Consider the following 72,089-nt stretch of genomic DNA (forward strand, 5'->3'; position numbering starts at 1 on the left):
TTCACTAGTTTAAAATTGATTCAGGAGCAGTGATCATCATCTCAGAGGGGACTTACAATCATCTTCATCCCCTGCCAGAGCTGAAGTCACCTGACACAGCCTTGAGTAGCCCTGGAGGTATTCTGAAGTGAATGGGCCAGTTCACCACAAAAACAACTTACAAAGACAAAAGCCTTGCATACAGAGTGCATGTGATCAAAGACCAACAATCATCTCAGCTGTAGTTATAATGGGTCTAGTGAGGAAGGTGGAAGAACTAGCAGAAATTAGTGATATTGGACTTTTGAAGCGAGATTCAGAACAAATAACTTCAAGAAACAATATTGAACTATATAGTGTAAAAACATCACTACCACACAGACCTTGGAAGAGACTAGATGCAGATTTATGCAAATTCAGAGGACATTATTACCTGGTCATAGTGGACTATTTTTCTAGGCACATAGAAATAATGTACTAGAAAGAAATAACGTGTCTAGTGCTATTGAGAAACTGAAGTGCACTTTTGCTCATTTCAGTATTCCTGATCAATTAGTGGCAGACAGCGGACCACAAGTAAATAATTTTGAACAAAATATAATTTTGATCATATTACTAGCAGCCCACATTATCCACCAGCAAATGGACAGGCTGACAGAACCGTACAGAAAGATCCATTCCTAGCTCTTCTGAGCTGTAGATCAACACCATTAGCAGCTACTGGATATAGTCCAGCACATCTCCTGATGGGAAGACAACTCAGAACCACTGTTCCATTTGGAAAAGAACCTTTCTCCAAAGTGGCCAGACTTGGAGAGTAGCCAGATTGGATTAATAAAAAGAGATAAAGAGTCCTGTGGCACCTTATAGACTAACAGAAGTATTGGAGCATAAGCTTTAGTCAGTAAATACTTCTGTTAGTAAATAAGGTGCCACAGGACTCTTTGTTGCTTTTTACAGATCCAGACTAACACGGCTACCCCTCTGAGATTAGATTAAGAGGCAAAAAGAATTTACAAATACTCCCACAATTGTTCGAGATCTTCTATGCCTAGAACCTGGTGACCGTATTTGTGTCAAACTGGCTGGAGAAAAAGGATGGACAGCTCCAGCTGTTTTAAAGAAAATATTAATATTAATCAAATGTGATTGAGACTGACAGTGGAGCGTTCAACATAAACTGTAGACATTTTCAGTTTGTTTCTCAGAATGAACAATCAACAGAAGAAATTCTACAGATGGCAGATGCAGAACAAGAAGATTAAACGATTCCAAACCGACCAGGGACAGTTGTTGCAACTAATGGACAATGAAGACCAAATTGGTATGCCTTGAGGTGTAATTAGAAAACCAGTATGATTCAGAGACACTTAACAGACGGATCCGTATTGAACATTAAAGGTAATATGATAGTGTAAATTTTGTAAATGGTAGGAATGTAAAACTTCAAGGGGGAGAAGTAATGGAATGCTAAATTATATTATACTTGTTCAGCCACTATGTGGTGCAATGTGTAGCGTACTTCACTTAAGCTCACAACAGCCGTTCTCGCAGTGTATTAAAGGAATGTATAGAGATACAACAGTGTTCAATCTGGGTAGGAAGTAGTAGTCTTGCAACCTCCTGTGTACAAGGGGTATGACAAGTAGCACAATCCGCAAGAGAGGAAGCAAAAAATTGCTTTCTCCCTTAAGGTCTGATTAGAGTCAATTCTTGTGGCAGAGTTGATCTCTGGGAACTGGGCACTGATGTGGGTCTGAGTTTCCAAAAAGAAGGGATTGCCTGCATGTTGTTTGACCTTCTCTGTTTCAGGACTGGTGTATATGTCTAAATAAAACAAGTTATACTTTGAATGTACTCAGAGTCTGCATCACTGACTGGGAAACCAATCTGTAAGGGCTTGGACACCTACCATCACTCAAGAGAAGGGCAACACTGGTGTCAGAATGGGACAAGGATGTTGGAAGAAGGGGCAACAAATACACACATGCGCGCACTTACACATAGGGATGGATTTCCAGTTAGGTACTTAATCACTTAGTATGTGATTTTTCTAGCTCAATTGGACAGTTGTGAGTTGTGGTATTTGGGACTACTTTTCTGCCCTGCTGCTGCTGGCCACACTGCTCGGGAGTTCTCAGGAGGGAGGGAGCCTCCTGATCTGCCCTGCCCCCTGTCAAAATGCCCCTCATGCCCCTTGTCTCTGGTCGTGCCCCCTCCCTTTAGGTGACATTTGCAGCATGACCAGAATTCTTATCCGAGGGAGGCAGATTTTTTTTTCTGCAGAAAATGTGCTGCAGTTCTGCCTTTCACCCACCAGAGGCTGCTGTAGTGCCAGAATAGCCTGAGCTGACTGGTCTGGTGGGCAGTGGCAAACAGCTAGCAAGCACATTTTTTCCTCAAGTGAAAAGTCACAGCAGCCTTCTTGGAGCCAGGAGGCAGAGCGGACCACACACGGCTGCTGGGGAGTCACAGGGTCACATGGGGATGTGGGAGAGGGGGAGGGCTCCAGGAGGGCCACATGTGGATGCGGGAGGTGCAGGGGGGGCACTGAAGATTCTGTGTGTAGGGTTGCATAAGGTGTAAATCTAGCCCAGCTTACATGTACATATATCCCTTTTACCAATGAATCCAGGGGTCAGCAACCTTTGGCATGCGACTACCCAGGGTAAGCACCCTGACGGGACGGGACGGTTTGTTTACCTGCCGTGTCAGCAGGTTTGGCCAATCGGGGCTCCCACTGGCCATGGTTCACCATCCCAGGCCAATGGGGGCGGCGGGAAGCAGCATCCAGCACATCCCTCAGCCTGCACCGCTTCCCACCACCCCCATTGGCCTGGAGCGGCAAACTGCGGCCAGTGGGAGCTGCAATTGGCTGAACCTGCGGATGCGGCAGGTAAACAAACCAGCTCGGCCCATCAGGGTGCTTACCCTGGTGAGCCGTGTGCCAAAGGTTGCCGACCCCTGAATTAATCCTTTCTCTTTATGCATACTGTGTGCTTCCTCATTGCCTCTTTCCATTCACATTGTCCTTTCCTGTTCTCCTAGCACAAGGTCCATGTCTCCCAGTCCAATCACCACAAACATCAGATTTTTTCTTTTTAAAATTTGTCTCCTTTGTTGATAATTTTTCTTTTGCTATTTTTTCTCTCATTTCTTTCCAGATTGCTGTTTTCTGATATTTACTCCTTTTTCTGTCTCTTTTATTCTCATTTGTTTCTTTCATTTTCCCTCCCTGATGCCCTTCCTGTCCTTGGCTGCTTCCCCTCCACTTCTGTTCCCAACTGTTTTTTCTTTCAATACTGTAATCAGTTTGTTTCTTCTTTTCATCTACTGTTGTTTTTCTCCTCCTTCTCCTGCTGATCATTCTGCCACTATCTTGCTCCTGCTGAGCCTTCTCCCTCCCCAGCAGCTGCTCAATCCTAAATTGCTCCACTTTTCAGAGTGGAGCACAGTGAGAGGGATGGTGTATCATGGTCAAAATTATCAGCTAAATTCTGTCTGCAGAATCTTTATAACTGATGATGATGCAAGAAAAAAGAACACAGTTTAATCTTCAGACCCTATGCTCAATTTTCTGGGCTAGCACTTAGGAAAGCTCTCCTTTGCCATGTAAACTACAGCTACTTTTCAAAGTACAAGTACACTGCAAATATTAATAATTTTACTGTAAATAAGACTGCCATTTGTAACATCTCTTCGGTTTTGATTTATCCAATGAAGGAGTTTGTGTAGGATTGAAAGTGACCTGTTATTAATCTTTAACATTATCTTTTTATTATGGTTTCAGTTACTTTTATTTTTGTGTATGTACTTTGTCACTGACAAAGGTACAATGCCTGATATTTGTAGGGAGTAGAAAAATGATTTTTCAATACCTGATAAAGCTTTCAATCTGCTCAAAGAAAGTTCTAAGCATCTATGCAGTAAAAATGGATACAACTGATCACCATCCCAGGAAGATTGTGGAGTTTACCAATCAGTCACAGAGAAACAAGCAAACATAGAAAACCACTCACCACAAAAAGTATAAATTAGCCAGATTAATTGGGGATGTATGTGGAGGTGAGGTAGAGATTATGTTTCCAAAGAACTCTATGTGAAATATCACATACAAAAACTACATTAAAAGAATGTTAAGTTTTCAAAGTCAAGTATTCAAAAGAGGATATGTCAGAATTAAGATTATTTTAACCATTAAATGTTGCCCTTGTGCATATGCATTATGACATACTCTTTAATCACATGGTATTTTTTCCTTAGAACGCCTGCCTCATTCCGTGCACAGAATGGGCAGTATGCAATTAATGAGCAGGTATTCAATATATTACTTGCTCCTTATTGTTGAATGTGTGGCCTGGTCTTATTCACTGCCCACTATTGAAACACAATCCTGATTCATCCCCAGAGCACAGTCTATCCTAGGCAGGGGTCCTATGGAAGAAAACAGTATGTGATCATGTAAAGACTGAAAAGGGGCCCAAATTAAATTTGCACGAGCAACCTTAATTCTGGCATTTCTTAACTTTTGAGTGCTTGCCTTTGCCACTTTAATAATGTACTTTAAATGTTTTTGTTTAAATCTAGGAAATTACACACAAAAAAGCTGAACAGAAAAATCAGAAATTCCATCATCTGGCATCATATTGATATCTGCATGGGTTAGCTGTATTGTTTGAATCTTTAAATCACCCCACAGACCTCTTCACTTGTGCTAATGGTGTCACTGTGGGGCAATAATAGGTTTCCATCCTCTATGGGGACCAGCACTAGATAGGGATGTGACATTTTGCCAGTGGGTTTCACAGACATTTGCTGACAGCAGAAGGACAAGATTCAGGAATCCTGGGTTCCATTTCAGGCTCTGGAGGGGAGTGTGCTCTTGTGGACACAGACTTTTCTGCCCTTTTCCCCCACCCCTCTTTTCTCCTGGGTCATCCAATCCCAGTTTTTTCTCTTCCCCACTCCTGACTCCTCGTGCCAGTCCCATTCTCTTCACCTTACATATTCAATCCCAGTCTCCATTCAGACTTCTCATTCCAGTCCCATTCTCCTTACCTAGCCAACCCCAGTCTCCCACACCCTGATCTTAATTTAACATTATAATGATACTAGGGGCTACATTTACAAAAGGACTTGGTGCCTAACTGCTACTTTAGGCATTTAAGCCCTGCCACTGCCAAGTTGTGCAGTAATCTATCTGACACCTAAGCCCCAGTGGGATTCTCAAACTAGATATTCTCCTGCCTATCGCACCTGCAGGGCCCAATACATTAGATGTGTTCATTAATTCATTAATGATCTGGAGGATGGTGTGGACGGCACTCTCAGCAAGTTTGCAGATGACACTAAACTGGGAGGAGTGGTAGATACGCTGGAGGGTAGAGATAGGATACAGAGGGACCTAGACAAATTAGAGGATTGGGCCAAAAGAAATCTGATGAGGTTCAACAAGGACAAGTTCAGAGTCCTGCATTTAGGAAGGAAGAATCCTATGCACTGCTATAGACTAGGGACCCAGTGGCTAGGCAGCAGTTCTGCAGAAAAGGACCTGGGGATGAGAAGCTGGATATGAGTCAACAGTGGACCCTTGTTGCCAAGAAGGCTAACAGCATTTTGGGCTGTATAAGTAGGGGCATTGCCAGCAGATCGAGGGACGTGATCATTCCCCTCTATTCAACATTGGTGAGGCCTCATCTGGAGTATTGTGTCCAGGTTTGTGCCCCACACTACAAGAAGGATGTGGAGAAATTGGAGAGAGTCCAGCGGAGGGGGATTGGAGCACATGACTTACGAGGCGAGGCTGAGGGAACTGGGATTGTTTAGTCTGCAGAAGAGAAGAATGAGGGGGGATTTGATAGCTGCTTTCAGCTACCTGAAAGGGGGTTCCAAAGAGGATGGATCTAGACTGTTCTCAGTGGTAGCAGGTGACAGAACAAGGAGTAACGGTCTCAAGTAGCAGTGGGGGAGTTTTAGGTTGGATATTAGGAAAAACTTTTTCACTAGGAGAATGGTGAAGCACTGGAATGGGTTACCTAGGGAGGTGGTGGAATCTCCTTCCTTAGAGGTTTTTAAGGTCAGGCTTGACGAAGCCCTGGCTGGGATGATTTAGTTGGGGATTGATCCTGCTTTGAGCAGGGGGTTGGACAAGTCCAATGCTCCTCAAAGTCGGGCCGCCGCTTGTTCAGGGAAAGCCCCTGGCAGTCCGGGCCGGTTTGTTTACCTGACACGTGCAGGTTCAGCCGATCGCGGCTCCCACTGGCTGTGGTTTGTCGTCCCAGGCCAATGGGGGCTACAGGAAGCAGCGCGGGCTGAGGGACGTGCTGGCCGCCCTTCCCGCAGCCCCCATTGGCCTAGGATGGCGAACCATGACCAGTGGGAGCCACGATCGGCAGAACCTGCAGATGCGGCAGGTAAACAAACTGGCCTGGACTGCCAGGGGCTTTCCCTGAACAAGTGGCAGCCCGACTTTGAGAAGCACTGGACTAGATGACCTTGGGAGGTCCCTTCCAACCCTAATATTCTATGATTCTATGTGCTCAGAGTTGGATCAGGCCTTGCACAGAAGACAGCCGTGGAGGACCAGACTGGGAATTTTTGGTATGGGCTATGTGTGGTCCAGGTACCAATAGTTCAATTTCTTCTCTTGGATTTGTTCCACTTTTATAAATAATTCAATATTAATTGTTGCAAAGCAAGAGATTGGCTCAAAAGCCCGGTGGTTAGGACACGCCCCTGTGAGTCTCCCACATCCTAGGTGAGTGTCCAGACCACCAGGATACTGGAGAGAAGAGGTGGGAGAGCAGGTTGACCTGGATTAATTGTGTAACTCCCGGAGACTGCTCATGGCTGTAAATCCCTCCGGTTCTGCATTTCCCACAGCTGCCCAAACAGGCACATCTGAGCTGCTGGAAGAGGCGAGTGAGCACGGTGCAGTTTCTCTTGACTTCCCCACAGAAACCATTTTCTGCAAGGAAGCAAAGAGAATCTGCAGGGAGAGGGGGTGCATTTTTCGGATGCATTGCAGTGGTGTAAATTTCCCCCAGGAGTAATTTTCAAAGTGTGGTACAGACATATAGAACTTGATTCTGTTCTTATTGAAATCAATGGAAATGGTACCACTGACTATGAGAACAAGACTGAGACCTAACTAATTAATTAACTTCAATTTAGCAGTCATTTCTCTTGTAAGGAGATTGCATGAACATCACTGGTGATTGACATCTATACCTGGAATTAAAAATGTAACACACAAACTGCCCTTAAACACTCATGGTTGTAGTTTCCCATTGATTAGTTTTCAGTTGAGTGCACATTTATTCATTTTGCTGCTGCATGTTTTGTGAACTCAGCTGGGAGGAGGAAATTTTCAAAGGCACAAAGGGCCGCCCAGAGGGGGGGGCAAGAGGGGCAATTTGCCCCAGGCCCCGCGTCCTGCAGGGGCCCCCACGAGTGTTTTCTGGGGCTCCTGCGGTTCCGGTTGAGCTCCCGCAGGCATGACTGCGGCAGGTCAAGCGGAGCCGCGGGACCACGGCACCCGCCGCAGTCACTCGTCCCGGGCTCCGGTCGACCTGCCGCAGGCATGCCTGCGGGAGCTCAACCGGAGCCAAATGCCGCCCCCCAGGTCTTCGGCGCGCTGGGGTCTAGAGCCGCCCCTGAGCGGGGCCCCCCGCCGCCGAAGACCCCGGGCCCCCGGAATTCTCTGGGCGGCCCTGCTGAGCACAAATGAATACTAACAAAATATCTTTGATATCCTGCTGCCTCTCCCTTCCCACTTCATCATAAAGCTTTTAAGAAAACCAGCCAAAGCCCAAACATTTTTTATTTTGGCACTGTCAGTTTTTCAATGAAAACCAAGAACTTTTGAAGAAAATTTTTGACAAAAATGAAAACATTTTAGTATTCATCAAAACTTTTCACACTAACAAAGATAATTTCCCAGCCTGTTCTAGAAGTATTTCTTTAACCCTGGTTAACCCCAGGAAATCCATTTGTGCTTCCAGCCAAGTGAGCTAATGAAAACACTTCGGAGGGCATACACAAGGATGAAAGGTAAAGAGGAACTGGTAGAAGATAGTGGTTTTCTCCTGAAGAAACCAGATATTATGGTGACCTTCTTAAAGTTTTGTAACCATCTAGTGCCCTATTGGTTGATTGTGGATGGCTAAATAGATTGATGATTCTTTTGGGCCCCAGAGAAAAAGTCCTGAGTTGACTGGGAATTCAGACAGGGGAATACACATTCATAATGTGCTTGTACAGATTCTTGTACAACTACTACATTCTGCACTTATCCAGCTCCATTATAGAAGCAAAATAATGGGAGTATGTTAGTTATGTGGGGCAGCCTCATAACTGTGGGGTTTCTGATCACTTTGCTGTCTCTTGCCATCTGGCATAATGATACTGCTATAAGCAGCAGAGCCACTTAGTAATTGTGTGTCCACATTACACCAGATGTGCATGGTGTGGGAATTGGGGGCACAGGGAGGAGATATGTGTCAAGGAAGCACACAGAGGTGGGTAGGATTGTATTAGAAAGAAGCAGAGTAATGGGGATGGCAGTCTGCAAAATATTACATTTGAGAGCAAGACAGATGAAAAAGGGAAGGGGAAAAGTGATATTGCAATGACACACCGCCCCCTTCCCAGTTGCAGATAGAGGAGGTGGTAAGAACTTGCCAAATATGCTTCTTTTCTAGACGGGTGGTAGTACATGGGCAAAGGTGGTAGAGGATAGGTGCAAGTTGCTACAGAAAGCACCTCTCCAGCAGGAGAGGAAGATAGAGCAGAAGGGTAATCCTCACATTGGAATGGAGAGGTCTCAGGCAATGGCATAGTTTACAAAGGATGAGGAAGGGAAAAGGGTTGTGGTCGAGGGGAAGGTTCCTAAAGCCTTATGTCCTTTGTTAAAGGAGCAGGGTACTAAAGGGGAAGGAGTGGTGCTCTCTCAATGTCTGCTAGCAAAGAAGGTATGGAGTATGTTTACATGAGCTGGGATTCACACCCCTAGCTCCAAGTGTAGAGATAGCCTTTGTGAAAGGAAGTGCTGCACTGAGTCTAGACACATCACTTCCCTTTGTTACAGTAGACATTCATCCAGCTAGCTGCTTCATTTTGGTACATGTGCTTTATCAGAGAAGAGAAAAATAATGGCTGGAAGGAGAGACAATAAGAAGGAAAACAGAGTACAGCAGAGAGAAATTTGGGGCCTGATTTTTCAGGTGCACATTTCTGAGGCATAAGCCTAAGCATTGGGTGTCTTCACCCACCTGAATTGCCAGTGCCCACACTACGTGAAGTGAGCATTTATAAAATATATATTCATTTTAAATAAAAAACCTAAACACTTCACACTGCACAGAACTTTGGCACAAGAGTTATAATCTACACATTTAGGGTGATCCACAGAATGCCTAAAGGGTCCTTCATACCAGAAGTTTGCACTTCTTTGTCCCCTAGATGTTGATAAATTGGAGAGGATTCAAAGAAGAGCCATTAGAATGATTAAAGGATTAGAAAATATGCCTTATAGATTGAGTTCTCTGAGGCTACTTAGCTTAACAAAGAGATAGTTCAGTGGTGACTTGATTAAAGTCTATAAGTATCTCCAGGAGGAACAAATGTTTAATTACTGGCTCTTCGAGCTAGCAGAGAAAGGTATAACACAATCCAATGACAAGAAGTTGAAGATAGACAAATTCAGACAGGAAATAAGGTGTAAATTTTTAACCATGAGAGTAATTAACCTTTGGAACAATTTACCAAGGGTCGTGGTGGCTTCTCCATCACTGACAATTTTTTAAATCAAGACTGGATATTTGTCTAAGAGGTCTGCTCTAGGAATTATTGTGGGGAAGTTCTATCGCCTGAGCTATACAGGACATCAGACTAGATGAGCACAAAGATTCCAAGGCCAGAAGGAACCAGTAAATCTGGATATAGCCTACCTCTACTCATGCCATGCCTGTTGGAATGCACAGTCATATCAAAGTATACTTCCACCCCTTATACACACCTTGCCAGTGGCATTGCCTGTTGGCTTCATTCACTTTAGAGTTTTTCTAGATACAATGGTGACTCCATTTCTGCCTACAACTGCTTGGCAACATAGCCTAGGGAATGCATTAGAGGCAAAAACCACATCAGTATTGCCCAGGTTGGAGCCTGCCAGAATGTCCTCTTAGACATGGTGCTAACTGATTACATCCCACTGACCATCCTTCTCTCTCATTACTGAGATATATATGTAATTTGTGTTTTGAAGTTGCACCATATTAATTAATACTATTTTTACAGTGATATTAGTTTAAGTTGCTGGCGTGTTGTAGCCATGTTGGTCCCAGGATATTAGAGAGACAAAGTGGCTGAGGTAATATCTTTTATTGAACACACTTCTGCTGGTGAGAGAGACAAGCTTTTGAGCCACGCAGAGGTCTTCTTCACGTCTGGGAAACTAATTCAAAGTATTAAATTAGTGCAAACTCCTGTGTGAGCACCCTTAATTAAATTTAAACCAAAGATTTAGCCTTGCTGATTTGTGCTAAATCTATATAAGCCAAGGTCAACTTGATTCAAGAGTGTCCACACAGGAGTTTGTGTAACCCACACACCTTCTGGGTGCGTTGTTCTGTCTGATCTAGTGTAGACACGATAAAATTGATCCCCGATCACTCTGCCATCGACTCCGGAACTCCACTATGGCGAGAGGAGGCAGAGAGTCGACAGGGGAGAGGCAGTGGCCGACTCGCTGCTGTCCTCACGGACAGGTAAATCGACCTAAGATACGCCAACTTCAGCTACACTATTTGCGTAGCTGAAGTTGTGTATCTTAAGTCGACCCCCCCCCCACAGTGTAGACCTAGCCTTAGAGAGAGAGATAAATGACTGTGCTCTACAGCCTTAGCTAGCAGACAGTTGTCTTTTAGCTCATGCGGTAGAGGTTCATGCACTAAGCTCCAGAGGTCCCAGTTTCAATATTGACGACCTGGGTCTGTTGGTATTACATTTGCACCAGTTTAACTAAATCAATTTAAGTTAAGTCAGTGCAACCAGTGAAGATAAGCACTTTGTCTTCTTTTGTACATACACCTGATGCACAATCATACCAGAAGGTCTTTATATAAGGAAGGGAAGTTTATTTGCTTATTTGCAAGCGTTTTTTTTGTTTGTTTGTTTTTTGTCTGACCTGGTGCCATGTTAGTGATGGTGACTAACCATGTAGGTGACTAACCATGTAGGTGACTAACACTTCATAGAAAAATATTGTGTCTTTATTCCCTTCAAAGTATTATCATTATCAGCATCATTACATTTAACATTTATATTACAATGGCTTCCAAAGGGCTAAAGACAAGAACATCATGCTAGGTGCTGTACAGAATCCCAGCTCTGATGAGTTTACAATTTAATTAAAGATAAGAAACAACAAGTGGCTTTAAAAAAAAATCAGAGCAAACGGGAGGGTGGATAAGAGTGTTAGCGAGAGGCCTGGTCTACACTACGCGTTTAAACTGAATTTAGCAGTGTTAAACTGATTTAACCCTGCACCTGGCCACACAATGAGGCCCTTTATATCGATATAAAGGGCTCTTTAAACCAATTTCTGTACTCCTCCCCGATGAGAGGAGTAGCGCTGAAATCGGTATTGCTATGTCGAATTAGGGTTAGTGTGGCCGCAAATCGACGGTATTGGCCTCTGGGCGGTATCCCACAGTGCACCATTGTGATCGCTCTGGAAAGCAATCTGAACTCGGATGCACTGGCCAGGTAGTCAGGAAAGGCCCTGCAAACTTTTGAATTTCATTTACTGTTTGCCTAGCATGGAGCTCTGATCAGCACGGGTGGCGATGCAGTCCCAAATCCAAAAAAGAGCTCCAGCATGGACCGTACGGGAGATACTGGATCTGATCACTTGTATGGGGAGACAAATCTGTTCTATCAGAGCTCCGTTACAGAAGACGAAATGACAAAGCATTTGAAAAAATCTCCAGGCTATGATAGACAGAGGCCACAGCAGGGACTCAGCACAGTGCTGTGTGAGAAGCGTAACGGAAAGCCAAAGAATCAAATGGAGGCTCATGGAGGGAGGGGGTACTGAGGACTCCAGCTATCCCACAGTCCCCGCAGTCTCCGAAAAGCATTTGCATTCTTGGCTGAGCTCCAAATGCCTGAAGGGTCAAAAACATTTTCCCGGGTGTTTCAGGGTGTATGTTGTCAATTTACACCCTTGCCCCCCCCCCGAAATAAAAGGGGAAAAATTGTTTCTCGCCTTTTTTCAATGTCACCCTATGTCTACTGCATGCTGCTGGTAGACGGGGTCTTGCAGTGCTGAACACCAGCATCCCCTTCCCGGTGGTAGACGGTACAATATGACTGCTATCCATCGTCATCATCAGCCCGTGAGTACTCCTGGCTGGCCTCGGTGAGGTCGGCCGGGGGCGCCTGGGTAAAAATAGGAATGACTCCCAGTCATTCCCGGCAGATGGTACAAAAGGATTGGTAACCGTCCTCATCATAGCAACTGGGGGCTGAGCTCCTCTTCCCCCCACACCCTTTAATGTCCTGCCTGGACTATCATAGCAGCTGGAGGCTGCTTCCCTGTCATTTTGTCTCACTAAAAGTCAGTGTTTCTTATTCCTGCATTCTTTATTACTTCATCACACAAATGGGGGGACACTACCACGGTAGCCCAGGAGGGTTGGGGGAGGAGGGAAGCAATGGGTGGGGTTGTTGCAGGGGCACTCCCTAGAATGGCATGCAGCTCATCATTTCTGCGGGATCTCTGAGGCTCTGATACGGAGCGGCTGTGCTCTCTGGTTCTCTAGTACACTTGCCCCATATTCTAGGCAGGACTGACTCTATTTTTAGACAAAACATAAAGAAGGGAATGAACCAGGGAGTCATTCCCATTTTTGTCCATGCGCCCCCAGCCGACCTCAGCGAGGCCAGCCAGAAGCACCCATGACAGCAGCAGACGGTACAAAAGGATTGATAATCGTCATTGCCAATTGCCAAATGCAAATGGTGCAAAATGACTGATAACCATCATCTCATCACCAATTTACAATGGCAGACGGTGCAATAGGGATGGTAATCATCTCTGCTACCTTGCAAAGGCAAATGAATGCTGCTGTGTAGCACTGCAGTACCGCCTCTGTCAGCAGCATCCAGTACACATACGGTGACAGTGACAAAAGGCAAAACAGGCTCCATGGTTGCCATGCTATGGCGTCTGCCAAGGCAATCCAGGTGAAAAAGGGCGCGAAATGATTGTCTGCCATTGCTTTCACGGAGGAAGGATTGAGTGGCGACATTTACCCAGAATCACCCGCGACACTGTTTTTGCCCCATCATGCATTGGGATCTCAACCCAGAATTCCAATGGGCGGGGGAGACTGCGGGAACTATGGGATAGCTATGGGATAGCTACCCACAGTGCAACGCTCCGGAAATCGACGCTAGCCTCGGTACATGGACGCACACTGCCGAATTAATGTGCTTAGTGTGGCCGCGTGCACTCGACTTTATACAATCTGTTTTAAAAAAATGGTTTCTGTAAAATCGGAATAATCCCATAGTGTAGACATACCCTGAAGAACAAAAGGTTACATAGACTGGGTCTATGAACAATAAGACTCGAAATTGGGTACTCATAGTGCTAAAGTTAAGCAGTTATATTTGTCTTTACAGGATCAGGACCTTAAATAGTTCTGAGTCATTTATTTATTCATTTATTTGTTAGTGATAAGTTGTAAACATATACATAAAATAGATAGCAGCAAAACACCAGAATGACCTGTTCTTAAAATCAAAGGTGATCTGCTTTATTTAAAAGCAGTTTGTGTAATGACACCTTGTTATTTATTTTAAAATTAAAGCTCGAGAGATGTTAGGAGCCATAGGCAGTTCATGGCCAGGCAATGCTTTGGAAATTGGCACTTTCACTGATGAGTTGGCTGCTGGTGAGAATCCAGTGAGAGACAAATAAAAGTACTTACTCACTGGCAAAGACATAAGGAGCTAATGCTTAATAGGACTATTTATCCCTATTAATGTTTGGTCTTATTTCTCAACCAGTTAGATTGAAGTTATAGTGCTCTCTCCCATGGTAGCTATATCAGTCTTTTATTGCTTCCTGTGGCCATGCTCATGGGTGCTAACTGCTCTTCTATCCTTGTTCTAAGGACAAGAACATTGGATCAGTAAGGAGGGGCAGGGGGCGGGTGGGAACACAATACAAAACAATATCTCCTTGTTTCAAATGCTGACTTTAAAAGAACTCGCACTTATGATACCTCATAATCTAATCTCTGATTCAGAAACTGGTTTTATATGCAGAAAGACAACATATGCAGTTACATTGTACATTTTTTTTATCCTATAGACACTGCCAGAAACTGGGATTGGATGACAGGGGATCAGTTGAAATTTCCTTGTTCTGTTCATTCTTTCTGTGCACTGTCAGATAACAGAATACTGAGCTATATGGACCATTGGTCTGACCCAGTATGGCTGTTCTTATAAGGGATATAAACCTGCATTCTTCTGGGCATGCATTAACTGCTACCTTGTTTTATGAAGAATCTTCCCTTATGGTGAGGTTATTTCACAATGACCTATTATGGTTTTTTTTTGCAACTTCCTCTGAAGCATCCATTAGAGGCTACTGTCAGACACAGAACACCAAACTAGACAAATCACTGGTCTGATCCTGTAGGGCAATCCCTGTGTTCCTAATACATGGCCTATATTTACACTGAAGGAGAAATGTACAGGCCTCTGACAGCCACCACCTGAAACTTCCTTTCATTCCATGCACTTGCTCTCTATCTGCTGAGCTGGGAACCTGCCAGTTCACACCCAGATTTTAGGAGCCTCTGTGTATGCCTCCAAACTGACTTTAAATCCCTACTTTTTATATACACAAGCCTAGTACCCACATCTCCTCTGAACTTCGCAAACTGTACATCTCAGCCAGATGTTCAAGATCTGCTGATTCAATTACTCTCTTATTTTCTAAGGCTAGATGCTGACCTCGTGACTGAACTACTTGTGATATGGCTCAGTGTCTGGAACCACTGCTACAGACTCTGACAGAAGCTCCTTGTCTCACTATTTCTAAGACTAAGGATATGACTTTTTGCTCTAGCATGAAGTTCAGATTAGCAAATGTGACCAGGGCTGTGGGTTTTTTTTCCTTCTAATTATAATATGGCTTAAGATCTTTGTATGCGAAAATGCTCTATTGACTCTTTGCACTCAATGTAAATTCAGTATATTTTCATTCCCTTTAAAAACGCAGTGCCACTCCTTCAGCTGACCATTCTGGACATCTTAGCCTATGCATGTTTACTCTTTTTGGCTGCAGGAAGACTATTCCCACAGGTTTTCTTCAATGGGGTCTGAATATTTCAGTATCACGTCATTCAATTAACTCCCACTAAAGAACTAACCTCTGGAAGAGTCTGCTGGGAAGGTTTGTGGCTGCCTGCTGCAGTTGGTTATGGATCTGAATTAAAATCTGCCACTTAAGAGCAAGCAGGAGGACGGTTGGAAAGATTAAATTATAGCCAACAGTTACATAAGATGCAGTTACACTAAGAAATTAGGTGCAGATCTGCCTATAAATACATTGAAAACTTTTGAAAAAAATAATTAAATGTTTTGACTTATTATTTTAATATAATAGAAAATTATTTTTCTCTAAAAGTTTTCTCTAGTTTAAGCCTTCCACTTCCCAAATTTATCAGAAAGGCTGATACCTTGAGTGTAAATGAGGTGGCTTCTATATCAATGTAATCAATGGTTCCATGTCTAGTTGGCAGCCAGTATCAAGTGGAGTGCCCCAAGGGTCGGTGCTGGGGCCGGTTTTATTCAATATCTTCATTAACGATCTGGAGGATGGTGTGGACTGCACCCTTAGCAAGTTTGCAGATGACACTAAACTGGGAGGAGTGGTTGATACGCTGGAGGTTAGGGATAGGATACAGAGGGACCTAGAAAAATTAGAGGATTGGGCCAAAAGAAATATGATGAGGTTCAACAAGGACAAGTGCAGAGTCTTGCACTTAGGACGGAAGAATCCCATGCACTGCTACAGACTAGGGACCGAATGACTGGGCAGCAGTTCTGCAGAAAAGGACCTAGGGGTTATGGTGGACAAAAAGCTGAATATGAGTCAACAGTGTGCCCTTGTTGCCAAGAAGGCTAATGGCATTTTGGGTTGTATAAGTAGGGGCATTTCCAGCAGATTGAGGGATGTGATCATTCCCCTCTACTCAGCATTGGTGAGGCCTCATTTGGAGTACTGTGTCCAGTTTTGGGCCCCACACTACAAGAAGGATGTGGATAAATTGGAGAGAGTCCAGCGGAGGGCAACAAAAATGATTAGGGGGCTGGAGCACATGACTTATGAGGAGAGGCTGAGGGAACTGGGATTGTTTAGCCTGCAGAAGAGAAGAATGAGGGGGGATTTGATAGCTGCGTTCAACTACCTGAAAGGGGGTTCCAAAGAGGATGGATCTAGACTGTTCTCAGTGATAGAAGATGACAGAACAAGGAGTAATGGTCACAAGTTGCAGAGGTTTAGGTTGGACATTAGGAAAAACTTTTTCACTAGTAGGGTGGTGAAGAACTGGAATGGGTTACCTAGGGAGGTGGTGGAATCTCCTTCCTTAGAGGTTTTTAAGGTCAGGCTTGACAAAGCCCTGGCTGGGATGATTTAGTTGGGTTTGGTCCTGCTTTGAGCAGGGGGTTGGACTAGATGACCTCCTGAGGTCCCTTCCAACCCTGAGATTCTATGATTCTATGATTCTATATGCATATGAACTTACAGATGAGAAAAAAGACAGAGGCTGAGGAATTTACCCAAGGTACGATGGGGCAAGGCCAGCTGACTATAGGAAAGTAGCGAGAAACAGGCATGTTAACCCCAGGCTAAACAAATCCCTGTTACCATGGTAACCAAATGGCAATTGCTCCAGGTTAATCAAGACACCTGGGGCCAATTAAGATCCTTCCAGAAAGCAGTGGAGACAGCTAGTTTGATTGGGACACCTGAAGCCAATCAGGGGCTGGCTGAAACTAGTTAAAAACCTCCCCGTTAGTCAGGGAGGTGCACATATCAGCAGCAGTGGGAGGAAGTTGTGCTGTTGGAGAGACTAAGCAGTACACACCATATATCAGGCACAGAGAAGGAGGCCCTGAGGTAAGGGTGAAGTGAAGCTTGAGGAAGTGAGGGCTGCTGTGGGGAAGTAGCCCAGGGAATTGTATGTATCCTGTTTCTAGAAGATCAGCTGCCATAGCTGATACTATTAGGGTCCCTGGGCTGAAGCCTGGAGTAGAGGGTGGTGGGCCCAGGCTTCCCCCTTTGCTGCCCCTCCCCCCAATTAATCACTGAGACTGGGAGACAACAGTGACTGTGCAAGGGAGGGTTGCTTCTCCTCACCTCCCTTGCTGGCTTATGATGAATGGCTCAGTAGGCTGTGACCCTTGTCTCTCTCTAGAGATGGGCTATGTGGAGGGTCACAGTGACCCTCTGAGGCTAGTGAAATCTGCCAGGAAATATGGGATCCATGGAGACAAAGACAGAGCTTTGTCACAAAGGTCATACAGAAGGTTAATGGAACAGCCAGAATTAGAACTCAGGAGTCCTGATTTCCAGATCATGGTTTCTAGGGGAAGAAGGTACAGAAATTTGCATAGAATGAAGGACTTTACCCTCTATGGTAAACTGCTCATTTTCTCCCATTTTCTTCCTTCCTCTTGAATCAAGCTTCTGGGGTAAGAATCTGCCTCCTGTATCCACATATCCAGGCTTCTCCTTCTTTCTTTTATCTGGCTCATTGGGTTTCTGAAATAGGAGATGTCTGTCTTTTCCTCCTCACTAGGTGAGTGAGATGTTGGCCAGGCTGGGATCTCCAATCTTTTATTCTCCCCTTCACTGGGAGAGGGGAGATGCTTGGGGGAAGCTTTTCTGCATTATGCTCTAGTAGATCAGATACTACACTAGCAGGTAGGACTCATGGCTTTGCCATTTGTCTTCTTTATGATTGTGGGCTAGTCACTTAACCTCCCTGTCAGGAATGTTTTAGAGAGTGATATATAATTAATCATTTTTTGCAACTCTTCTAAAACCAGATGACTTAGTTTGTTTGCTTGTTTGTTTAATTTATTTCAATTTTAAATAAATAAAAAGATGTGTACTTAAGGCTCTAGGTACCTTAACACACAATTAAGTCTCAGCAGCATTAAAATAATTCAGCGGGAGCTCAGCCGGTGAGCCTGCCACAAAAACACCTTTATGCCCCTTCATTGTTGTGAGCAGCACACCTCGGTCTTCTCCAAAACCCCTCTCAAACAGATGTCTTTTGCTGCAATACCAAGTCCAAATGTTCAGGGCATGCTGAAGGTAATAAATACCTCCATGAATAACCTAAAATAGCCTTTCTATATATAACAATGTCACAAATTTAAAGTCTCATTTCAGGAACTCCCCAGGCTAGGAGGAAGTGCTTTATGTCTCACTGAAAACTTGGGCTATCTCTTTCCACTGGTGTAATATTCCTGCATGGAAATTCCACATGCTAGCCCTGCAGAGACTCAGGATAATGGACTTTAAAGTCAGTAAATTTTTATGTAAAGAAAAAATTATAGCCCTTAACTGAATTTTACTTCTCCTGGACCCCAGGCTGGTGTAATTTTGGAGGAAATTCCATATTTGGGGAGAAAGTTGGAAACATTTTTCTGGCAGGTTGATTTTTTTTTTAAATGGTGTCTGCCTGAACCTGCTCCTAGGTTTGGGATGTTAGAATATAATTTCTTGGGAAGGTGAAAAGGCAGAGAAGGAAGGCTGTTGGAGGTGAATAATAACATTGATCCCATGGCTGTGCAGTTAATTATCAGAAAACCATCTCTACCTATGAAGTACATGTGTTTGTGTGCATGACTCATTTTTTACACACATTAGCTCTGTTTTGTACAGCCCTTAGCATAGTGGTGCCCCTAGGCTATAATGGGGGGGGGGTACTAGCACAACCATAATAATAATAAAAAATTAATAAGGGTTTTCGTCAGAATTATACAACTGCCATGATAGCCTGAAGAATTTTCCCTTTGGAAAGCAGCTTGCATTTTTTTAATTGGGAACATCTGGTTTCTAATATGGTTTCATATGGTTTGAGTTAGCCCGGTAAGAGTGGGGTTAATAGAACCGATAAATATTTGTTTACACTGGGGAAAATCCTGAACTGGACCCAGGATCTGAACTTTGGAAATATAGCTTTAGGCAATTCAGACCTGGATATGAAATTGACTTCATGGTTCAGGCCTTTCAATATAATGGGGCCTGTACAATCTCTCCTCTCCTCCTGCCAAGTTGGAATTCTGATATGATTCTGGATCCAAATGTGATGGTTCTTTCCTCTCTAGTTTATAAAAGTGCCAAGCTGTTTTCAATGTGAAAGTTCATTTATGAATTCTGGCTTGTTGCCCCCATGATTTCATATGAAACTTCTTTTTATTGTGGAAAAAAGACTGACTCCAATAGTGGAAATTAGGACAGCATCTGCCTTATTCACAGAAGGATGTCTCTGGGGCATAGCATAGGGGTAGCAACAGATTTTGCCACTGCACCTACCTTTCTCGTTGAGGTACCGTATGACAAGGGTGACTGGTAACAGCAACAGAACTTGCTGCACCTCTTTGAATGTGTTCTGCTATTGTCACTGTTTGTATAATATAGGAGAAACCTTCTATAACATTATCTAACTTTAAGATACACCCCACCACATGACTTCACTTAACTTTGCCTCCTGCCCCAGGAGGCAATCCTACTCCTATTTGGAAACACTTTGCCAGCCCAAATACTAATTTATAGGAATGCCTTCCTTGCCTTGTCTCGACAACAGGTCTGGAGCACATAAGCACTATTGCAATAATAGTGAACCTTCTGCTTCAAATGGGATCAAAAATATAATAGTTTCATTTAAAAATCTCCATGGCCTTTGGGGAGGGCAAGGGTGGGAGGAAGAGAGGGAGAAAGATGGGAAAGAAAGGTCTCTTCTGTGGCATTTTGATAGACAGGGCTGCAAATCTTCCTGTCCAAATATTTTTGGAAAACAAAAGGACCAGTCTCTGAAATATTTATTATTTTCTGTATTTCCTTATCTGAGGAGATTATCTCTACTCAGAGCTTATAATAGTGTGCTGGTTCCTTCTTCACTTATTCTTCAGGATCTATTTAAAGTCTGGCTTTGTCTGTTTCTTAGCAGCATATGCCAATCTGATGCCATGGCATGCAATATACTTCAATATTTGAAGAAAGAACTCTACTGTGATTGTAAAGTGGAAGTTGGAAACACATTTGCCTCTGAACCACTATTATGAGAACAAAATGTGATTTTTTTTAACTGCATTGTCAAACCAACTTTTTTAATGCATCTGCATCTTTCAGATTATCTACTTTTTTCAAACACCAGAGAATGGGAGAGAATTCCTTCAACCAAGTATGTCCACTGTTATCCTATTCTGTTCAGGTTTTTATATCACACCCAACACTCTGATACCTGTGTCTAACACTGTTACTGTTTTTACTGAATCTTAATATTTGGCGTTTTCTTTTCTTAGAGCCCATGGTCTTTAAAAAGAATAAATGAACCTGTCGTCTTAGGCATGCTGGCCTCAGTGGAGGTCATACTTGGGAGCCAGCTTTTTGAAGCCTGGGCTGTAGATCTTGTTACTACCTGTGGGTTCATAAAATTGGATCTGAATTGTTTTAATGTCTGAGATGAGGAACCAGATTATGGTTTCTCTAGTGTGTATCAGTTAAATTCTGGAGGGTTCAGGGGAGCCCTAATGGGCCAACATTTCAAATTAACGTTAGGCACTTTTGACCCACCATCCTCTTAATGCCAGCTGGCAAGGGGTTAGGGGAATAATCTGATTCTGGTATGTACGTTTTGGCTCACCAAAGAATGTCATGTGAGCTCTCAAATGAAAGCTGGGGTCACATACTTCATCATGAAATGTATGTACAGATACTATGAAAGGAATTAGGTGTGTGTGTACACACACACAATGAGAAACTTTTTAGCAAGAAGGTGGGCAAGGTAATATCTTGTATTGGACCGGCTTCTGTTGGTTAGAGAGACAAGCTGTCAAGCTTTCACAAACCTCTTCAAGTCTGGGAAATGTACTCAGTGTCACAGCTAAACAATTGAGGGACCATTCCAGGTAAAGCTGCCTGTTAACCTCTCCAGTCATAAGGGAAAAAACTGCAAGTGGGGGACACACATGTGTAGTAGGTTGTAGATTCTTGTAAGCTATAAATCCAGTGTCACTGTTCAGTCCATGACTTTTAGTGTCCAGCAAAGTTATGAATTTAAGCTCCCAGGCTTGTCTTTTGAAAGTTTTGTGGGGGTTTCCTTTGAGGATGAGGACTGAGTGGTCAGATATAGAGTGATCACATTGTGAAAAGTGTTCACTCACATTTTTGTGTGAGTTCATTCGAGAGCATAGTGATTGTCTTGTTTCACCCACATACTCTTGAATGAACGTACTGTGATGGAGCAAGGCCGGATGGCTACAGGAAAGTACTGAGGAGCAGTTATGTTAGCTCCAGGCTAAGCAAATCCCTAGTACCATGGGAACCAAAATGGCAGTTGCTCCAGGCTAATCAAGGCACCTGGGGCCAATTAAGAACTTTCTAGAAGGCACCGGAGAGAGCTACATTGATTGGCTGCAGGTGCTCCAATCAGAACAGGCTAATCAAGGCACCTGGTATAAAAAGGGGAGCTCTCTTCAGTCAAGCAGGAGGAGCCAGAGGAGAGAAGTGTGTGTGAGGAGCTGGGAGCAAGAGGCACAAGGAGCTGAGACTGAGAGGGTGTGCTGCTGGAGGATTGAGGAATTATCATACAATCAAGCATTATCAGACACCAGGAGGAAGGACCTGTGGTGAGGATAAAGAAGGTGTTTGGAGGAGGCCATGGGGAAGTAGCCCAGGGAATTGTAGCTGTCATGCAGCTGTTATAAGAGGCACTATAGACAGCTGCATTCCACAGGGCCCTGGGCTGGAACCCCCCAAACCTCCCAACTCCTGATCAGACACAGGAGGAGTTGATCCAGACTGTGGGTTCCACCAGAGGGGAAGATCACTGAGGTGAGCAAATCCGCCAAGAAGCGCAGGACCCACCAAGGTAGAAGAGGGACTTTGTCACAGTATACACAAACATGTAAGACAAAGACACCATATCACCCATGGGTGAACACTTTAACTTTGGTGGTTGATGTGTGCCCATTGCTACCTGTCTAGAAAGAGCTGGGTCTGTCTGGAAATAAGTGCTTGTGTTGCCAGAGGCTAATGGTTTCAAGAAGCTGATCCTAGCAAGCACAGGCAAGACTCCTTCATGCTCAGGGCAGGTAGTGGTGAGGTGCATCACAACCCTGGAAACCCATCAGGAGTGTGTCAGTACTTAAATGCTCATTAGACACTCAAATCCCCATCTAGCTGTTTACACTTAAGTAGAAGTTTGAAGCTGATCCATGTTTCCAGCTGTATGTATTACCCCCATAGGAGACATATTTGGGCAGGATTATGGATTATCGTCCTTCTCTATATACCAGCAGACAGAAGCTCAGTTTTATGAGATCCCTTTGTAACTCTTCAGTCAGCTTTGGACTTGACTATCTTGAGTAACTTTATATTATCAACAAACTTTGTTAACCCCCTTTTCCAGACCATTTTATGAATATGTTGGACAGCACAAGACACCACTATTTACCTCTTGCCATTGTGAAAAATGACCATTTTTGGCTAGCCTTTGTTTCCTATCTATTTAACTGGATACTGATCCATGAAAGGATATTCGCCCCTATCCCACGACTGCTTACTTTGCTTAAAAGCCTTTGGAGAGGAACTTTGTCAAATGCTTTCTGAAAGTCTAAGTACACTATTCCCATGTGCTTGTTGATTCCCTCAGGGAATTCTAATAGATGGGTGAGGCATGAAAACAAATGCTCAATCTGCAGCAGTAGTCAAACAAGCTAACAGAATGGTATGAACAATCAGGAAAGGGCAGATAAAATAGAAAATATGATCATGCTACTATAAAAATCCATGGTACACCCATACCTGAAATACTGTGTGAAGTTCTGAACACTTCCCCCTGCCCCCAAATCCCAAAAATATCTTGGCAAAAGTACAGATAAGGGCAACAAAACAGATTAGGGTTATGGAACAGCTTCTATATGAGGAGAGATTAAAAGACTGAGGCTGTTCATCTTAGAAAAGAGATGACTATGGGGGGATTTGATAGATGTCTATAAAATCATGGTGTGGAGAAAATGATGAAAGAAGTTGTCATAAACAGATAGTTAAGGGTTAATGTCTCTTTAACCTGTAAAGGGTTAAGAAGCTCAGTAAACCTGGCTGACACCTGACCAGAGGACCAATAAGGGGACAAGATACTTTCAAATCTTGGTGGAGGGAAGTCTTGTTTGTGCTCTTTGTTTGGGGGTTGTTCATTCTCGGGACTGAGAGGGACCAGACATCAATCCAGGCTCTCCAAACCTTTCTGAATCAGTCTCTCATGTTTCAAACTTGTAAGTAATAGCCAGGCAAGGCATGTTAGTCTTATTTTTGTTTTCTCGACTTGTAAATGTTCCTTTTTGCTGAGAGGATTTTACCTCTGTTTGCTGTAACTTGGAACCTAAGACTAGAGGGGGTTCCTCTGGGCTATATGAATCTGATTACTCTAAAGTATTTTCCATCCTGATTTTTAGAGATGATTTTTACCTTTCTTTAATTAAGCTTTCTTTTTAAGAACCTGATTGATTTCTTTTTCTTTGTGTCAAGATCCAAGGGGTTGGATCGGTGTTCACCAGGAACTTGGTGAAAAAGCCTCTCAAGGCTGCCCTGGGAGGGGAAGGTTTTGGGGGGACAAAGTGATTCAGACACTAAAATTTCTGGATGGTGGCAGTGTTACCAGATCTAAGCTAGTAATTAAGCTTAGAAGTGTCCATGCAGGTCCCCACATCTGTACCGTTAAGTTCAGAGTGGGGGAGGAACCTTGACAGAAGTGTTTACCCATTCACATAACACAAGGACCAGAGGTCACCCAACGAAATTAATAGGCAGCAGATTTAAAACAAATTGAAGGAAGTACTTATTCATATAGCACACAGTCCATCTGTAGAACTCATTGCCAGGGGATCTTGTGAAAGCTAAAAGTATAATTAGGTTTAAAAAAAGAATTAGGTAAGTTCATGGAGGACAGGTCCATCAATGGCTGTTAGCCTAGATAGTCAGGGATGCATCCCTGATGTCCCTAAACCTCCAACTGCCAGAAGCTGGGACTGAACAACGGATTGCAGATCACTTGATTGCCCTACTTTGTTCATTCTCTCTGAACCATCTGGCACTGGCCATTGTTGGAAGGTAGGATACTGGGCTAGATAAACCGTTGGTCTGACCGAGCATGGCTGTCCACACCATATGAACTGTACCCTCAGCAAGTTCCCAGATGACACTAAACTGGGAGTGGTAGATACCCTGGAGGGTAGGGATAAGATACAGAGGGACCTAGACAAATTAGAGGATTGGGCCAAAAGAAATCTGAGGTTCAACAAGGACAAGTGCAGAGTCCTGCACTTAGAATGGAAGAATCCCATGCACTGCTATAGGCTAAGGACCGAGTGGCTAGGAAGCAGTTCTGCAGAAAAGGACTTAGGGGTTACAGTGGACGAGAAGCTGGATATCAACAGTGTGCCCTTGTTGCCAGGAAGGCTAACAGCATTTTGGGCTGTATAAGTAGGAGCACTGCCAGCAGATCAAGGGATGTGATCATTCACCTCTATTTGGCATTAGTGGGGCCTCATCTGGAGTACTGTGTCCAGTTTTGGGCCCCACACTACAAAAGATGTGGAAAAGTTGGAAAGAGTCCAGCAGAGGGCAACAAAAATGATTAGGGGGCTGGAACACATGACTTCTGAGGAGCGGCTGAGGGAAATGGGATTGTTTAGTCTGCAGAAGAGAAGAATGAGGGGGGATTTGATAGCTGCTTTCAACTACCTGAAAGGGGGTTCCAAAGAGGATGGATCTAGACTGTTCTCAGTGGTAGCAGATGACAGAACAAGGAGCAATGGTCTCAAGTTACAGTGGGGGAGGTTTAGGTTGGATATTAAGAAAAACTTTTTCACTAGGAGAATGGTGAAGCACTGGAATGGGTTACTTAGGGAGGTGTTGGAATCTCCTTCCTTATTGGTTTGTCAAGCCTGACCTTAAAGTCCTTGCAGGGATGATTTAGTTGTGGATTAGGTCCTGCTTTGAGCAGATGGTTGGACTAGATGAGCTCCTGAGGTCCCTTCCAACCCTGATATTCTATGTTTTTAAATCCCTGAAGCTTTCCAGTAACAGACTTTTGTTGTTCTAAGACAGTATAAACAGGCCTGCAGCATTGCTTCCTTATCTTTTTGTCACTGTGATCCCTCTAATATTTATCCATGAGAGATGATTTATGTGAGCTAAACAGGAAATTTACCATTTGTTTCTATGACAATGTTTCACGGTGTCTAATCTGGAGGTAAAAGTCCATAGGCATACATGTGCTATTACTTATAAAAATGACATGGCTGGTCTGTATTTTACAGAATACATCTGTAATGAAAATAAACCCTCTGTACTCATGAGACACTTTTCTTATTAATTCAAAGAGAAATGCAAGATTGTGAAATAGTCAATAGTAGCCAAGAGATGAGATAGAATACCTTAGCTTCTGTTTTAAGATCAAAAGTTTCACTTTATAATGTAAAGAACTATAATTTCTATTTTTCACTCCTCAGAGAGAAATGAAGGCTAGGGGAGATTGTGTAATCAGTCCTTCCCAGGAGAGTGTCTGCACATGCTAGACAGCAATTTGTCTCCAACTAATTTCAGACTTTAATACTAACCATGGACATGGATATTTCATTTGACATGACAAGCTATAGATTTAACTGTTCAGCAGAGCTAAGCAGAAGTGCATCTTCCTCTGAGTTAACTGTGATTTGACTAATTTTATTCTGGATTTCCTGTATTCCCGGATACATTTTGACAAAGCTTTTCAGAAACTGAATCTTGTGTTAGCACAATTGGCAACATACTGCATACAAAACATCAGGGATTTAAGGCTAGATTTACAAGGGGGACTTAAGCACTGCACTGCTGAGAATTGCTATGCTTAGCCCTGAAGAACTCTGCTGCCCAGTGGAATTCACAACCCCTAGTTAGGCACCCAGGCTGTTGCTGCATATGGGGAGAGTTAGGTGACTGAGAAGAGAATTCTCTGACACAGAAGCCAGCAAGTTGAGTAGGGAACTGCCCAAACTAGCCACCAGGAAATGCAGAGGAAAGGGGTTTGAGGTCTTGGGTGCCTAACTGAGAGACTGCAGGGAGATGCCTCCCTGCAATCAGGATTTTCAGCTGTGAACCTTGTCCTGGAGTTAGGGCTGACCTGGCTTAGGCACCTTTCTTATGAGAATAGTCCTCAGCCTATTATAGCCTGAGAGGTGAGAGCCCTGTTTTCAAATCCCTACTCTGCCTGATTTAAAGTAGGCACATGAACCCAGGTCTTCTTTCAGGAGAATGCCCTACCCACCAGGCTATGGGGGTACACTGGGCTAGGTTCTCAATTTCTCCTGTTAGAGCTGTTCCAATTTGTATACATTAAATGTTCATTGGGCCAGACAGAAAGGAAAAATAAGACTGAAGTTATAGCCTGGTGGTTTGGACATTCCCCTAAGATGTGGGAGAGTCAGCTTCAAGTCATGGTGCCAATGACTATTTTATACAAAGTGGAACAGCTTCAACAGGAGAGATTGACATAGATACACAGCAGGTTACCCAATAGCCTGGTGGTGAGGGCCCTCTTCTAGGAGGTGATAGACATGGGTGTTAGTGCCTGCTTCAAGGCAGGAATTCAAACCTGGGTCTCCCACCCACTAAGGAAGTGGACCACTGGACAAACAGAGCTTGCCATTTGCTGCTTATTGTACTGGTTAGGCATGCTCTGAGCACACCTACCAAATCTGGCATGCTAGGATATCTAATTTGAAAATCCCACCAGGGTTAGGGTGCCAAGCAGCTTGGTAGCATCAGGACTTAGGTATTTTTGTGTGTGCCCACTGGCAGAAACATAAATGTGTACAGGGTAAGTGGAAGCTGAGCAGTAGTTTTGTGGATGTCAGTATCTCCTAAACATTGCACTTAAGCATTTAGGTGCTTAACTCCCATGGGGAGTATCTTTGTGAACCTGTATCAGAGGGGTAGCCGTGTTAGTCTGGATCTGTAAAAGCAGCAAAGAATCCTGTGGCACCTTATAGACTAACAGACATTTTAGAGCATGAGCTTTCATGGGTGAATACCCACTTCGTCGGATGTGAACCTGGGCCTTAAATCCCATTGTGAATCTCGCCCTTACTGATCATTTAGCCTGAAGCAAATCTCTTCCAGCATAGGAATATATGAGAGCCTGAGGCAGGTTAAGATTGGTTATTTTGCCTGTGGTCTATTCCAAATGTGACAGTCCCACCAACTTGGATGTAGTGATTCCTAGGAATATGGACCCAGGAAAGTGATTTGTCCAGGAATAACATGACATGATAGCTAACTCAAGGTAAGAACACATCCTTTTTTTCTTAGTGAAGATGTACCCAATATAATGGCCTCCACTTCTCTGAAATTCCTGTCTGAGAGGAACATCTAGAATCAAAACTGAGTGTGTATCCCTCATTCACTATATCTCATGTTGTGTAGCTTTGATTAGCTTGTTAAGAAATGTGACACAAATTCCAGGCTGGTGAATCTACTTTTTGGTACATAATGAATAGCAATGGATGAATTCATTCACAAACACACACCCACTGCTCTTTCTCAGAGCAAGGCATAACAAAACTGTGCAGTCTTCTTGAACCTTTCTCCCATAATTTCTGTGAACAGAACCAGTGGTTATAGTGGACTGAAACAGAAGGGGGAGCTCTTACGACACTAAGCAAGGGGTGAAGGCGCATTGTGGGGGAGCATTACTTATCCAATCCAGGGTGAGGAGGGGACCTTTTCTCTGCTTTTGCCAAACAGGGGAACAGTCATTTTTGCAAGTCAACCTTCAATATTTTAAAAGGTAAAAATATATCTGGCCAAGTTCTCTGTTGGTGCCAATGGGTGCAATTCCATAATTGTGTTCAATGGTGTTTTGCCAATTTGGACCAGTAGAGAATTTGGTCCACAGCATCTGCCTCATGTTTCATTTTAATAATATAACCAGAAGTACCCATAATGCTGAAATTCAAACTTCAGATTGTGAATTCAGAGACTCAGGACTTAATATTTAAGGTATTAGTTTAGGCACTATTGCCAACCCTAAACAACCAAATCATGAATTCAGATGCAAAAGATAATGAGAAGAGACTTAAATAGAAACCAAATTTTACTACTTTTGAAAATTTCATTATTTATGTGCCTTCTGGGTTCTGATTTTAGGCCAAGTTTTCAAGCTTTTCTATGCAACCATGAGGGTTAGAAACTTACTTTTTAAAAATAAAATAAAATGGAAGCTGAGATTTTCATGTCATATGATTCTAGGAGCTGGGTCTTTAAGAAAAAAACACCAAATATCACAAGACTAACAGTAGTATCTCCAGAGTTGGCAATACTACCCCTTTCCACATTCTTAGCATCTCTGGCTCACCTTCACTGTTGCTTTGGGGTCCCCATTCCTACCACTACTCTGAACCACAGACTTGTCTCAAGAGCAACTGAGTTTGATTCCTTACCCTGGCAGCTGGATGACTGCAATGTAACCCAGACATTCTTTTTTTCTTGTCATTCATAGTAGTAGAATTAGGATCAGATCTGAGCTTTGAGGACAGGTTCAGAGAGTTGCCAATTCTATTTGGGGATAAGGAGGAAGTTTGTCTACTGGGTTATAGGATAGAGGCAATGAGGGAGGAAGGCAGGAAAAAAAATTGGCAGGGACAAATTTATTTATACAAATTGTTCTCCAAATTGGTTGGACAATGTTATGGAGGAATAAAATTTAATTTAGGGATGGATAAGAGCTGCTGAGTAAGTGTGGCAGAGGGCTAGGTGTTCTCCAAGGACAATTGCTTTGGATTTTGGGGTGTGTGTGTGTGTGTGTGTGTGTGTGTGTGAAGGGATGTGGAGGCAGAGGAAGGATAGGGGAAATATAGCACTGAAAAACCAACAAAATGAACATTACTTTTTAAAGTCCCACTGATCTCCGGATTCAAATTATTTGATGCATGAATATAAAAATAGGCCAATGACAGGGAATTTTCAGAGCATCAAACAAGGGGAAGAGGTCAGCAACAGATGAACAAGTTGAATCTGTGTGGGAGACTGGGGAAAGTTTTTTATTGCTGTTTTAATTTTTAATAATCTGATAGTGATGAAACAGGGGCGTGTGTACCACCTTGTCAGCATAAAGTCTAGAGGGAAATAGTATGTTTTGTTGGTCACTAAGAATATGATCAGTCAACAGGACAATCACCCTGAAAGACATCCAGAATCCAGTTAATCAAAGATATGAAAGGGAAGAGATTTTTTTCTTTTGCTGAGTCTGTGGATTTTGTAATACTAGACCATGTGAGAAAAAGGGGGTCGGAGAATATTTGTAAACTCTTAACTGTATTGAACAATAATTGTCCAGCCTCAGACTTACATATTGTTCGTTCATTCACTGGTACTACAGAGATAGTCTCTATCTATTTTATTTAGTTTGTCTGTAGTGATAAATCACAATGGGTTTGTCTATATATGTTCCTAAAGTAAGACAAATAACTTTGTCTTACTGCATTTAGCCATGAGGACTCACTGTGGAGGACACATGATTGGAAGATTAAATGAGAAATAACTTATTTCATGACAGAGTTGCCATTTGTGATACTGTAGAAAAGGAAACGTTAATTTAACACTCCAATACTAAACCCAGATTTTGAAGGGATTATAATTTGGTTGTAAAACTTGGCTCCAGCATGCAATGTCATCTGAAAGATCTCAGATAAGACATTCTGTAAACACACACACATGCACTCTTTTGAAAAAGGAGATTTGATGCCAAAATGGATTGGGACACCTTTACTGTAACTACAGAAATCAATGCATCTAGTTTGGTTTTAAACTAGTGCAAGAGGGAACAGAATTTGGGTTCAAATATTTGCTCTGGCTCCAAATAAAAATAAATGCAGTTATTTGGTTCAGGTTCCACAGCAAAGAACTCCATAAAAATGCTGACAAATTTATATAAAATTAATATCAGATTGACTATAAACATTGGTGGCAACTTTCTCACCTCAATAGTTTAGAGCTCAGGTTTGAGCCAGTCTGTGCACCTGTGCCGAGGATTAAGGGGGCACAAGGCACTTCCTTATTCCCATGTCCTATGGCCACTAGAGGCATTCAGTAGGGAGAGCAGTGTTGGGGGCGGGGGGGGGCAGGGCACTGTCTGCCTTCCAGGTTGGGGTGCCAACCCTCCAGGATTAGCCTGGAGTCTCCAGGAATTAAAGATTAATCTTTAATTAAAGATTGTCATGTGATTAAATCTCCAGGAATATGTCCAACCAAAATTGGTAACCCTAGGCAGGGAGTGGTTATGGAATAGAGGGAAGCTTGGCTCTCCCCCTGCAGCATGCCTACCAGAGCTGCAGAGTCAGAGTGGAGTGGGGTAAGCTATGCAAGGAAAAGGGCTCTCCCTACTTGCCACCTCTACGCAGCATGGGGAAGCACAGGGCAATAAGTCACAATTTGGTCCCTGTTCATTCTGGGGAAGCACAACTGTGCTCTGCCCCTTACTCAGCATACATTTCAATCTAACCCACAACAAGAACCTCTGTTTCAGTTTGGACATGGAAATTTTCTGATTTGTCGTTGTGAGCAAAAACAATTGGCTCAGTGGCCTGTAAAAACTGCACCCAGTCCACTTTGTGAGGCATCAACAAGTGGTTAAATCAGTTTGTTTGATCAATAATGCAGGAGATTACATTTATAGTTCTTCATAGCATCTCAAATGTTCTGAGCTCAATCCTGCTCTCACTGATGTCAATTACAAACAGTTGCACTGAATGCAACAATCCCACTTTCAACACGTCCCACTTCCCACAGACTTCTGCACTAATGCTCAGAGCAGCATCTATGGATATCTGTGGCATGAATTTGGAAAAGCACCTAATTACCTGCCAGAATTTCTTCTCACCCTGTATATTTTGAAGTTATTGGCATCTTCATAATAACATCTACTTTGCTTTTATTGCCCTTTATTTAAGACTTTCCACCAATATTGTAAACATACCAACCATATCATCTGTTACCATCATCTTCCACCATCATGAGGAATACTATCTGTGCAATAGCATTATCAAAAAATAGCTGTAGAAAATAGTATATTCCCAATGGCATGACAAATGGGTTTTTGTTTTATCCAGGGCTGTTTCTATTAATAACATCCACTGGATATTAGCAATATTTAACTCCATGCAGTCTGCTATTTATCTCTTCCACAGCTGGAAGATCAAACTGACCTAATTTTCAAGCTTGATGATGTTCCTTAGGATTGAGATAATGTGTAGCTCCAATCTTATTGCCCCTATTGGTTATAACTAGTTGATTGGTTCACTGACTTTCTCTATACATTAAATTCACCTTGTGCATTATTTCCTTGAGAACTGGAGATGGGGTATTTCAGGATGTTTAGGGTGACCATATTTTCCCAAAAGGAAAATGGGACATTGCACAGGGCCAGCCCGAGGCCCCTGCCATCCTCTCCCATGTGGGACTGGCTCAAGCCTTCCCTGCCCCCCTCACACATGGGACTGGCATGAGCCTCCCTTGCCACCCACCCACTGGCACAGCGCTGGCAAAGGCAAATGGGACAAATGCCCACTTTTGCCAAAACAGTCAGTACAGCCAGGACAGGACTTAAAGGGACTTTCCTGGGAAAAACAGGCTGTATGGTCACCCTAAGGATTCATTAATAACTGGGGTTACTTGGCATTTAAATAAAAATGTGTGTATTTAATTAAACCAAATACATGACTGAATTGTGCTAGTACAGTATATACTTTTTTTTTGGATCATAAATTTCCATTATACAGTTGTCAGGATTCAGTTAATCTATTTAATGCCTAATACTGACTGAACTTCTTCATCCACAGTCCAAAAATCAAGTGACCTCACAAATCTTTATATGGTGTTTATACTCCATATCTGATATTCAAATTACTGGTAATTTCCTGACTTGTTTAAGACACAGTTTCAATAAATACTTCATCTAGAGCTGTGCTTGCATTGACATCAGTCTCTGTGACTGCATGAGCTTCACTTGCTGTTACCAGTTGCCATTTCTCTTATTAAAGAAACTTACCCTCCATTTTTATTTTAGCATCTCAATGTAATATTAATGAGTTATTCTAATACAACATTAGTCAATTTATATTACTCTACCCAGACAGTCTTACTGGTAATTTAATTGTGGATAAGCCACCTTTTGCTTCAGATAGACAGGGCTGAATTGGAAAAAAAGTGTCTTAGACCTTCTGAATGTATTCAGCTTCAAGAAAATGAGTTAGTTATGAAAGGCCATATATAGTAAAAAGCATATTCGAAGCTCAGTCTAATACAGCAAATCCTGAATACTGAGCCCTGACAGGAACAATGGACTTGTGGTTAAGGCACTGGACTAGAGGAGATCTAGGTTAAATTCCAGTCTCATATATGGACTTCCTTCCTATGGCCTTGGAGCAAGTCACATAATTGCTCTGTCTCAGTTCTCCATCTAGATCGGGGGGCAAAGCTAACTTTTTGTCTTCTCTGCTGAGTTCAGGGCAGGGACTGTTTTATCAGTATTTGCACAACGTGGCCCCAATCCTGGTTGGGACCCCCAGGTTACACAGTAATACACATAAATAATGTATATTTGGAACACTTTGCAAGCTTTTATTTTATGGATTTATAATCTTTCTCAACTCCTGATCTAAATAGAATTTCTGATGGTGAGGAAAGGCATAACGTATTCGGGCATATTTTTGTTAAACAGAAGACTAGACCATATAGTGAGACCATAGTAATTCAAACACTGAAAACATAATTTTGTGAAGAGACTTGCACTGTGGGATTGAAACCAACCATTTAAAAAGGGAGCAATTCCATGACTAACCTACTTATTCAGTATGCTGCCACTTAAAATTCTGCTGAGTTGAGGACCCAATCAAACCACTTTAATGGAAAAGACCCAGTGTTAAAAGAGCAGTACATCTATTTTTCAACACACATTGGCGGGGGGGGGGGGGCAAGGCTCACAAATACACATAGGGAATCAAGGAGAATGGCTAAGGGTACGTCTACACTACGGGATTATTCTGAATTTACATAAACCGGTTTAACAAAACAGATTGTATAAAATCGAGTGTGCATGGCCACACTAAACACATTAAATCGGTGGTGTGCGTCCACGGTCCGAGGCTAGCATCGATTTCTGGAGCATTGCACTGTGGGTAGCTATTCCGTAGCTATCCCATAGTTCCCGCAGCCTCCCCCGCCCCTTGGAATTTCCGGGTTGAGATCCCAGTGCCTGATGCGGCAAAAATCATTGTCGCGGGTGGTTCTGGGTAAATGTCGTCAGTCACTCCTTCCGCTGGGAAAGCAACGGCAGACAAGCATTTCGTGACTTTTTTCCCTGGATTGCTATGGCAGATGCCATAGCATGGCAATCATGGAGCCTGTTTAGCCTTTTGTGACTGTCACCGTATGTGTACTAGATGCCGCTCACAGAGGCGATTCAGCAGCGCTACACAGCAGCATGCTTTTGCTTTTGCATGATAGCAGAGATGGTTACCAGCCATATTGTACCATCTACCATGCCATAAATTGGTAATAAGATGATCGTGGCTACCAGTCCTTTTGCACTGCACCATCTGTTGCTGTCATAAGTGCCCCTGGCTGCTCTTAGCCAGGGGCGCAAAAGCCAAAATTGGGAATGACTCCCTGAGTCAATCCCTCCTTTTTGGTATCTAAAAATAGAATCAGTCCTGCCTAGAATATGGGCAAGTGTACTAGAGAACCACTGTATCATAGAACCAGAGAGCACAGCTGCTCTGTGTCAGATCCTGCAGAAATTATGAGCTGTATGCTATTCACAGGGGGTGCTCCTGCAACAACCCCACCTGTTGATTCCGTTCTTCCCCCAGCCTTCCTGGGCTACTGTAGCATTGTCCCCCCACTTGTGTGATGAAGTAATAAAGAATGCAGGAATAAGACACACTGACTTGTTAGTGAGAAATGAGTGGAAGGCAGCCTCCAGCTGCTATGATAGTCCAGACAGGACAGTAAGTGTGGAGGAGAGGAGCCCAGCATCCCTCTGCTAGTCCAGGGGCAATTGAATCTTTTCTTTACACATGAAGGGTGGGGGCTGATGGAGCTCAGCCCCCTGTTGCTATGATGACGATGGTTATCAGCCATACTGTACCATCTACCACGAAAAATTAGGACCAGGCGCCCTTGATTGACCTTACCGATGCTAGTCAGCATGGTTACCAGTCCTTTTGCACTGCCCCATGTGCCAATAGGCTGATGATGAGGACAGATACCAGCCATATTGTACCATCAGCCATCCATAGCGTGGGGGGAGCAAGGATGTTGGTGTTGAGTGCTGCACCATCGCGTCTATCTTCAGCATTCAGTAAAGATAGGGTGACATGTAAAAGTCAAGAGAGGATTGTTTTCCCTTTCACTTCTGGGGGTGGGTGGGGGGGTGCGTAAATTGCCTAGCTATGCCCTGACCCACCGCGGACACTGTTTTTGATCCTAGAAGCATTTGGAGCTCAGCCAAGAATGCAAATGCTTTTCAGAGACTGCAGGAACTGTGGGATAGCTTGAGTCCTCCAGTCCATGAGCGTCCATTTGATTCTTTGGCTTTCCGTTACGCTTGTCACGCAGCAGTGCGCTGAGTCCCTGCTATGGCATCTGTCTGGAGATTTTTTAAAAATGATTTTGAATTTCATCTTCTGTAACGGAGCACTGATAGAACAGATTTGCCTGCCCTTACAGCGATCACGTCCGCATCGTCCATGCGGGAGCTCTTTCTTTATTTTGATTTTTAACTGCATCACCACACGTGCTGATCGGAGCTCCACGCTGGGCAAACAGGAAATATTCAAAAGTTCGCGGGGCTTTTCCTGTCTACCTGGCCACTGCATCCGAGTTCAGATTGCTGTCCAGAGCGGTCAGTGGTGCACTGTGGGATACCGCCCGGAGGCCAATACCGTCGATCTGTGGCCACACCAACCCCAATCCGATATGGTAATACCAATATTAGCGCTACTCCTCTCGTTAGGGAGGAGTACAGAAACCGGTTTAAAGAGCCCTTTATACCGATATAAAGGGCCTCTTAGTGTGGACGGGTGTGGCGTTAAATCAGTTTTACGCTCCTAAAACCGGTTTAAACGCCTAGTGTAGACCAGGCCTAAGACTCCTCAGAAACTGAAATTATTTGAAAATTGGAATTACCATACTGGGTCAGACCTGTGGTCCATTCAGCCCAGTATCCTGACTTCAACACTGGCCAGTACCACAGGCTTTAGCGGAAGATGTAACAACACCACAGTAGGCAGATGTGCCAAATCCGATCGCATGAAAATCTCTTCCCTAATCCCTTGTAATTAGATATTGGTTTAAATCCTGTAGCAGACTTTTATATCCCTCCCTAAAATGTTGTTAGCATTATCTATTATAACTTTGAATATTCCAGTATCCTCACACTGACATACATTTTATACCCCCCCACATGATCAGACAGTTTTGAACCCAAAATCTTCACATACACAGCTGTGAAAGTAGAATGAATTATATTGTAAAAATAGAATGGATTAAAGAAATCTGTATGTGCCTTTAAGCAGAAATAAGGAATGTTGAAATACAGGTGTCAGGAAAAGAAACATTAAGGCATAAACAATGAGTCCACTTAAGCTAATGGCAGAACATTAACCAGAGATTGGTAAAAGTTAGTAAGGAAATTAACTGTATTAAATGTATGTCTAGCCTCAGGTAAACTTCTCAGTTCTGCTTTCTTTGTCCTCTTAAGTTCGCACCCTTTTTATCTGTATAAAATAAGGTAGTGTGGGTCTTGCATGGTGCTCACATTATCTGGGTGTATTAGCAGAGCACTGTGCTAATAAACAGAGTGGTCTAACAAATTGTGAGTTCTGAGTCTGACTTTGACACAGCCCAGACTGCTACCATTTCAACTAGTAAAGCTTGGGACACTACTCAATAATCTAAAGCACTGGGGTTTATATGCACAGTATAGTGTAAAAGTACCCAGTAGATCTTGGGATTCCCAGTTTTGCTTGAGCTAAGTAACATATTTACAGTGTTTTTTTCCCTAAACCAAATTCAACCCCAGAGGAACAATGGCTTCAGACATTGGATGTCAGGTGATTAGCTTTTTATCTAGATAGGACCAAACCTTTTCACTTCAACTCGTTTCTTTGTCTCATATGCAGAGTAAATGAAGGGTCAACTGGTCTTTTCACAATCTCCAGGTGACTAATTTCCTGTATCATGACAGAACATGAAGTAACCCAGGCTACTTCTCTGCATAGGGTGTTAGCTCATTCCATGAGAACCCAGGCAACATCGATGGCATTCCTAAGTGACATTCCTTGTCATAAACAGTTAGTTAAGGGTTAAGGTTTTTTTTCTACCTGTAAAGGGTTAACAAGCAGTACCTGTGAACACCTGACCAGAGGACCAATCAGGGACAAGATATTTTCAAATCCCTGTGGAGTGAAGTTTTTTTTTCTGTTCTTTTGTGTTAGAGAGTCTCTCTTGGGAGTTAAGGGAGTCCAGACATCTTAATCAAGTCCTCCCAGGTTTCTGCAATAAATTCAAGCTAGTGAGTATTAGCAAGGAACTAGTATTCTTATACTTTTATTTCTGTATTTGCAATTCTGTGTTTTGCTATAGAATTTCTTTAATTCTGTACTGTTGTTGCTTTTACTGAGAAAGAAAGGAAGGGGGGATTCTCTCCAGAGATTGATAAGTTTAGACCCTGTGTATTGTTCCATCTTGGTATTACAGAGACGGTTACTTTCTTTTTATTCTTTAATAAATCTTTTCTGTTAAGGACTTGGTTGATCTTTCCTTGGGTGAATTCTCAGGGAAAGGGGAGGAGGGAGGAGGACGGCATCCCTCTGTAGTTGAATTCCGGTATCTCTCCTAGGAAAAGGGAGGGGGGAGGAAGCAGGGGGGAATGGTTTATTTCTCCTAGGTGTAAGAACTCCATGGATTTGGGGCTCTTGGGATCCCCAAGGATTTTGGGGAAGGACTGTGTCCCAATACACGTACATTATTGGGCGGTGGCAGCTTTTACCAGTTCTAACTAGGATTTTAGTTTAGGGGAGTCCATGCAGGTCCCCATATTGGAACCCGACAGCTCTAAGTGGGGGTGAGACCTATGACATGGTTGGCAGCGGTGACGAACCTGAGAGCCATACAGAGGCAAGGCTTTTCTACCAAAGGGGGTTTAAAGCAGTTTTTCAGGGTTAGAAGGAATTTTCAGCTACGTTGGCTGGAGGGAATGAGGGTTTTCTGGCAAGGCTTTGTTACAGGAGACCCCATACTGAGTGCTACTTAGCAAGGGCGAGAGACACTGGTTAAAACAGTTTGTCTTGCTCTTGGGTGGAGGGGAATTTTTTTTTTCTTTCTAGGTCAAAAGCACAGTCAGTGGCTGTGAACAGTCACTCCTGCAGAACACAATTTGCAAAACAAAAGATTTGCTTTCTCTTTGTTTAGTCCAGGATAGACAGGGTTAGGAACTGAAGCAAGCAACACAGTAAATTTACTGACTGCAGAGGGGTGTGGCCAGCATCACCAAGGCACCCAGAAAATTCCCTGACTGCAGAGGGGTGTGGCCAACACCAGGAAACAGAAACAATGAGTGCCAAGAACACCTCTAAACTGGAAACAAGACAAAAAACTGCATTTAAAAGAACAGGAATTACAATTAAAACTCCAGGAGATGGAAATAAATGAAAAAGCCAAAGAGGCTGACCACAAGAGGGAGCTGGAGAAACAAGAAGCTGACCACAGAGCCAAAGAGGCTGAGCACAGGAGACAAATGGAGTTAAAAGAAAAAGACCTGGAAATAGCAAGGGCTACTCCACCTGTTCCAGCCCAACCCAACAACCCTTCTCCAGCCACTGTTCCTCATCCCAAGAAATTTCCCACCAACAGAACAGGTGATGATGATGAGGCCTTCTTAGAAAACTTTGAAAGGGCCTGCATTGGGTACAGCATCCCTGAAAACCAGTACATGGTAGAGCTGAGGTCACAGCTCTGCGGAGACTTATCACAGGTGGCAGCTGAAATGCCTAAGGACAAAATGAACGACTATAAACTGTTCCTAACCAAGGCCAGATACAGAATGGGCATAACCCCTGATCATGCCCGTCAGCGTTTCAGAGCCCAGAAATGGAAACCAGAGGTGTCATTTCCAAAACACACCTACTATCTTGAAAAGCAGTATTTTTCCTGGTTGTCAGGAGCCAATGTTAACACCATGGACGAACTAAACCTCCTGATACTGATGGAGCAATTCTTGGATGGTGTTCCTGAGAACATTAGACGCTACATACAAGATGGAAAACCAAAAACTCTCACCGAGGCAGGGGAGATTGGAGCCAAATGGATGGCAGTGGCAGAAACCACGACAGCTACTGTCAAGGGGAGCGAATCCCACAGGGTACACACCGACACTAAACCCTACCATCGAGGGCCAATCAAGCCCACACCCACAACCCAAGGACAGCCGCAAACTACCTATTCTTCTACCTCACCAGTCTCCAGTAATCCACCTCGGACCAGTGACCCGTCAGCTGGGCGATGTTTTAAATGTAGTGAACTGGGACATATAAAGGCCAAATGCCCCAAGAACTCAAATCGAGTACAGTCCATTACCCCAGCATCCCACCAAGGATCCCTAGGCCCAGATATCTCTCAAATACCCCCGAACCGCAGGGAAACCTTGAGAATGGGCAGGAAGAAGATTACTGCGTGGAGAGACACCGCAGCGAGCGTGTCAGTTATCCACCAGTCCTTAGTGGACCCGAAATTCATCAACCCAGAGGTCAAAATCACAATTTCTCCATTCATGTCAAAATGTGTAACCTTACCTACAGCTGAATTGCCTGTCCAGTACAAGGGCTGGTCAGGACAGTGGACTTTTGCTGTCTATGACAATTATTCCATCCCCATGCTACTGGGGGAAGACTTGGCCAACCATGTGCAGCTGGCCAAGAGGGGGGGAGTGGTCACCCGCAGCCAGGCCAAACGAGCAGGCACTCCCATCCCTGTTTCTGAGCCGTCCACCAGGGCCCCGTCTGTGTTACCAGAGACCCAGACAGAGGTGGTGGAACCGGATCCCATGCCAACAACTACAGCAGCCATAGTACATCCAGTCCCAGGACTGGAACTGGAAGAACAACCAGCGGCGGAACCAACACCAGCACTGACGCCAGTGCTTGCAACTCCACCGCCAGAGGGCGCCAATGGGCCTGAACTGGCAGAAGCAGCAGACAACCCTACCCAAGAGGCTCAGCTGGAGCCTGAAATAACATCTAGTGCACCAGCGGAGAGCGGTCCACAGTCAATGGAAACAACCTCATCACCTACATCACTTCCAGAGGGATCAAGCCCAAGTCCACAGTCTATGGAGGAACTGGTGTCTCCTGCCTCAAGGGAACAGTTCCAGACTGAGCAGGAAGCCGATGACAGCCTTAAGAAAGCTTGGGCAGTGGCACGGAGCAACCCACTGCCTCTCAGCTCTTCTAACCGATCCTGGTTTGTTGTAGAACAAGGACTTTTATATAAGGAGCTTCTTTCTGGTGGACACCAGGAAGGCTGGCATCCTCACAAACGGTTGGTGGTTCCAACTAAGTACCGGGAAAAGCTCTTAAGCTTAGCCCATGATCATCCCAGTGGCCATTCTGGGGTGAACCGAAGCAAAGACAGGTTGGGAAGGTCCTTCGACGGGAGGGGATGGGCAAGGCGGTTGCCAATTATGTCCGGTCTTGTGAGGTATGCCAAAAGGTAGGAAAACCCCAAGACCAGGTCAAGGCCCCTCTCCAACCACTTCCCATAATTGAGGTCCCATTTCAGCGAGTAGCTGTGGATATTATGGGTCCTTTCCCAAAGAAGACCCCCAGAGGAAAGCAGTACATACTGACTTTTGTGGACTTTGCTACCAGATGGCCGGAAGCAGTAGCTCTAGGCAACACCAGGGCTAAAACTGTGTGCCAGGCCTTAACTGACATTTTTACCAGGGTAGGTTGGCCCTCCGACATTCTTACAGATTCGGGAACAAATTTCCTGTCAGGGACCATGAAAGACCTGTGGGAAACACATGGGGTGAATCACTTGCTTGCCACCCCGTACCACCATCAAACCAATGGCCTAGTGGAACGGTTTAATGGAACTTTGGGGGCCATGATCCATAAATTCGTAAATGAACATTCCAATAATTGGTATCTAGTGTTGCAGCAGTTGCTGTTTGCCTACAGGGCTGTACCACTTCCCAGTTTAGGATTCTCACCATTTGAGCTTGTGTATGGCCATGAGGTTAAGGGGCCATTACAGTTGGTGAAGCAACAATGGGAGGGGTTTACGCCTTCTCCAGGAACTAACATTCTGGACTTTGTAAGCAACCTACAAAACACCCTCCGACACTCTTTGGCCCTTGCTAAAGAGAACCTAAAGGATGCTCAAGTGGAGCAAAAGGTCTGGTATGATAGACATACCAGAGAGCGTTCCTTCAAGGTAGGAGACCAGGTCATGGTCTTGAAGGTGCAACAGGCCCATAAGATGGAAGTATCCTGGGAAGGACCATTCATGGTCCAGGAGCGCCTGGGAGCTGTTAACTACCTCATAGCATTTCCTACTTCCTCTCTAAAGCCTAAAGTGTACCATGTTAACTCTCTAAAGCCCTTTTACCCCAGAGAATTACAGGTCCATCAGTTTACAGCCCAGGGAGGAGATGACGCTGAGTGGCCTGAAGGGGTCTACTACGAAGGAAAAAGAAATGGCGGTGTGGAAGAGGTCACCCTCTCCACAAACCTAGAACGTCTACAGCGGCAACAGATCAAGGAGCTGTGCACACACTTCGGCCCTTTGTTCTCAGCCAACCCAGGACGGACTGAGCAAACATACCACACCATTGACACAGGTAATGCTCACCCGATTAGAACCCCACCCTACCGGGTGTCACCTCATGCCCAAGTTGCTATTAAACGGGAGATTGAAAACATGCTGGAGATGGGTATCATCCGCCCCTCTACCAGTGCATGGGCATCTCCAGTGGTTCTAGTTCCCAAACCAGATGGGTAAATACGCTTTTGCGTGGACTACCGAAAGCTTAATGCTGTTACTCGCCCTGACAACTACCCAATGCCACGCACCGATGAGCTATTGGAGAAACTGGGACGTGCCCAGTACATCTCTACATTAGATTTAACCAAGGGGTACTAGCAAGTACCACTCGATGAACCCGCCAAAGAAAAATCTGCCTTCATCACCCATGCAGGGGTGTATGAATTTAATGTGCTTCCGTTCGGACTGCGGAATGCACCTGCCACCTTCCAAAGGCTGGTAGATGGTCTACTAGCAGGATTGGGAGAATGTGCAGTTGCATACCTCGATGATGTGGCCATTTTTTCTGATTCATGGCCCGAACACCTAGAACATCTGGAAACGGTCTTTGAGCGCATCAGGCAGGCAGGACTAACTGTTAAGGCCAAAAAGTGTCAAATAGGCCAAAACAGAGTGACCTACCTAGGGCACCAGGTGGGTCGAGGAACCATTAACCCCCTACAGGCCAAGGAGGAGGCTATCCAACAGTGGCCTGTCCCACGGTCAAAGAAACAGGTCCAATCCTTCTTAGGCTTGGCCGGGTATTACAGGCGATTTGTACCACACTACAGCCAAATAGCTGCCCCACTAACTGATCTGACCAGAAAAACACAGCCAAATGCAGTTAAGTGGACTGATGAGTGTCAGGAAGCCTTTACCCAGCTTAAGGCGACACTCATGTCTGACCCTGTGTTAAGGGCCCCAGACTTTGACAAACCCTTCCTAGTAACCACCGATGCATCTGAACGTGGGGTAGGAGCAGTTCTAATGCAGGAAGGACCGGATCACAACTTCCATCCTGTTGTGTTTCTCAGCAAGAAACTGTCTGAGAGGGAAAGCCACTGGTCCATCAGTGAGAAAGAATGTTACGCCATTGTGTATGCCCTGGAAAAGCTACGCCCATACGTTTGGGGACGGCGGTTCCAGCTAAAAACCGACCATGCTGCGCTAAAGTGGCTTCATACTAACAAGGGAAACAACAAAAAACTTCTCCGATGGAGCTTAGCTCTCCAAGACTTTGATTTTGAAATTTAACACATTTCAGGAGCTTCCAACAAAGTTGCTGATGCACTCTCTCGTGAAAGTTTCCCAGAATCAAGTGGTTAAAAAGTGTTCTTGACATGTTTACATGCTTAGTAGTATATGTAATACTGCATGTGTTTTAGTAATCTGTTTATTTTTCAGTTCTAGGAGGAAATCACCACCAGTGGTTCCCACTGTTGGCTATTTGGGGGGCGTGTCATAAACAGTTAGTTAAGGGTTAAGGTTTTTTTCTACCTGTAAAGGGTTAACAAGCAGTACCTGTGAACACCTGACCAGAGGACCAATCAGGGACAAGATATTTTCAAATCCCTGTGGAGGGAAGTTTTTTTTTCTGTTCTTTTGTGTTAGTCTCTCTCTTGGGAGTTAAGGGAGTCTAGACATTTTAATCAAGTCCTCCCAGGTTTCTGCAATAAATTCTTCTATTCAAGCTAGTGAGTATTAGCAAGGAACTGGTATTCTTATACTTTTATTTCTGTATTTGCAATTCTGTGTTTTGCTATAGAATTTCTTTAATTCTTTAGCTTTAATTCTTTAATTGCTTTTACTGAGAAAGAAAGGAAGGGGGATTCTCTCCAGAGACTGATAAGTTTAGACCCTGTGTATTGTTCCATCTTGGTATTACAGAGACAGTTACTTTCTTTTTATTCTTTAATAAATCTTTTCTGTTAAGGACTTGGTTGATCTTTCCTTGGGTGAATTCTCAGTGAAAGGGGAGGAGGGAGGAGGACGGCATCCCTCTGTAGTTGGATCCCGGTATCTCTCCTAGGAAAAGGGAGGGGGGAGGATGAAGGGGGGAATGGTTTATTTCTCCTAGGTGTAAGAACTCCATGGATTTGGGGCTCTTGGGATCCCCAGGGATTTTGGGGAAGGACTGTGTCCCAATACACGTACATTATTGGGTGGTGGCAGCTTTTACCAGATCTAAACTAGGATTTTAGTTTAGGGGAGTCCATGCAGGTCCCCATATTGGAACCCGACAGCTCTAAGTGGGGGTGAGACCTATGACATTCCTACACTGGACATTTGCAGGGCTGCCACTTGGTCCTCTGTGCATACTTTTACAAACCACTAAGTTATTATTGTTGCCTCCAGATTAGGTGCAAACTCTGGGAAGGCAATACTGCAGTCCTTGTTTAAATAGATTTAGAGCACCACCTCCTGTGAGTACTGCTTGTGAGTCACCTCAATAGAAGACACAGCTGCATCTACTCAGAAAAAAAATTACCTCCTTGTAACCATTGTTCTTGAAGATGTGATGCAGATGTATATTCCATGACCTGCCCTCCATCCCCTCTGCATTGGAGTCTGCACTTCTGATTTTTGGTGCAAAGGAATTGTGGAGGACAGGGCAGTGCTGCACTTACATGGCAGGGGAAGAGCTAAGGCCGCAGGGCATGAGTGCCATTCCTGTGCATACTGCTACACAAAGATGTCCAGCCCAAGTGGGCTGGACACTCACATAGCTAAGTAAAATACATATCTGCATCACATCTCAAAGAGCAGCAGTTACAGGTAGGTAACCAGTTTTTACTAGAGGTGAGAATTTGAACTGTCTTGAATTTTCTGTAGTTGAATGATCCCTGAATATGAATTCCCCTTATTCATGTTCAAGGCATGAATTGTAACTCATTAAACCAAGGCTGTTTATAGGATGACGATCACATCAAACAGCTGTAGATTTTTCAGATCTAACCATGGTCTTTTAAATATGTTCATAAACTTGAACTATCACAAGATGTGTAGAAAAATAATGAATACGGTATAGAAGGTGAAACCACTTAGTTTTCAAACACAATTGTTTCACTCCATTTATTTTGAGAGAACATGAGAAGGAAAACAAGAAAACGTTGTATTCCATGAAATGCTCTAGAGTCCACAACAGGTGTAAATCAGCCACATATAGGTGGGTGTACATAGAATCATAGAATTGTAGGACTGAAAGGGACCATGAGAAGTCTTCTAGTCCAGTCCCCTGAACTCATGTCAAGATTAAGTATTATCTAGACTATTCCTGACATGTGATTGTCTAACTTGATCTTAAACCTCCAGTGATGGAGATTCCATAACCTCTCTAACCAATTTATTCCAGTGCTTAACTGCTCTGACAGTTAGCAAGTTTTTCCTAATGTTCGACCTAAACCACCCTTGCTGAAATTTATCCCCATTGCTCCTTGTACTATCCTCAGAGGTTAACAAGAACAATTTTTCTCTCTCCTCCTTGGTAAGTTTTCAAATGTCATTTGAAAAAGTTGTTACATCACCCCTCAGTCTTCTCTTCTCCAGACTAAACAAACCCATTTTTTTCAATCTTTCCTCATAGGTCATGTTTGCTAGAGCTTTAATAATTTTTGTTGCTCTCCTCTGGACTTTCTCCAGCTTGTCCCCATTTTTCCTGAAATGTGGTGCCCAGAACTGGACACAATACTGCAGTTGAGGCCATATCAGCACAGAGTGGAAGAATTATTTCTTGTCTTGCTTACAACTTTCCTGCTAATACATCCCAGAATGATACATGTGGGTGGGTTTTTTTCTTTTTTTCCCCAACAGTGTTACACTGACTCATTTAGCTTATGATCCACTATGACTCGCAGATACCTTTCGGCCAGACTCCTTCCTAGGCAATCATTTCCCATTTTGTCTGTGTGCAACTGATTGTTCCTTCCCAAGTGGAGTACTTTCCACCTGTCCTTATTGAATTCCATCCTATGTACTTCAGACCATTTCTCCAGTTTGTCCAGATCATTTTGAATTTTAATCATATACTTCAAAGCACTTGCAGTCCCTCCCAGCTTGGTACTCTCTCTGCAAACTTTATAAGTGTACTCTCTATGACATTATCTAAATCATTGATGAACATATTGAACAGAACCAGACCCAGGACCAATCCCTGAGACCTCAATTCTAGCTTGTCTGTGAACCACTGACCTACTCTCTGGGAATGGTTTTCCAACCAGTTATGAATCCACCTTACAGTAGCTCCATCTAGGTTGTATTTCCCTAGTTTGTTTCTGAAAAGGTCATGCAGACTGTAGCTCAGTGGTTTGAGCATTGGCCTCCTAAACCCAGGGTTGTGAGTTCAATTCTTAGTGGGCCACTTAAAGATCTGGGGTGAAAATCAGTACTTGGTGCTGCTAGTGAAGGCAGGGGGCTGGACTTGACGACCTTTCAGTTCTAAGAGATACAATAATAGGAGATATACCTATCATAAAGTCAAAATATATCACATCTACTGCTTTCCCCCATATCCACAAGGCTTGTTACCCTGTCACAGAAATCTATTAAGTTGGTTTGACACTATGTTCTTGACAAATCCATGCTGACTGTTACTTATCGCCTTATTATCTTCTAGGTCTTTGCAAACTGATTGCTTAATTATTTGCTCCGTTATCTTTCTGGGTACTGAAATTAAGATGACTGGTCTGTAATTCCCTGGGTTGTCCTTATTCCCTTTTTATAGATTGGCACTACATTTGTCCTTTTCCAGTCCTCTGGAATCTCTCATGTCTTCCATGACTTTTCGAAGACAATCACTAATGGTTCAGATACCTCTTCAGTCAGCTCCTTGAATATTCTAGCATGTATTTCATCAGGCCCTGGTAACCTGAAGCCATCTAACTTGTCTGAGTAATTTTTGACTTGTTCTTTTCCCATTTTAGCCTCAGTTCCTACCTCATTTTTCTCTGGCATTCACTGTTAGATGTCCAATCAATAGTAAACTTTCTGGTGAAAACTGAAACAAAAAAATAATTTAGCCCTTCTGCCATTTCCACTTTTTCTATTCTTGTTTCCCCCACCCCCATTGGGTAATTTGCCTACCCTGTCCTTGGTCTTCCTCTTGCTTCCAATGTATTTGTAGAATGCTTTCTTGTTATCCTTTATCTCTAGCTAGTTTAATCTTGTTTTGTGACTTGGTCTTTCTAATTTTTATCTCTACATATTTGTGTTTTATATTCATCTTTTGTAATTTGATCTAGTTTCCACTTTTTGTAGGATTTTGTTTTGGAGTTTCAGATAATTGAATATCTCCTTCTTAAACCAGGGTGGTCTCTTGCCTTACTTCCTATTTTCCTTACACGGTGGGATACTTTGCTTATGCCCTTATTAAATGTCTCCCTGAAAAATTGCCAACTCTTTGGAACTGTTTTCCCTCTTAGATTTACTTCCCATGGGATCTTACCTATCAACTCCCTGAGTTTGCTAAAGTCTGCCTCTTGAAATCCATTATCTTTATTCTACTGGTTTCCCTCCTACCATTCCTTAGAATCATGAACGCTATCATTTCATGATCACTTTCACCCAAGCTGCTTTTTGCTTTCAAATTCTCAACCAGTTCCTTCCTATTTGTCAATCAAATCTAGAACAATGTCTCCCCTAGTGGCTTTCTCCATCTTCTGAAATAGTGTCTCCAATACATTCCAAAAACTTCTTTGATAATCTGTGCCCTTCTGTGTGTTTTTCCCAATAGATGTCTGCATAACTGAAGTCCCCCATCACCACCAAATTCTGTGCTTTGGATGATTTTGGGGTGTGTGTGTGTATTTTTAAAGACACATCCACCTCTTATTCCTGGTTAGGTGGTCTATAGTAGACTACCATGACATCACCCATGTTTTTTAATCACTTTTATCTTTACCCAGAGACATTTAACAAGTCTGTCTCCTATTTCCATCTCCACCTCAGTCCAAGCGTATACATCTTTGATATATAAAGCAACACCTCCTGTCTTTTACCCTTCCTGTTCTTCCTGAGCAAGCTGTACCCTTCTATACCAATATTCCAGTCATGCATATTATCCCACCAGGTCTCTGTGATGCCAACTGTCATACATGTCATGGAGTGATAAATATCTCTACAGTAAAGGTTGCAACAATTTTTTGATTTTCCTTATTTTGCCCCTGGCCTCACCTCCACCTCTGACTTCCTTTAAATAAATTCTGTTTGTGTGAAATATTGCATGTGATGTCTTTAGCTGTGATTCTGATGCAGCCCTTTCTGAGATAGGAAACTTAGAAAAAATATTCATTTTTTGAATATTTTTCTAACACTGCATTGTCATGTCATATCTCAAATTGCTTGGCCTAGAAACTTCAATTTTATTTTGTTTACATATCCTTGATGGAAGCTACTGCCCAAGATTAGTTTGGGAGGGCTGGATGTTTATCTTTGGAACTATTCATTAGTGATTTGTGAAGGTTTGGAAACTCTATCAGCACCCAAACATAATCCTTCCCTACACCCATTCCAATGCACACTCTTTCCTACAGCCTTCTTCCCTGCCATAGACACACACAATTCTACCCAACATGCATGCACATATACACAGACATGCACTCACACACACACACACTTTTATACAACACACACCAGCCTCTCTGCTACAGTTGTGCACTTCTGCACAAAACCACTATTTCAACACTCCTCTTCACATACATACAAGCACTCACACAGTTCTCTCAACACACCCCTGAAAGCAGGCACAAACAGATACAACTACACAGTGCTTTCAGCATACCCCTAAAGGCGCACACACAAACCACTTGATTAGATTGCTTTTAGATAACCAAATAGCAGCTTTGACCAGAGATTGACTCTGTCCCTCAGTGATATTGCTGCTGCTGAGATCTATAAAAGCACCGGAGGTGGAGCCCTCTTGGAATAAAAAGGAGGACATTGCACTTACCACCATTCTGGCTTGGTCTGTGCTTAAAAAATTTGATCAACCTAGCTATGCTGCTCAGGGCTGTAAGTATTTCACACCCTGAGCATCATAGTTAGGTCAGTGTAGATGTTGCTAGGTCGACAGTAGAATTCTACCATCAAACTAGCTACTGCCCCTCAGAAGTGGATTAACTACATTGATGGGAAAACCCCCTTCTGTCGACGAAGGAAGTATCTATGCTAAGGCACTACATCAGCATAGCTGTGCAGCCGAAGCATAGACATACCCTTTATTTTCCATTGACTAAACTAGTACCTGAACGTTTGCTGAGATGGGTTTGGGCTAAGGGGGAAAGAGAGACGAGTCACAGTTTAAGTTGTTAACCTGAAATGAGTGTCTATATTTCCAAAAAAAGGTTTTGTGTGGTGGATTGTTTTTTAAGAGATTTCACCATTACTTAGAAATTCTTGGCTTTCTAAGGCTTGAGGATTTAAGTTTCAATAAGATTTTTACAATGTGTTCCCTTCATGTTACCAATATTTTCTTAACCTTTACTCCAGTTTTATGATGTCCTCTCTCATTTGATTTTGATCCTTCTAGTATGTTTTATTATTCATTACTATTGTAAATTGTTTTGTGTCATTGGCATCTTCATCTTGCTTCCATTACCAAATCATCAGGAATATCACAGCTGCTGTGACAAGGTGTCTATGCAGTGCTTGCCCAAGTGATGTAATTGAACCTATAGGGAACATCCAAGGCTGCTCCATGATGGTACAGTCCTTCTGGTTTATCTTGGAATGAGACGAGGGTTTCCTTAAAATAACAAGCTTTGATTCTTTCATACTTCTGTTTGCCCAGGGAATGAGGTTTGAGAAGATGAATGCGTACAGGTTCTCTTATAATTATTCAGCAATACTCCAGTATCATACAGTATCAGTTCCATAAAATGAAAATAGATTAGTATAAAGCTGGAAGGGATCATGAGTGGTCATCTAATCTATCCCCTGCAGTGAGGCAGAGCAGATGTACCTAGACCATCCCTGAAGATGTTTGTTCTTAAAAACATCCAATGACAGGGATTCCACAATTTTGCTGGATAACCTGAGTCAGAATGTAACTATGCTTGTTAAAGTTTTTCTACATATTTAACCTAAATCTCCTTTGCTGAAGATTAATCAAATTTCTTCTTGTCCGAACTTCAGTGGACATGGAAAACAACTGATTAGCATTCTCTTTAAAACAGCCTATTAGGTTCTCTTCACTCTTTTTTTCTCAAGACTAAACATACCCAGTTATTTTAACTTTTTCTTATAGGTCATGGTTTCTAGACTTTAATCACGTTTATTGCTCTCCTCTGGAATCTGTCCAATTTGTCTAAATTTTTCTTAAAGTGTGGTGCCAAAAACACAATATTTCAGTTGAGGCCTCACCTTACAAAAAGAAAGCTAGTAGATTTATTCATGCTATTGGAAACCTTTTGTTAAAGAGAAAGATAAAAGATAACATTTAGTAAAGCATATGAACACCCATGCCTAAATATCTGTCACAGAAGCTGTCGGCTGATCTGTAAATCTTGTACCTCTACTGTTGCCATCCCCTTCTCTGAGAACGTCAGTAATAGCTCTCCCTATGGGCTCATGAATTTGGGTGAGGCAGTTTCCCACCTCCCATGCCCTGGAATCCTGGGGCCAATTTGTTCCCTGGTGTCACTCTGCTGAAATCAGTGAAGCTATACCAGGGATGAATTTGGCTTTAGGAATCTAAGAATAGTTATTAGAGTTCTATTTCAGGCTTCTGTGGGGATCCATTAAGAAAGCTTTGTCCTTTCCTTGACTTACTTTTAGAGACTCAACTCCACCCTCCTCTACGCCACCAAAGGCTTACTTTAGGAGCACTTGTCTTCCTCCAACCTTCTGAAGCATATTGTGTAGTTAATTAAGCACCTTCCCTTTCATAGACCAAAAGAAATCTCAATCTATTCTGTTCTTACACAAATAGAATATAAAGTGTTTAAAAACTGCAGAGAAAAGTAATTTCATGGTACAGCAGAATAAAGCAATATGACAACATAATATGACTGAGCATTAGATGCATTTGTTTTTAGTCTCAAATTGATTGTCACAGGGTTAATTTATCGATAGCACAATTAATGAAGTACAAACAATATTTAGTTAGATGTACATGGCTGTCTCATGATTTACCAATTACTTATATATTCATTGGACCCTTCATTTGTATCATTACTCATAGGAACATTGTTGCTTAAAAGCAACTTTCTCTACTAAAGGAGACAACACTCATTGAGGGGGAAAAAACATGCTTTCACACCACTTCAGTATAAACAGGCCTGTTAGCAGAAGATGCCATGCTTCAAACAAGGGGACACTGAGGTCCTTGGGAAAAATAGGTGATAAGCTTGGGAGCACCACAGAGATGGAAAATTAATCTCATATTTCATCATCTCCTAGTCCTTGCTGCTAGCTTGGAAACTATCAATTAAATTAATCCCAGAATTCTATTTGCTCAGCGTAGTCTGTCAGAGGAAAATAATAAAGGAGGTATTTCATTGCTTATTAAGTATGAGGTAGACACTAGAAAATTAATTATTCAGAGCTAATTTTTAATGATTTTATGAAATAAAACTGAATAAGATCTAATATTTCATGATAGTGAGAGAGGGGAGAGTTCATATTACAAAAGTTTTAGAAATATAGTAATTTTGATTGTAAAAAGATAATACTCTCCACTCTAAACACTGCACATTTTGCAGTAACTTTTAATGGGAAAGACTACCAATTTCTCAAGTCATCTGAAATGCAAAGCTATCTCTTTGCAACCGCCTTCTGTAAACGAGGAGCTCAGGTACAAGATGGTGGCTCCCAATGCTGATTCACTGACTCTCTGGAAGGAGGGCTTGTTTTCTTACTGTTATCATCCCATAAGAACTAGCCTATGTTTGTTAGCAACTGATAAAGAATCCAACTGTCAGTGTCATCGGAGAAACATGTTTGTCTTTGTATTGGGGGGCTTTTGGAAATGAAGTTGGGAAATTAGTGGGAGAAAAAAGAAATAAAGGGAATACAATTCCTATTTTAACAATTTGGATCTGGTGGGCATTTTGATTTTTCCCATTATTTCTGAAAATAACAGTGAAACAGTTAATTTTGCAGAAGGCTGTTGGTATCAAACAGAGGGTGTCAGTATCATGCCCAAAGTTAAACTACCAAATGATATATTATTCTGAGAACATAAAGCCTTTATTGGAACTTGATACCAGGCTGCAGCTCTGTTTAGTTGAATTCAATAAAAGTAGAAATCTCCCTCTCCAAAGTGTAATTTTTCAGTTAAACTCTATGCAACTAATCTTTACCATTAATAAACTCAATATCTCTCTTCTTTGAGCTCTTAATTTATTCTTACCTCTCTCTCTCTGAACAGGAAAATCAACAAAGGAGGACTGAGGTTTTGTAAATGCCTTCTGCTGTGGTGTAATGGGATGGCACCCATTTCTCACACAGTGGAACTCAACACTTAAGAGGGAACTCCTAGAACTGGCCTGCTCTACCTGTTTCCCTTGAGACGATCCTTTCTGAGTCACTGTACTAACCTGTTTACTATGAGGTCTAGCTTGGGTTCCCACCATAACCGGCTGACCTTGAAAATCTGTCTGGTTCTCAACTGTATCCTGTTATTCCTGAGATTCTGTCTGGGTGCTTGGGGCTGCATCTGGACCCTTTTTGCTATCCTGGTTCCCAGCCCCTCTGCCTCCTTACCTAGTTAGCCCCAGACCCTCCTGGTCCTTTGTCTCTTCTGAAAGAGGGCAGAGAAACCACACACATGCTCTTGACTATCCCAGGCTTGCATAAACCTGGGGTCTTTGTCTTTTCTCATGCTGACCCTCCTTTCTCTGAGACGGCAATGTCTCTTCAAATGCCCTGCCACCCAGCAGGCAAAACATACCACCTCTGCCCTTGCTATGGCCAGGGGCTGTGTATCTCTCAGGGCGCTTGCAATAGTATACTGTCCTGCATCACCCTTGCCTGGTTCCCCTGTCAGCTCTGGAGCATCTACCCATAGCCCATAATGATTTGTGCCCAGAATCCTCTTCTCATGTGGTCTATCCTTGGGGCCTTGCCTTTCCTGTTGCTGTGAGCCCAGCTCTTTAAAGGGAAAAACTCTTTCTTTTTTGATGTAGCCAAGCTCACCACAATAAAAGCAGTTAATCTTGCCCTTCCTGCCTGGTTCCTGCCAGGTTGAGCCCTTCTTAAATGCCTCAACTCTCTGCACCCATAACATAGAATCATAGAATCTCAGGGTTGGAAGGGACCTCAGGAGGTGATCTAGTCCAGCCCCCTGCTCAAAGCAGGACCAAACCCAACTAAATCATCCCAGCCAGGGCTTTGTCAAGCCTGACCTTAAAAACCTCTAAGGAAGGAGATTCCACCACCTCCCTAGGTAACCCATTCCAGTTCTTCACCACCCTACTAGTGAAAAAGTTTTTCCTAATGTCCAACCTAAACCTCCCCCTCTGCAACTTGAGACCATTACTCCTTGTTCGGTCAACTTCTACCACTGAGAACAGTCTAGATCCATCCTCTTTGGAACCCCCTTTCAGGTAGTTGAAAGCAGCTATCAAATCCCCCCTCATTCTTCTCTTCTGCAGGCTAAACAATCCCAGTTCCCTCAGCCTCTCCTCATAAATCATGTGCTCCAGCCCCCTAATCATTTTTGTTGCCCTCCGCTGGACTCTCTCCAATTTATCCACATCCTTCTTGTAGTGTGGGGCCCAAAACTGGATACAGTACTCCAAATGAGGCCTCACCAGTGCTGAATAGAGGGAATGATCACATCCCTTGATCTGCTGGAAATGCCCCTACTTATACAACCCAAAATGCCATTAGCCTTCTTGGCAACAGGGGCACACTGATTCATATTCAGCTTTTCGTCCACCGTAACCCCTAGGTCCTTTTCTGCAGAACTGCTGCCCAGCCATTCGGTCCTTAGTCTGTAGCAGTGCATGGGATTCTTCCGTCCTAAGTGCAGGACTCTGCACTTGTCCTTGTTGAACCTCATCATATTTCTTTTGGCCCAATTCTCTAATTTGTCTAGGTCCCTCTGTATCCTATCCCTACCCTCCAGCGTATCAACCACTCCTCCCAGTTTTGTGTCATCTGCAAACTTGTTGAGGGTGCAGTCCACACCATCCTCCAGATCATTAATGAAGATATTGAACAAAACCAGCCCCAACACCGACCCTTGGGCACTCCACTTGATACTGGCTGCCAACTAGACATGGAACCATTGATCACTACCCGTTGAGCCCGACCATCTAGCCACTTTTCTATCCACCTTACCATCCATTCATCCAGCCCATACTTCTTTAACTTGCTGGCAAGTCCATGGCTGGGCTTCAGGACTCTCCCCTGCTACATTATAAGGTGTGATGCGTCAAAGTGTTTATCTGCTCTTGCTGCTTGTGCCACAAATTAGGCCTTCTGTTTCTGTTGGCTTCTTAACAGTGCGTCAGCAGGGCCTGGGTTAGGTGCTGCTGCTGCATTGCAGCTAGCTGCTGGTGTTGGGCTGCCACACACAGGTGGATCACTTACTCCATTGCCCCTTATCAATCAGGGGTCATTCAAAAGATCCCACTTCTAGTACCAAATGTAACGGGGTGGCACCCACCTCTTGTAAGTGCCCACTAGCTGAGTGCATGTGCCTCTTAGTCTGTGGTGACCACTGTTGGTTGTGTCTCAGGTGGGTTTTCAGTGACTCTCTCACACACAACTTATATGTGAAACACACAGCATCCTTCTGGGGTATACAGTCCAACAGGAGCCTATCCCAGTAGCCCTCTGTTGGTATCCCTGCAGCTCTGCCCAGACTCAGTCTCTAAACAGTCCCGCAGCCCCTTTTGGACTAGCCTTCAAATAGTTCCTTGACCCTGGTATGTAACCACTCTAGGCAGCCTGGAGGACTTCTCTTCTGCTCCTTTCTGGGACAAGGGCATTTGGGCCTAGTCCACCCCATCACATGGGATAATGGGGGAAACAAACTAATTACTTTTAGACGGAACTTCATAAATTTATGCAAGGGATTATAATGATGTGGTTGCCTGTGACATCAGGGGCCTGAACTTGATGATGTAGGAGATTCTTTCCAATCCTATGTTCCTATAAACAAGGCTTTTATTCATTTGTCCCATGGTAGAAATCCATTTTAGATTTCTTATGGTTTGCCAGTTATGTACAATATGGCTTCTAAAATATTTTCATAGTGCAGACCACATGATAGTGTCTGTTGGATACTTCCCATCACATTGGTGATCGTATGGACCACTTCCCTGTCAATAACATCCCTGTGACAATGATATCACAACTGTCAGTTGCTTATCGAAAATTAATATAATGAAAATACTGTTAATGTGATTTAGCTACTAGAAACAAGGAGCGGGAACCAGTACCGTATGACTAGTCAGTGCAATGTGGTCCCTCAGCAAACAGGAACATAAAGAGATGTAGATCTATACAGCACACTGCCTAAAAGGTGGAGGGATAATGTTGAACACCTAAAGAATCTGTATGTGCAGGAACAAAGAATCCACTTTGAAAAGCATTGCAATAGCTATTTGACCTTGAAAAACATTTAAAAACTTTTTCAACTAGCCTTGCAGATACAGAAGTTTGCAGCTACCTGAACTAAACCAGGAATGTCTTCTACCTTTAGAGACCATTAGAAAAAATGTTTGCAGTGTGGGGGAATCTTTTGAGGTCTATAAAATCATGACTGGTGTAGAGAAAGTAAATAAGGAAGTGTTATTTACTCCTTCTCATAACACAAGAACTAGGGGGCACCAAATGAAATTAATAGGCAGCAGGTTTAAAACAAAAATACTTCCTTTTGTTTACACACAACCAACCTCTGGAACGCCTTGCCAGAAGATGTTGTGAAGGCCAAGACTATAACAGGGTTCATAAAAGAACTAGATAAAGTCATGGAGGATAGGTCCATCCAGGGGCGGCTCTAGAAATTAGGCTGCCCCAGGCAGCGCGGAGCGCTGCGCCGCCCTTCCTCGGTCCCGCGGCGGGTCCCCTCTTCCCGCGGCTCCGGTTGAGCTCCCGCGGCAGGTCCACCGGAGCCCCGGGACGAGCGGACCTGCCGCAGGCATGACTGCGGGAGCTCCACTGGAGCCGCGGGAACAGCGAACCTCCCGCGGGCATGGCTGCGGACGGTTCGCGGGTCCGGCGGCTCCGGTTGAGCTGCCGCAGTCATGCCTGCGGGAGGTCCAGCCGAGCCGCGGGACGAGCCCCCCTCCGCAGTCATGCCTGCGGCAGGTCCGGTCGTCCGCGGCTCCGGTGGACCTCCCGCAGGCATGACTGCGGCAGGTCCACCGGCCCAGCCTGCCGCCCCCCGGGAAAGGGCCGCCCTAGGCAACAGCTTGGTTTGCTGGTGCCTAGAGCCGCCCCTGGGTCCATCAATGGCTATTAGCTAGGATGGGCAGGGATGGTGTCCCTAACCTCTGCTTCCCAGAAGCTGGGAATGGGCGACAGGGGATGCATCACTTGATGATTACCAGTTCTGTTCTTTCCCTCTGGGTTGGCACTGTCGGGAGACAGGATACTGGGCTAGACGGACCTTTGGCTGTTCTTATGTTAAGTTTCACTTCTCAATTCTTGCTTCACTGAACATGAGATGACATCAGATAAGGTGCACCCATATTCCCACAGCTTTCTGTATGAATTGATATACCCAACTCATTTAACTCAGACTTTGACAACTTAAGTCTGTCCCTGGACCTGTTCTGAATTGGAGTGTTGACCAACAGTCTCCTAGAGGTTAATACTAAAATAGTATCTTGATTTGAATATAAAGGAGCCTCCCTAAGAATATTCTAACAATGAAGAGGCTATTACTTTACAGTATGTTTCATCTGAGAACAGCTGAGAAGATTAATGCTCTTCCCTGTGGTTCATGTTTTGCTATCTCCAGCTCTTCCCAAATTACTGAATTATGTACAGTAACTCATTTTTCACTGCTTAAATGGTAGAGAAGTTCTAATCTAATGTGTTCATATCAGAAATAAGCAGAGATTGTTATTGATTTGTAATTAACCTTACCACTTTTCCTTTCTCCTCTGTCCTTTATATACTACTCAGAGTAACACTTGAGGGAGGCAGTAGAAATTACATTAATCAGAGGTAATTTACAGCAGATCCAGTTTGCCTTAGGAGGCATAACATAAGCCTATTTCTTTTGACCTACCAGACATGAGAGAACTAGAAATGAAACAATTTTTTCACTTGACTTTGAGTAGTGCAGTGAGCATCAATGGAAGTGTACAGGTGATTAATTAACATGTTTGAAGCAATGTATATTAGCACTAGATAAATCACAGAACTACACCCACTATACTCTTAGGAAACCAGGGCTTGGGCCAGATTCTTTGGTATGGCCTTATTGGTTTGCGCTATAAACAGTGAAAAGCAGCTGGAGCTGAGCCTGCCCCCCGCTCATTGGAGGTGGAAGTTTTTTGTCGGCAGGAGAGATTTCTCCTGCTGACAAACAGCAGCTACACTGCGTGCTTTTTAATGGCAAGGCTGTAGCAGCACAGCCATCTCACTAAAAGCTGCATGATGTTGACATAGACTAAGTGCAAAACATCTCAGCAACACTGTGTATAATCTAATTAGGTTTGCAATTAGAATTGGAGAATGAACAGGAGAATTTTCTGGTGGCGGAAGAATAATAAGACCTGATTATCTCAATGCACATACTCAAGCACCCAGTAGCTGAGTTTCTTCTAAAAATTGTGCCCAAGCAAGAGCCACTGTCTGTTTTGCATCATCCCCTTATTAATGCTGTACAACAGAAAGTGCTGAAGGCAAGAGAGGAGTAGGTACAACATATAAGAGATATGGAAAGGGGAGAAGGCAAATCACAAAAGGGAAAGCTGAGAGGCTACTCAGTGTAACTACAGACACTTACAAAATCAAACCCATTATTGGCTTCTTTCACTTGCTCTTGCCTCAGATTTCTAAACCAAATGCACAGACCATCCATATTATTCATCAACATGTTTACCTATAGGACTTCCTTCAGAACTGAAGATATAAGCTGCACGTATCTCTTGTTTGTGTGTCCTATTATAAGGGCTATCCTGGTCTTAGTGGAGTGACATGTCTTCATAAACTTTGAGGGCATATCTGCAAGCAGGCATCCTGGAAAAAAGCACTATGATCAGTGAATTCCAGACAGTTTAATTTACTCTTTGAAAATACCACTGAGGTGTAACAGAAAAATACAGGGGTGAAACATTAGATATGTGCCCTGTAATGATTAGTTCCTGCTAAAAGCAGAAGGACATTGACCAGAGTGTATGATATTGTAGTTCTGTGAAGGTTTTTTCTTAATAGTTTGTGTAGGAATTATCATGTCTTTGTGGATATAGAGTTGAGCCCCTGCACTTGACATCCATGTCACAGCTATTGTGCATGCACCCTGGCATGTATAAGCAAGGATGGTAATTTCAACCTGCTAGCCGCATGCTTACAGCATGATGTCAGGAGGATTGGGGATTGCACTTCTACCCTCCTCTCAATCCACATCTATTTTATACCTCCTTGCTCTCTCCTTAGTTGCTTTTCCTCCTATGATGAAGCCCATGTGACCTCCCTAGTACCACCTAGCATGCAACACTAAAACAAAACCCAACTAGTGCCAATATATTAACAAACATACACTATGTCAGGGTTCCCCCCCGAACTCTGGGGTACAAATGTGGGGACCCACATGAAAGACCCTGTAGCGAAGCGATGACTCACTGGCACAGCCCCTCCTGCTGTTCTTCCTGGGAATTAGCTCTTTTCCAGGCTGGAGTGCCCTCTGCAGGCCAGTGTCTCACCTGCCGCTGGCCCATGTCCCTCCTGGACCCCGTGCTCTGCCCCACAGTACCCTCCATGCTCTGGGTCTCCCCTCCCAGGGGAACCCCCAACTCTCTAACCCCACCTTGCCTCAGTGGCTACTGCCAGTCATCCTCTAGCCCCTGTTCACTGGGGCAGACTGCAGTCCATAAAGGCCACTCAACATTGGCAAGGAGGTTGGACCAGCTGCCTTTGCCTAACCCCAGGCTGCACCTCTGCAACCCCAGTACCTCTGTAGGCCTTCACCAAGGCCTGCAGCCTGAGGGTTTACCACGCTGGAGCTCCCCAGCTCCCTTGCCCTATTCCCCAGCACTGGTCTAGTTTCAGGTACCATAAGTTCCCCAGCAGCTAAACCCTCTCCCACTCCAGGGCTAGAGTGAGACTTCTCCAGCTTCTGGCCCCACAGCCCTCTTATAAGGGCCAGCTGGGCATTGATTGAGCTGGCCACAGCTGTGGCTGCTTCTCCAATCAGCCTAGCTTAGCCATTTTAACCCCTGCTTATTGGAGTGGGGCAACCACCCCACTACTGACCCGCTAAGCTTATATTCTACCAGCTTAGGTTAAAACTTCTCCAAGGCACAAATTCCTTTCCTTGGAGGATATATTGCTGTCACCACCAAGAGATTTACACAAACATTCAGCGAAGGGTCACTTGTAATCCCTATCCCCCAGTATATCCCCCCAAACTCCTTCACCCCCTTTCCTGGGGAGGCTTGAGACTAAAATACCAACCAGTTGCCTTAGCAATGTGAGTACAGACCAGACCCTTTGTCTTCAGGACACTGAAATGAATCAGGTTCTTAAAAGAAGAACTTTATTTATAAAGAAAAAAGTAAAAGAATCACACCTGCAAAATCACGAAGGAAGGTAACTTTTACAGGATAATAAAAAGATTTAAAACACAGAGGATTCCCCTACGGGTTCAGCTTCATAATTAGAAAACAGGACTGAAACTACTTTTTTAGCATAGGAAAATTCACAAGCCAAAACAAAAGATAACCTAACACATTTCCTTGCACTACTCACAGTTTCTGTGGTTTTAGATGGATTATTCCAGGTATATGTTTCAGGAGAACATTGTACCTGCTTGGCTTCTCCCTCCATACAGAGAGGGAACAACCCACAGAACAACAAAACAAACCATCCCCCCTCAGATTTGAAAGTATCTTCTTTCCTCATTGGTCCTTCTGGTCAGGTGCCAACTAGGTTATTTGAACTGCTTAACCCTTTACAGGTAAGGCAATCCAGTACAGCTGCCAAGCATATATAAAGGTTGCTACCCTTCCCCCTATATTCATGACACACTGCAATATAAGTGATCTCTGAATATGAAATAGGAAATAATATGAAAATAGGAAATAAGGAAACAGATCAACAGAGCCAGACATGTACCCAGAAGCCTCCTACTGCAAGACAAACCCAAGAAAGAAACCAACAGGACTCCACTGGCCATCACATACAGTCCCCAGCTAAAACCCCTCCAACGCATCATCAGGGATCAACAACCCATCCTGGACAATGATCCCTCACTTTCACAGGCCTTGGGTGGCAGGCCAGTCCTCGCCCACAGACAACCTGCCAACCTGAAGCATATTCTCACCACTAGCTGCACACTGCATGATAGTAACTCTAACTCAGGAACCAATTCATGCAACAAACCTCGATGCCAACTCTGCCCACATATCTACACCAGCGACACCATCACAGGACCTAACCAGATTAGCCACACCATCACCGGTTCATTCACCTGCACATCCACCAATGTAATATATGCCATCATATGCCAGCAGTGCCCCTCTGCTATGTACATCGGCCAAACTGGACAGTCCCTATGTAAAAGGATAAATGGACACAAATCAGATATTAGGAATGGCAATATACAAAAACCTGTAGGAGAACACTTCAATCTCCCTGGACACACAAAAGCAAATCTAAAGGTAGCCATCCTGCAGCAAAAAAACTTCAGGACCAGAGAAACTGCCGAGCTTCAGTTCATCTGCAAATTTGACACCATCAGCTCAGGATTAAACAAAGACTGAATGGCTTGCCAACTACAAAACCAGTTTCTCCTCCCTTGGTTTTCACACCTCAACTGCTAGAAGAGGGCCTCATCCTTCCTGATTGAACTAACCTCATTATCTCTAGCCTGCTTCTTGCTTGCATATATATACCTGCCCCTGGAAATTTCCACTACATGCATCCGACGAAGTGGGTATTCACCCACAAAAGCTCATGCTCCAAAACGTCTGTTAGTCTATAAGGTGCCACAGGACTCTTTGCTGAGTATGATCAGTTATCTTGTGGGTCATACTGTTAGGAGCAGGTAGTTACCCATATCACTGGGACTCTTATCCATACTTATATCCTCTTGCTGATTGATAGGGTGAGCCTGTAGCAGGAAAAAACATTCTTCCACATCCCTATGTGTACATTTCAGTAATATGGCCTCACACTAGCTTACCTCAATTTACTGACATGTAATTTATATCCCTATGTTACCTCTCAATTGCTGCATCACCTACCCTACCATCACATGGGTTCCTGAAAATTATAGTGCAATGTGTAAGAAGTGGTCTGTTAATGAAATATATGGGCAATATTTAAATATTGTTGAAATGAAGTAAAAGATTAACAGACAAGGCAATAAAACAGTACATCTCTTGGAGCAAAAAGAACCAGGAGAAATATACAATGAAAGACTATTGAAAAAAGTGAAATTGCCCATAAATCCCCAAACAGCCAATAAAAACTGAGGCTAAAAAGTTAAATATTGTACTATATGATTTTTTGTACAAATGGCTGCAGTCCATCATTTACATTAACGTGTAAAAAAGAGAAGAAAAAACTGTTTTTTAAATAACACTAAAATTCAAAGACTGATAACTCCCAAACTAATCCTGCAACAAACTAGGTCCATTGTGGAAATGGGAAACTGACGATTCCCACAAATTATTATGCCTAGACTCCAATATTAGTCCAAACTCACAGAAAGCCTAGAAAAGGTGATAAAACAAAGCATGATAGTTATGTATCTGACGGTATCCCGTCAATATTTCTATCAATAAAATTATCACATTGTAATATTGTGTAGCTTTATCTTCTCATTTACCATAGGAGTCCATGGCTGTGCCAGCCTGCTTTAAAAAAAAACTGATATTTTAAAATGAATCTGCTAATCTCTATCAAACTGCCAAAATAATAACAATTAGTACTATTGTAAATAACGTAATTTGCAATGGCATGCCATTTATTTATGCAAGGCATGCCTTACATGCACTCTTGGCTTGTGCAGTGTCTCACTGGAAGCCTGAGGGCCAGCTCTGACCTGAAAGACTATTCCATCTGGCCTCCTTGGAGGAGACCATTTTGCTACACACACACACACACACACACACACACACACACACACACACACACACACACACACACACACACACACACACACACACACACACACACACACACACACACACACACACACACAGTGTGACCTTGCACACATTGTGTGTGAGAGGTCATGCTGCATGGAGGATGCCATTTTGGACCATGTAATGCATAAAAATTAATTGTTGTATGCCTCATTAGAACTGCCATGGCACACCAATGATAATTTGGCAAAAATTCCCATTGTTCTCCACATAGGAGCTACTGTAAACTGCAACCAAAACGTTCTTATTTCACACAACAACCTTCCCTTTTTATATCCTCAAAAGATCATGCCATCAATCAACGTAAATGCATTTTAATACCAAAAGAAGAGTGGCATGGAATGTATGAATGAAAAATTTAATTTATAATGTCAAGAACACACTAGAGGAACAAACACCCTCTGACTAACACTGAAGCTGAAAAATGTACCTTGGTCACCAAATCTCACAGCTGGTGCACTTCTTGAATATAACTTATTAAGTGTAGCAAATTGACAAATTAAATTAAACACATCTCTGGACATTTTTCTCAGGCACCTTAAATTCAGTTTTATTCCCCCCAAATTAAATCAGTCACCTGGCAGTTACAAGTAACTTTATCCCAATTAACATGCAGACATAGTGGGGATCAAAAGTAGTGTTCCCTCTAAAATTTTTTATGTCCATGTGCAGAATGAATTTTGTTGTGTGCACCAATATGGAGGTGATGTGTGGTGGGGGTGGGGCCAAGGGGTTTGCCATGTGGGAGGAGGCTCAGGGCTGGGGAAGAGGGTTGAGGTGTGTGGGGGGTGAGGGCTCTGGCTGGGGGTGCAGGCTCTGGGATGGGGCCAGGGATGAGGGAATTGGGGTGCGGGAGGGGGTTCAGGGCTAAGGCAGCGAGTCAGGGTGTGGGGGAATGAGGGCTTTGGCTGGAGGTGCGGGCTCTGGAGTGGAGCTGGGGATGACGGGTTCAGGGTGCAGGAGGGGGCTTAGGGCTGGGACAGAGGGTTGGGTGCAGAGGGTGAGGGCTCTGGATAGAGGTGAAGGCTCTTGGGTGAGGCCAGGGATGAGGGGTTTGGGGTATAGGCTGCCCTGGGGCTGCAGTGGGAAGAGAGGACTCCTCCAGCTCTCTCTTGCTGCAGCAGCTCAGGGCAGGTTGAGAGGCGCCTTTCTCTGGCCATGGCAGCTCCAGTGGGACGGGGCTGGGCTGGGCTGAGCCGGGCCGGGCCAGGGGAGGGGCTTCTCTCCCCGGCAGCTGCGTGGCCATTGATAGCCTGTTGCACGCAGCTTACATTTATTTATTTAGTGTGTGCATAGTCATCTAGCCAAGCGATAGCATCTTCAATGACATGATGCAGTTCTTCTAGGCCACCGCTGAACCTAGTCAGCAGGCATTCATCGACAATGTGTGTCATTGTCTGTGTTGTGGTGCAGCTGCACAAAGGGCTGTCATGAAGGCCCCAGCAATACTGGTTGGCTGCACAGAGACTTTGCCCAGTCCAGAACCTGTTCAACAGGGACCACTGGTGTTGGGGCAGGTCAAAACCAGGTGGGCAAATTGTAGGGTTGGCAACAAGGGACTGGTTGGGGATTATAACAGATATCCATTCCTCTCTCCAGAGTGTTTCCACCCTAACATCCTGGCGTGGTGGGTGAGACCATAATGGGTGACGTGATGGCAAACATGCAGCTGGTGGTTTAAAAAGGTCATTGTGCAGCAGCAGGCTTGGGTTGGTGTGTACTTTCTCCAATAACTTGCCAGTGCCAACCTCTCATCTGATATGAGGAGGAGGAGCAATATTACTTAGAACTGGAAGCTATGGGAGTGGAGTCAGATGCAGCATCCTGGAGATAATTTGCATGGCAGCATGTAACTGTGTATCCACCAGTTTGGTGTGTGATGATCGACTCCATCGACTCTGCCACCAACTACAAGGCAGTTTACAGGGAACTTAGATAAAAAAATACTATGCGTGGCTGGCAACAGTAAGAGAATGGAGGATCGTCAATCAAAAAGTCATGTTATTAAATCATTGATTTTTTTTCAAAGTGTCTAGAGCCTGCAATGTCTTCCAAAAATAATAAAGGAAGCCAAAGTGTGCAAAGGGAATAATGTATTAGTTAAAGGTGTGTTGTGAAATAAACATTATGAAATGTGAATTTTTCCATTCCACTATGGTGGCTTGTATCATGGGCCCATTATGCCAAAAATATTGACCACATTTCACCAGATTTTCACTTGATAATGAGCCCGGTCCACTAGATTACAGAGTCTCCCAAAGCAGGAATGTGTTAACCCCTATGTGTCTCAGTCTTCTCTTTTGTAAAATGAGGATAATAATACTAACCTAGCTACCTGACAGGGGTACCAACTCCTTTGCCCTCGTGCTTAATGCAAAGCCAGCAGTCAGTTTAGTGGTATTCTGACTTAATGCCTTGGGGAGTTTGGTACAAATTCAACTCACAATAAATGTGGCCCTGTTGTCAGACCACTGGCACTGGATATATTAATGCACCCACTAGGTCAGGTTTAGGGGAGGAAACATGGAGAAGGAGTGAAAGGAACAGTAGTACAACAGAAACAGCAGCATCTAGCAGGATCTTACATGGTGTATGTACATTGTTCAAAAATAACATGCTGTATATAATCTAGTGCTCAGGACGGTCTGACTAGACTGTGTTTCCCCTTGGTTTGTGCTTATTTTTATGGGTCAAATGAAGGGATGGGGTGTAGTACTGTGGTTGTTAAATTGTTTTTCAGAAAAGTTACTTACAATGATAGAGGCATGCTTCATCTGCTCTATAGAGAACTACAAGGTTTCAATCCTCAGGGCTTCCAATTCAGAAACTTTTGTGAACACTGAATTGACACAGCATATCTTTTTCATATTTCACAACTGGAAGAAGAATTATAGCAAGAACTTTGGGAATAGAGCCTGTCAGGAATTTTTTGACAAAATGGTTGCTCAGGCAGGATGGAACTTCTGATCAAAACTGGAGAGAGACACCTCACCACACTCCCCACAAATAACCAATAGCCTGGTGATTAGGGCATTCATTTGGGATGTGGGATAATGGCAAAGTAGGGACTTGAAACTGGGTGTCCTCCTTCCCATGTGAGTCTTCTGACCACCAGGCTATTGACTACTCAAGGAACTATGGAGGAGGGTCTATCTTGTTTTCCCAACATTTTTGAAAGGTCTTGGTTTCATCCTGATACAGAATGGGCTAAGTTTGAAATCTTGAGACTTGTAATGGAACAGGAAAACTGTGTCTTGACCAGCTCTACTTGGAAGAATAATTTCAATTTATTTCACTAGTACAATACTGCCATTGCATTTCACATACTTACCTCTGAGCACACAGCAGTTAGACTCATAGACTTTAAGGTCAGAAGGGACCATTATGATCTTCTAGTCTGACCTCCTGTACAATGCAGGCCACAGAATCTCACCCATCCACTTCAATAACAAACCCCTAAGCTATGTCTGAGTTATTGAAGTCCTCAAATTGTGGTTTGAAGACCTCAAGCTGCAGAGAATCCTACAGCAAGTGACCCGTGCCCCATGCTGCAGAGGAAGGCGAAAAACCTCCAGGGACTCTGCCAATCTGCCCTGGAGGAAAATTCCTTCCCAACTACAAATATGGTGATCAGTTAAACCCTGAGCATGTGGGCAAGACTCACCAGCCAGGACCCAAGAAAGAATTTTCTGTAGAAACTCAGATCCCATCCCATAACAGACCACTGGGCATACTTACCTGCTGATAATCAAAGATCAATTGCCAAATTAATTGCCAAACTTAGGCTATCCCATCATACCATCCCCTCCATAAACTTATCAAGCTTAGTCTTAAAGCCAGATATGTCTTTTGCCCCCACTACTCCCCTTGGCTGTTCCAGAATTTCACTCCTCTAATGGTTAGAAACCTTCATCTAATTTCAAGTCTAAACTTCCTAGTGTCCAGTTTATATCCATTTGTTCTTGTGTCCACATTGGTACTAAGCTTAAATAATTCCTCTTCCTCCCTAATATTTATCCCTCTGATATATTTATAAAGAGCAATCATATCCCCCCTCAACCTTCTTTTTGTTAGGCTAAACAAGCCAAGCTCTTTGAGTCTCTTTTCATAAGACAGGTTTTCCATTCCTTGGATCATCCTAGTAGCCCGTCTCTGAACCTGTTCCAGTTTAAATTCATCCTTCTTAAACATGGGAGACCAGAACTGCACACAGTATTCCAGATGAGGTCTCACCAGTGCCTTGGATAACGGTACTAACACCGCCTTATCTTTGCTGGAAATATCTCGCCTGATGCATCCTAAAACTGCATTAGCTTTTTTAACGGCCATATCACATTGGTGGCTCATAGTCATCCTGTGATCAACCAATACTCCAAAGTCCTTCTCCTCCTCCGTTACTTCCAGCTGATGTGTCCCCAGTTTATAACTAAAATTCTTGTTATTAATCCCTAAATGCATGACCTTGCACTTTTCACTATTAAATTTCATCCTACTACTATTACTCCAGTTTACAAGGCCATCCAGATCTTCCTGTTAGTTCCTGTTCATTCAGGGCATTTGGTTTAGCTGTGTGGTTAGGCTGGATAGCTAATTTTGTTTCTCATCAGAGTGGTTTGTGACAACTGTAATTTATGTTAACTAAATCCATCCATGTCTTTAACATGGCTAGCGACTGTCTTTGTGTGTTCAGTGACCAGCCTTTTACAGCATTATCTTAGCTTAGATTTCATGGTTAGAAAAGTAAATTAGAGTTTTCTGTTTTCATAGTCAGCAATTTTGATAGCAAAAGGTCTTTAATATACTGTATGCACACGTCTATCCTATACAATAATTAATTTCTCTAAATTGTCATCAGCCTAATAAATACACTGACATGGCTAAACAGCAATCAGTGTACAATCTTAAAAATATATAGTGGATACACTGAGAACTAGATTCCCAAATCAATATGGCTCCAGAGGAAAGAACATAACAATGAGGGGGGAGAGGTATTATTTAAAGGAAGTTAATTTAGTGCCAGTATGACAATGCTGGCAGCAAAAGTTCTGTTTATTTATCTAAAAAATGGATATAGCACGAGGTATTTTGGTACAGACTTCTCCATGCACTGCTCATCAATGTGCAATAGTCAATGTGCAATACCCACCATGGCCTGCTCCTGCTTCCGTTGAAGTCACTGGTATAACTTCCCTTGAGCTCAAAGGTGCAGGAGTGGGCCTTTAACTCTTGGTCTTTGCTGAAATTGTCAAGAAGGGTAATAAATACATTTGGTGTTAAATTTTTTGATGCTGCCAGGAGGAGGGGGTCAGTGCAGTAGCAGAAGTGCTGCCATCTCCATGTGCAAGATTGCTTTTCTCCATAGATCTGTAGGAACACTGGAACTGGGGAAGGGATGCTCTCTTCAAATTCCTAGCTCTCTCCCACCAATGGAAACTGTTTCTCCTTTGAGAGGTGAACCTTGTGGAATTTTCCTCTTACACTGACCCTCTTCCATGGGTCTTTCATGGCACATGGGCACTACAGAATTAAATTTTGAAATTATTTATAGGATGCCAGCCTAATTCCTATGGATACTGTACATTTTAAGTATTAGCTAAACACAAAAGAAATGTACAAAATTCTTTAGATGTCAGACATGTAGTTGAATTCTGAAGAGAAGAATTGCTGGAAGAGAATTATGATCTGAGGATTATGCTAAAGCAATGCTCCTATCTCTTTTGTTATGACAGAGCAGTCTATGAAGTCAGATAATGAGAACATAGACCAGAATTACATGATCAGATTATAAAACAGACATCTGACCATAGGCAGCTGTGTATATACTGACCATATGCAGTACTGTATGTGTCTGTTGATAAATTATCAGAGATAATCAGGGAAAAGCATAAAATTGTATATGTAGACACTAGTCCCCTAATGTGTATTCACAACTGATAAGATAAATTATACTGAAAGTCACACAGTTATCTGTACCATAGTTCTGTCGTGGAAAAATTGACCACACCGTTGATTTTGGGTCAGACACAGCCTGATGCTCCTTTATTATAATACAAATATGCATATAGGGAAGGTCAACATGACTCCACGCAATAAGGGGGGTAGCTGCCTTGTCTTTAACAGATTTTCACCAAGCTTATAAAGGCTAAAACCACAAAGCATAATTACACATCACACACATTATACTTTATTAACTCCTTATTTGGCATACTTTCTTACTTTTAGCGAGCCTGTCACTGCCCCTCACCATCTAGGGTTTTTCCTGTTATTGTGCCAAATGTGGTTTTCGTTGGTAGTCTGCCTGCCTTAAGACCCCTCCTTTGCGGTTGCATTGGATAAGGTTCTTGTCGCATTCTAGCTGAGCTTCCCTCAGTTCCCCTTTCTCTGGTTTCTTCATCACCCCCCCCCCCCTCATGCCCTTTATACAGACAAACAAGTTTTGCAGAAGTTAACCTTTGTTCTATATAGCAATTGGATTTTGCTAACAGGCCTGGGCCTGAAAGGCAGGGGTTAGGATGCAGTCTGCTTCTGACCCTATGGGTGGGGGTCTGGCAGCTAACTCAGCTTGGGGCAAGCGGGACCCCTTAAAATCCCTATCAGTTCAAAGAAAATGTTTAAGAGGATTGTATCCACTCAAGATTTCTGAGCTTTGTCTTTTTCAAACCAGAGGAGATAAGAAATGGGCTTGTTCATTTAATGCATGATTCTTTACAGGAAATAGCATGAAACCAAAAGTATGAGAAACTATCATGTCACTGAATAATTGTCCAAGTCATTTCTGGTGCTGCAGCTGCATGGGTAGCACCATCCAGGATAAGGGGAGTGTGATGGGGTGTACCCATGCCCTTTAAGGACCCCTGCTGGAGACCTCAGGATCCTACCACACCCTGCCCCAGAAAGGAGCAATGGACGTGACTCCAAATGGCCAGGAGAGGCTGTGTGGGACTCAGCCAATCTGGACCAGCAGGCTCAGATAAAAGGATCTGCAGTGCAGAGCAGAGAGCAGTTGCTGCCTGGAGCCAGAGGAGTTAAGATGGTGCTTCTGGCTGGATGAAGGACCCCAGACAGACCAGTTGCTGGCAGGGACTGGGGGAGCAAGGAGGAGCTCCAGGCCAGCTGCTGGGACTCAATCAGGACAAGACCACAGAGGGCTACAGGAGGAGAGAGGCCAACTGAGGGATATGGGGATAGGGCCCTATTGGACTGTTTACCCCAGAAGGGATTTGATTTTTATTTCACATACAAACTGTGAATTCACAGCCATCAACACTCCCCTGAAGATAGGTGCCTAAGCCAGATCAGCACTTTCTCCCCAAAATGGTCTTGGTGGTGCCACCCCTAATGCCTTCACACCTTGAATGTAGGAGATGGGGTCAAATACCTACTCTGTTTGATTGAGAGCAGGGACTTAAACCCAGGTTTCCTATTTTCTGGTGGTTCCCTAAACACTGGCCTATTGAATATTCTAGTGTTGGACTCCCTCAATAGGCCCCATTGAAGCTTTGTATAAATAAATATTCATTTGGTCAGAAAGAAAGTGAGAATGATTCTATAACCCAGTGGTTGGGGCACTTCCCTTGTAAGTGGGTGACCTGGATTCAAGTCCCTGTTCCAAAACAGATATTTAATAAAATATGTATATCTCCAATTATTATTATCTCCTAGAACTGGATGGGACCTTGAAAGGTCATTGAGTCCAGCTTTTTGCCCCAGATGGCCCCATCAAGGATTGAACTCATAACCCTGGGTTTAGCAGGCCAATGCTTAAAGCACTGAGCTGTCCACCCACAGGGTGGCCCATCTGACAGGTGAATGCTAACTCCCCAGGCTGTGCTTTGTGTGATTCCCACTCTTGTAGACATACTCAGAGCACACCTACCACATCAGGCCCCATGGGCAAGATAGGTTTAGGAATGCCTAGTTTGAGAATCCCGAAAGGCTCAGGTGTCTATTAGGTGCTGCGTGCCGGGAGTTAGGTGGCTTTGTGCATTCTCACTGGCCAAAATTTAGGCCCTGTGGGAACTTTGTGCAGGTGAGGGGTGCTCCAACCATACTTGCCAGGGCAGGTTTCACAGGTGAAAAAAGTGAGGGAACTCCTAGTTTTGAGAATCCCGCTGTGGCTTAGGCATGAGTTAGGTGCTGAGCTTCTTGTGGTGTCAGGACTTAGCCAGTTTTGCACAAAGTGAGCACAGTGATGGAGTGTTCCCACATGGCAAGAGAAGTATGAGTAGGACTCAGTTGTGAGATTCTTGTGAAGCTTATGAATTCTATTTGAAGCTGTAGGGCTAAGAACCAATCTCGGGGTGAGGGACTGTCACCTCCTATGAGGGAACACAAGAGTGGGAATTGGAAGTGGCGGATCCCTTCCCACAAAGCAGATGAACAACTTTCACAGTATGGGTCATTCATGAACTGTTCAGTTCAACTATTTGCTATTCATTTTTATCCACAGTATTGCTTCTGCTTCTTGACTGAATGCCTGACAATTTTTTAAATCAGAAAATAATAAATGATAGATAACGAATCTGCTTGTTTATATACAAATAACCTGTTCACAAGTGAATGTGGGTAACCATAAGAAGAATGGCCATTTTCCTCAAATAGTTGTGAACATTAAAACCCATTCATATGAATGCTCATGAATAACAAGGGGGCACAAACATGGTAAATCAAACAGTTGTTTGCAAGTTGAACAAATATTCACACTCAATTGTAGTATTCACCTAGCTTTAGTTCTCAGTGAAGGCAACATGTTCCTGTGGGTAAGAAATGGCAATGGTACTCTAGAGGCTGTGCTTTTGTTCCCACTGCTGCATGACTTTAAATGATTGTTACTTTCTGTACTGCATTTTCTTTTAATGTAAAATTGAGATAATGATCCATCCTTAGTGAAATGCTTTCAAATCTACAGATAAGAAGTGCTATGTAAGTCGCAAGTATAATTATTTTAGTTCTAGTGAATTAATACAGTGGTTGTTGCCAAGCTTTTCTAAGCACATCAGCAGTGTTCATGACTTCATGCTTTCTTAAGTCATCTATAATATTTCATCAAATAGACAATGCTTACTTCTTCCAAAGTGTGCTGCTGCATGGAAAAAGAAGATAAGTTCACGGAGCGAGCCAGAGATAGGTTTGAAGCAATATAATTAATTTTTCTTTAAACATTTTATTAGTCATCTGGATGAATTATGAAGATGTGGGTTTGACTTAATTTACTTTGCTGTAAAATATCAGATTTTTGTAATTGCTTGAATTCAGCCTAACAATACATGAAAGCTTGCTTGTCGGTCTTTTGAGGTAACCTCTCTGCTTCTGAATAATGAAAATCTGGGTGTGATGATCAAAAATATATTAGGATTAATAGAAATTCATTATTACCTTAGAAAGCAAATGGGGCAGAGGGCTTGAGCTGATAGGTTTGCCTTCATTTTGCTATCTGTAGCAAGTTGACTTTATTGTAGCAAGTATCAGAGGGGTAGCTGTGTTAGTCTGGATCTGTAAAAGCAGCAAAGAGTCTTGTGGCACCTTATAGACTAACAGATGTATTGGAGCATAAGCTTTCGTGGGTGAATACCCACTTCGTCGGATGCACCCGACGAAGTGGGTATTCACCCACGAAAGCTCATGCTCCAATACGTCTGTTAGTCTATAAGGTGCCACAGGACTCTTTGCTGCTTTTATTGTAGCATTTATACATTTCCTAACTGCATTGACACTTTTAAAGGAGAATTGCAAAATGAACATTAAAATTGAATTAAATCATGAAATGTATTGAATGCACACACCAACCAGATGACAGAGGCAATCAGCACAAAAGTAATTTATATTTTTTGTGTGAAATCCTCTATCATTTTCTGGTCATTATCATTATGCATTTATATAGCACCATACTCTGCATGTTAAAAACAGTATAAGACACATTTGCCTACCCCAAAGAACAGGGGTGACTCTGTTTTTTGCCGCCCCAAGCACGGCAGTCAGGCGGCCTTCGGCAGCGCGCCTGCAGACAGTCCGCTGGTCACGCGGATTCAGCAGCATTTCTGCGGGTGATCTGCCAGTCCCGCGCCTTTGGGAAGCCTGCCTGACTGCTGCCCTCATGGTGCCTGGAGCCGCCCCTGCCAAAGAACCTGTATTCAAATAACCTGATCCTGCTCTCATTGAAATAAACAGTTTTCCCATCAACTTAAATATGTACAGGATCATTCTGTAAGGTATACAAGATAAATGAAAGCACATCAAATCATGTCACATTCATCCCAGTAAGAGAGAGTGTGGGGAGATTATTTTTAAGAGGAAAAAATAGGAAGTATGAAACTTTGTTTCATAAAAGAGGAAAAGTATTTTTTTAAAAAAAAATCAGGCTGTTCTATGTGTTATAAATTTCCCAGACTGATATATTTTAGTAAACCAGAAAGTACCAAAGGATCTTATAGAGAGGAAAATTTTTTTAAATGATAAATTACATTTTTTTTAGTTGAACTCTCCTTTCTTCCACACCCCAAAGATCCCAGGTTGAAAATGGTGGTCAGAGGTAAGGAGGACAGAGAGATGGTTGTTACAGTAACTTTGGCTGAGGATTGCCCACATTTCTAACATTTAAGTTTTTTAACAGTGAC

The 72,089-nt window shown here is 43.4% G+C and overlaps 1 long non-coding RNA gene across 1 annotated transcript; it reads left to right on the top strand.

Annotated features, from left to right (window-relative positions):
- Nucleotides 1-17,109: 17,109 nt before the first annotated feature.
- Nucleotides 17,110-51,837, top strand: LOC120396386. The gene is made up of 2 exons (XR_005593091.1): nt 17,110-17,188; nt 51,570-51,837. It is a non-coding gene; the product is annotated as an uncharacterized LOC120396386 (long non-coding RNA).
- Nucleotides 51,838-72,089: the final 20,252 nt, after the last annotated feature.

The sequence above is a fragment of the Mauremys reevesii genome, linkage group 2 (genome assembly GCF_016161935.1).
Source record: "Mauremys reevesii isolate NIE-2019 linkage group 2, ASM1616193v1, whole genome shotgun sequence".
Classification (NCBI taxonomy): Eukaryota; Metazoa; Chordata; order Testudines; family Geoemydidae; genus Mauremys; species Mauremys reevesii.